The sequence below is a fragment of the Canis lupus genome, chromosome 21 (genome assembly GCF_048164855.1).
Source record: "Canis lupus baileyi chromosome 21, mCanLup2.hap1, whole genome shotgun sequence".
Taxonomy (NCBI): domain Eukaryota; kingdom Metazoa; phylum Chordata; class Mammalia; order Carnivora; family Canidae; genus Canis; species Canis lupus.
Genome location: NC_132858.1, coordinates 26,464,979 through 26,537,067, shown reverse-complemented (window position 1 = coordinate 26,537,067; position 72,089 = coordinate 26,464,979). Strand labels below are relative to the sequence as shown.

Here is a 72,089-nt window from a genome sequence, read left to right as displayed (position 1 = left end):
GGAAAAAATGAGGAGCATACTAGAAATATAGATGTGGCCAGGATGTGAAGGGGTTTTCCATTAAAAAAAAAAAAAATGGACCTGGAGCACCTGGGTGGTTCAGTCAGTTAAGCATTGGACTCTTGATCGGGGTACAGGTCTTGATCTCAGGGTCATGAGTTCAAGTCCCACACTGAGCACTGTGCTGAGCCTGGAGCCTGCTTGAGATTCTCTCTCTCCTGTCCCTCTGCCCCTCCACATCCTCCATTTGCTGTCTTGCACTCTCTCAAAAAAAAAAAAACAAAAACAAAACAAAACAAAACAAAACAAAAAAACAAAGAAAGAAAGAAAGAAAAAAGAAAAAAAGAACAATGGACTTTTTTTTTTAATATAGGAAATGAGAGAGTTGAGGTGTTTTTAATATTGGAGGAAAATAAACATATCTGCATTTATTAACACTTTATTTTTTAAAAAATATTTTTAAACATACAATAGGAATTTCCCCTATAATGCTTTACATTTATTTGTAAAGATCCTGGCACCGTTGATTTCCATGCAATAAAATAAAGGAGGTTGTGGGAGGGGAGAAGGTTTGAGATTAAATTCTTCAAACTAAAGATCTCACGAAAGGGCAGAAGCAAATCAGAGAGACAATCCTAGTTTCACGGGTATTAAACAGTTTAATTCGGAACTACTTCACAAATATAGCACTTTACTTGCAAAAAAAGACAGGTTTCTTTTGTGGAATTCAGTGTGGTCATGTCTTTATACCTCCTGAGTTTCGAGTAAGAGATTAGAAGTAGAACATTATTTTTAGGGCAAAAGGTAACATCACAGAAACAGGTGGTTAGAGATCATTGTGCTTTTTTTTCCTTTCTTTTTCAGTATTTTTAAAAAGGTGTATATAATTTTCTACTTTTTTTGTGTACAAAGGAGGAAACTGGGGGGAGAGGAAGGAGTCCTGCTATTTATAGTCTGTACATTTTCTCTTTTACAGTGAAGCCGCCTATCCTGGAGATAAGGCCTGATGGTCCAAAGCGCTGTCCTGAGTACTTCATTCGTCCTAACTTTTCTATCTTATTCAAAACACGGTGCTGGTGACACATTAAACTCTAACTTCTTTTTACAGCTTTGTATCTCATGGTACTCAAAGCGAACTTCTTTTGGTTTTTGTTCTTCTGATAATATATTTTCTCATTTATTTCAAAAACACTACTGTTTCAAACACTGTCTACTACAATCCATGTGCTCTAATTCCAGCGTATACTTGGACTTCCATAATCAGGTCCCTAACATTTGGAATGACATTTTAAATGGTTTCATAAAGAAAATAGGCAAATGCCAAAGACTCCCATCCCATATACTTGTAGGATATTACATACTGGTTAAGGGAGAAGAAAACACATGTAGGGACATCTCTCTGTCTGTATATGGTGTATTTTTTGTGTATTGCTCCATGAGGTATATACTGGAACCGGAGACTGTGTTTACTGTGTGGAAAAAAAAAAAAAATCAAATAAAAGCATGTGCCATTTTACATTTTTGCAGTTCCCTTCCACTTGTTTATTCAACATCTATGAAAAATTAAACATCCCAAACAAATAATATAACATACGGCAACATGGACTCATGGTAAAATTCCTTGAGATACGATATATAATGAGAAGGTCAGTTTATGGCCCCACATGCCTACTCTTATTCCTCAATAATCACTGACCTTGAATTTTTGAATATTTCCAGAAATAGTCTATGCATCCAGTTTATAAATATGATTAAGGATATCTTTTAAAAGGATGCCTTTTAAAATGTGTGCCTGGGAACACAGTACCTGAGTGGTTCTGCAACTCTCTCTATTCGCTTAATAATCTTAGTAATTGTCTCATGTCAGTATAAAATTCGACTCATTTTTAGTGGCTTTATAAATTATGTAAAACTTTATTCCTCTTGAAATCTATTTTGGTATAGGATAAAATAAATAGCCATTTATATCGCTTTCTCAGGAAGAGTACCGAGTCTGATGATGGATATATATAAATAGTTACAGACATAACTATCTATCCTTAATATATTAAGAACTTATAACAATATATACTTATTTCAGTATAATATTCTTGAATACAATTAAACTTAATAAATGTCCTGTAAACATTACTGTCAATGACCATAATTTTCTTTTTCTTTTTATTTTTTTTGCCTTTGACATATAATAAAGACAATAAACTACATTAAAGGGGGGGCCTGGGTGGATCAGTTGGTTAAGTATCTGCCTTCAGTTCAGGTCATGATCTCAAGGTCCTGGGATCGAGCCTCGCACCGGGGTCCCTGCTCAGTGAGGGGTCTGCTTCTTCCTTTCCCTGTGCCCCTTCCCATGCTTGTGCTGTTTCTCTCTTTCTCTCCTTCTCAAATAAATAAATAAAATCTGTTAAAATGGATTTATTTACATTGAATCATCTTTGTGTTTCTGTAATTAATGCCACAAGGACATCTGTTTCTCTTCACTATGATACTGAATTATATTTGTTTATATTTATTTTAAATTTTACATGATTATCCATAGATGTGTTTGTTTAATTCTATTTATGTTCTATGTATGATCTTCATGACAGGTTTTACATGAATTATAACCTAGAATATAACTATTTTGGGAACTTTGTGTTTTTAAATTTTTTTTTCACTATGCTCAGGGCATATTTAGAATTATTAATTTTTTAAAGGGTTGGTAGTATTTGTAAAATTATATGGACATATATTTGTGGGAATATTTATTATTATTAATATTTATTATTGACTTTTAATTTTATTGGAGTGTGATTACTAAATATTTCTGGGAATTAACTTTGTTTTAGACTTTTTTTTATTTGTTGCTTAATATATAGAAGTGATTTTTATGATAACTACATGCACACATGAAAAAGATAACAGTCTTTGCTTATAGGAAAACATTATGTTCCTAGATATCATATATCTTTATTTATTTTTGGTCAATTTGATCATTACCTGAAAGAAATTAATTAAGTCATATGATAAATATTGTGTTTCTATTTTCCCTGTATTGCTATAGTTTATTTGTTGATTTATAAACCCTGACCTATATAATACAGTGCATGCACATTAGTTATTGTGAGGCCTTCATGGGTAATTATACCATTTTTATATAAGATGATACAATTATTCTATCCAGTTGCACAAAATATTTTTCTTTATTTCAGATGTCTGATAATTTTATGCAATGGGCTTAATAAACTGTCCTTTGTTAGCTTTTTTGTGTAATAAAAGTACTGTTTCAAACTTCTATGTCAATCGTTCAACTTTCAATACATTTTCTTAAATTACCTATTTCAGTATATTTTGTCTTTATTTCTGTAGTATTTTTTTTTAGCTCCACAACTCATTATTTTGCCCTAGCCCACTGAGATCAGTATTATATGGTAGCTTTCACTGCAAACTATCTCTTCTATGCCTCCCCAACTGACCTATTTCATGCAAATATATCAAGTCTAATTTGATTTAACTTTAGCCCTAGTTTCTTTCCCCATTTCTCGAGTTCAAGATGTTACAGGTTATAAGATATAAGTCTTAAGCAGACAATAGTAATAGAAATGTATATATATATATATATATATATATGCTGTAGATTAAAATTTAGTGTCTTTCTGAGGCCCATCACAGTCTCTATTTCTATAGAAGATAAAGGACAAAAGAATAGTTTCACTGCAGAAAAACTCAAAATACTCAATAATAATCATGACATTAATTTAAAAAAAATAGAGACTTGCTTGGATCCCTTTATCCTTATAAACAAAAATAATTATAAAAATTATAACTTACTACATTATCATCAAGGTTCTATAGAGATGAAACTTTAAACATCCAAACTGGGAAAGATTTGAGTCTAAATGTTTTATGGGACACCAATTATAAAGCAGGACTTTCCTGGGTAACTTAGGATGTATTGTCACCTAATCCTAAGGGATTAGGAGTCAACATGAGTAAATCATTAGTGAAACAAGTATATCAGGTGGTACCAATTTGATTTTACTCACGATTAATATCAAGCATTGATTTTGGCTATATACCCAGCTTTCTTGCTTGTAATCCAAGTTTCTGTTACCTCTTGCTTCAAAGTAGACTTTCCTGCCACAAATAGAATGTGTGTTTATCTAAGTGACACTTCTTTCCAACCCACCACACAAGTTTATTTGTCAGTGTAAATAAGTGATTTGCTTTGTCTGACACACAATTCGTCTGTTTAGGGTTTTGGGTAGCTGGATCAATTTCTTAATTGCTTCTGGAGGATTGATGCAACTTAGATGCCAAACATGAATATATGAGGCCAGAGACCTTGGCATCTTCAGGGAACAATGAGTAGAGCTATAATGCTGGCTCAAAGCCAATGAAGTTCAATCTTGACATCAGTGATCCACATTTCCTAAGGAGTAATTCCCATCATTGAAGCTAGAGGGTACTAAGCAATGTCTCTTCATCTCCATGGAGCATTAACTGAGAAATTACACTCCAGGCTTCAAACGGGCCCTGGTGTTCCTCACTGTCTCTGCACAAAATGCCATTGGTAAAACACCATTTTCCTGTAGCTCCTCCCACCCAGACGATGGTCTCTGAAAATCGAATGGAATCTCTTTTTTTTTTCTCTTTATTTTCTCAGTGCTCTATTCACTGTACATATTATCTGAATTTGTTCTTGTCTCATTCATCTATGAAAGGTGAGTAGGTCAATAAACCCAGAGGTTTGGGCATTCTTCTTTTTTATTGCATTCTTGGTGGTTCTTATCCCCAGCAAGACACATTAAGTGACAGACAGTGATGGCAGAGGTAATAAGGAGATCTTGATTCTAAACCAAAGTAAACAGGCTGTCATAAAAATATGGAATTGAATAGATGACAAACTAAATTCTCTCTCTGAAAGCAATTATTTCTGAACCTCAGATCTAATAATCTGCAATTCAGAAGGCTGAGGGAAGTGCTCATTCGTGGCTCAATCAATTTAATGCAGAAATCCACATGATGATGCAGATAGCAGCCAGGAGGAAAAAAAAAATGTTTCTTTGCTCTGAACAAATAACAGATATCTATTCTGTTATTGGCTCTCAATTTATTACAACAATAGTATATTATGCAATCATCTATATCGTCAAGCAATAGCTTCACTGACTAATACGACCATATTTTTGTACAGGAATAGAAAGGTAAATGAATGAGGAAAATAATGCTCTCCTTCAGGGAATAGTGGATGAGTCCCATTAAGGAGATATTTGGTAAAAGAATTTTAACTCTATATAATATTATGTCTTTTAAATAATACATTTAATTGGAGCAGTAGCTGACAACTAATGAATAGCTTTATCGTTTTTAAAAAGACTATGAGAATGGCACAGGAGAAATGAAAGCCAATATATAATAATTGTACTACACTATATAATAATTCTAAATGGAGATAGGTAAATATATTTTGAAGAGCTATCATGAAGCCAGAACTAAATATTTTATCCCTTTTAATCCTCAATCAATGAGATGACTATTATTTCCATTTTAGCTTAAGGAAAAATTAAACTCCAAGTCACAAAATCACTTACCTAAGGTGACATGTGGGAAGTGGAAGAGTCAAGATTCAAAGACATATCAGCCACATTTCAAAGTGTAGACACGTTTGACTATATCTAACTGATGTGATAGGTTGAATACAAAAAATGCTTCAAATATCACCATAATTGACTATAGAATGTTGTCATCACAATACAGTTCTATCTACATGAATGTATTTAGTAATAAAAGGGCTTATGAAACATCTCCTTCTACCAAATACCACAAAATTAAAATAATTACATTTGTGTACTTCACTTAACAATTAAGCAATTAGTAGTAAATGTGTCAAGATTGTGCATATAGGTGAATATCTATTATTCCCATTTTTACTTTGACACCTTAAGAGTGAATTTAAATGATTAGAATGTAAAATCAGAAAAGTCCATAGCTAGAAAGCATTGAAGTTGTATAAAACTTTGATTTTCTAGGTATATTGATACTTGGAGAAATAAGGTGACTTACTCATGATTTGATAGAAGAAAGGAAAATTATTTTAAAAATTCATAATTATTGTTTGATATAAGGTAGATTTAAATTTTCTTAGATTCTAAAAAAATAATCCAGTGTTTAGCTAATGCAGAGAGTTAATTTTAGGTGACTCAAACATTGTTTAATTTATAATGATACATACCTTATAACAAAAAATTCCTCCTATAAATTATCTCTTGTACTACCTTCTGTTTAAATTTTAATTGCTCTAAGATATCTAGTACTTTTCCATTCATTATTTCTGTCATTTTATTCTTTTCTCTTTGGGATATAACTATAATTGGTGACTATAATATAGAATTACAGATTATATAACTACCATTTAGAATTAGAAAAAGAGTTCATTTTAAGTGTTTTGAAATGCAAAAGGCAAGATGTTTGGCCAATGGTTTATACTGCAAAGTACAGCTACCTATAAATACATAAGGTTTCAAGTTTGGTGAAGAATAAGTCCCGTTTTGTGATATACAAGACTACACACTGTTCACATAATTGAAAGGTGGCATTTATAGCTTAGGTAGATATATACATTCTACACTGGAGACATAGTGTTAAATTCTTCACATTTACCATTGAGGCAGAGAGCAGTCTGAATTATAGGGAAAATTGTATGGTTTTAGCTTTTCTCTAAAGACTAAACTTCATGTTTCGTTCTTCCTTAGAGAGTGAAGCTACCTACAGAGAAGGACAACACATAGTAATGTACTTACCACCCAACAAGTGTTCTAAGCTTTCATGTATTTTAACTCATTTAAGCCTCCAAGCAATACTAAAGATTTTTTTTTTCATCACCTCACTTTATGGATAAATAAATGTAGTACCCAGAGGTTAACAAGCCTGGTTTTCTCTATAAATAATTGCACTATTATTTCTCTCAAACATTTTGAAATCACTAAATTTTAAATACCTCCACTTCAATCTTCCCTGAACACTGTTTGCAAACTGAAAAGTTACATATAACCTTCACATCACCTAGCTGTTTAAATATGTTTTATAGATGAAGCTGAAACTGACAGCAGATGGTGGTTGGAGCAAATCCAATATTTTCCCTTTCTCCATCACATAATAGCAGTTTTTACTATCCTCTCCTCCCTCCACACATCTACCTCATCAGAGTAATTTTCTAAGAACTTAACTAATGAAGCTACTTTTTACAAATATATACTTGGCATGTCTTTATATATACATATAAAACAGATTTAAGCCACATATTAAATAGTTGTTCAGCCATTTCTGTTCCATAATCTCATAATGTCTCCACTGCTTTTTCTCTTACCTTGGCATCCCTACTATTTGAGCGATGATTTAAAATGTGGTCATTGATTATTAATGATTTGATTCTATAAGGACTCTAAAGGTTACAAGAAGCATTGCCTCTTTATATCAGAAGAAAGGAAAAGGTTCTCAGCTAATTAGAGATTCTGTAAAGTTCAAATGATAGAGTAAAAAAGAGGCATTATTTTTTATCTAGCAGTATAAACACTATTTCTCAGCAAGCATGGTGCAAGGTATGATCACAGCAAATTTTGGTATCTCAAAGGGAGTAAAATATCCCTTTCAAGAAGGAAATGCTAAAAACAAACAAACAAACAAACAATAAAATAAATTTGGAAATGATGCTCTGAAATGGTTTTTACCAATCTGTAATCTGAAAATATGTTAATATATAAGCAAAAATGTTGGATAACCATTAGATATAAAGAGAATTTTAAAACAAGACAAAAAAGAATGCAATTTTATTCTCTCATCAAATTTTAGATCTGTAATTTTCTAAAATTATGCATTTTAGTATATAGCAAAATGATGTTGCAGCTTGTAAAACAACCACCTAGTGATTGGATGCTAAGTGAAGTTTAAACTCGTGGTAAACAAAGGAAAAAAAAAAGATGTTTTGATTTGAAATCTAAATAGAGATGCATGCCATTTCTTTCAGAAATGCCATAATATACATTTGATTCCCCACAAAATGAAAGAAATGTTTTATAAAATTTGGCTTATTTGGTTGTAAATTTGTTTTTTAAATCTGCTTAACAGAAGGTGCAACTGGATATATGAAGCACTATTTATTTTTTAAAGAATAGTTTTTTCACATAATCAGATGCAGAGCCCTTCTAAAAACTACTGTAGATTTTATGTAGAGCATATGAATAGAAGATATCACTGCAAATCAACAATCTGTACATTTGACTGTGTCTTCCAAATCTAAAGTCCTGAGGAGGATATTAACATTTTAAGTTGGAAAATGGGTAATGTTGAATTACTTATATATGGATTTTTTTGCAGGGTGTATCAGTTAACCATTCCTTCCTAACAAAATCTCAACACCCCATAATTCATCCTTCGTCCCTCCTACAGAAAGAACCAAACAGAGAAGATCATGGGTAGAGAGAGGTTGGGGAAAAAAAAAATGTTTGTGATTTAATCTACCACAAAGGATACATAAAGAATAAAATCAGGATATTTTGGACAATGGATGGTATTGCCAAAAATCATCAAATTGTTGTGCATTTGTGATCACAAGAATAAATAGATTTGTATCAGGGAAATGCAAATCAAAACCACAATCAGATATCATCTCATACCCATCAGAATGGCTAAAGTCAAAAACAAGAGAAACAAGTGTTGGTGAGGATGTGGAGAAAAAGGAACCTGCATGCACTACTGGTAGGAATGCATATTGGTACAGCTACTGTAAAAATTAGTATGCAGGTTCCTCATAAAATTTAAAATAGAATTATCATATAATCCAGTAATTCCACTACTGGGTATTTACCAAGAGTATACAAAGACACTAATTCAAAAAGATATACACAGCCCTATGTTTACTGCAGCATTGTTTACAATAGCCAAATTATGGAAGCCACCCAAGTGTCATCCATAGATGGATGGATAATGAAGATGTGGTGTATATGTACAAACAATGGAATATTGGTCATAAAAAATAATGGAATCTTCCCATTTGAAACATCAATGGATCTAGAGGGTATAATGGGCTAAGTGAAATAAATCGGTCAGAGAAAGGTAAATACCATAGGACTTCAGTCATATACTGAATTTAAGAAACAAAATAAACAAAAAAAAAAGACACAAACCAAAAATCAGACTCTTACTCATAGAGAACTGACGGTGACCAGAGGAGAGGTGGGAGGGATGGGTGAAATAGGTGAATGAGGTTAAGAGCACACTTATTATGATGAGCACTGAGTAATATACAGAATTATTAGATCACAATATTGTACACTTGAAACTAATATAGCACTGTATGTTAAGTATAACAGATTTAAGAAACAAAAGAGAATAAAGTAGATGTGGCAAGATGGCCAGAATTAAAAAATGTAAAAAAAAAAAAAAAATTTTATACAAAAGTAAATTTTGCCACAAAACTCACTCTTAATAAGTAATCACAAAGATATGAATACATTGCATTTAGCTGTTACACCTCCTTAAGCTCCTTTTGGTTGTGACAGTTTCAGACTCTTCTCTTTTTGATGACCTTGACAATTTTAAGGAGTATTCATCAGGTGTTTTATATAACATCCTTCAATAAGCAATTTGTTTGATGCTTTTCTCCTGAACTCATGAAGGTCATAGATTTTTTAGTAGAAGGTCTACCGAGGTGAAACACCATTTTTATCATCCCATATGAGGGGTACGTGCTATCAACATGACTTAGCAGATTTGATGTTAACCTTAATCATCTGGAAAGGGTAATGTTTGTCAGGAATCTCCACCGTAAAGTCACACATTTTTCCCCTTAGTTTTCTTGCTTAATAATGTTTTGATGTACCATGGTTTATATATTCATTCATGCAATGAAGGACAGCTTAGTGGTTTCTAGTTTTGGGAGATTATTAATAAAGCTGAGTTTTAAATAGTCATGTGCAAGGTTTTATAAGGATATTCGTTTTCAAATCAGCTGGATATATGCCTAAGTGCAGTATTACTGGATCATATAGTAAGACTATGCTTAACATTGTGAGAAATTAATGGACTGCATTCCAAAGTGGCCATACTTTCCCTGTCTTGGCGAACAATAGTTTTCATCATGGGGTACCAGCGTGGCTCATTGTGTTGAGCATCTGACCCTTGGTTGCAACTTAAGTCATGATCTCAGGGTCGTGAGATCAAGCCCCACATTGGGGTCCATGTTCGTTGTGGACTCTGGTTCAGATTCTCTCCCCCTCTCCCTTCCTCTCACACACTCTTTTTCTCTCTCTGCCTCAAATAAATAAATAAATAAATAAATAAATAAATAAATAAATAAATAAATAAATAATCTTTAAAAAAGTAGGAACTCCTATTGTTCCATGTCTTCATTAGCAATTGCTGTTGTCAAGTTTGTCTTTTTAAAATATTCTAACTGACATATCGTAGTTCTGAATCTATATTTCACATAGTTCTTTGTAACACCTCTATAGTGTCATTTCCCACATTGTATAGTATGTGCTTATTGGCTCCACTACTAAATTAAGCAAGCCCCTATAGTTAGGTTTTATATTTTATTCACCATAATCTCTCAGTTTCTAACACATGGTAGGCAATTTTTTTTTTAATGAAAGTAACATTGAGTGAAAGAACAAAAGAATTTTATCTAATGAATAACTTCAAATGCATTTGAATATAATATATCTCATCTTCATTGGATCCAGTGCATCAGAACTGGACATCTGATCCCACATTAACGTCCTTTCTAAAAATATAGTCCTTTGAATTATGTTCCAATTTATTGGAGTCATCTATTGAAAAGTTAATTTCCAAGCAAAAGTTAATTTTGTCTCATATGTTAAATGAATATAGAAATAAATGTTATTTACCCTTAAAAAGGTGTTTACTTCTTCTTGCTAAGTACCAAAAACAACTTTTTAAGACCAATAAACGTATTTGAACAATGTTAACTTTCTTTTAGTATGTAACGGCTTAGCTAGACATTTTTTGTGGATCCGAAGAAAAATATTAACAATATGTTGAGGGCAGTATATAAAATAATACATACCATGTTAATTTAAAAATGTAAATAAATTGATATACATTCAGTGAATCACTTACTCTTCCCCACATTAGACTATTTTCCCTATATCAAGTTGATTGTAATATATAATTATTGTTTCATAGACCATGAAATCAAGACCAATGGAATTTAAGAAAGTTACATGATGTCACTTATCCCTTAAAGTGTCAGGCCAGGATTTAAAGTTGGGTTAAAAGCAGGGTTTATTTTGTACTTCACACTGACTCACTCATCCAAATGTATTTTTGATCTTAACTGGTCTTATCCAGCTAGTTTTTTTTTATTAAACTACCAAATCTAAAGTCCCTCAAAGATACAGCTATGTGATCTTATCTCTCATTATTGAATCACCTTGCTCTTTTGTAGGGCACCTTACAGCAAAAATGTGATATAGATATCAAAATAAGTGATGATGCAGAGGAAAGCTAAAAAGAGCAAATTTGTCAGAATACACTATAATCATACAAGGTGATTCATTTCCTAATTTTCTTTTTACTTCAGATATAGCTGTAATGTCGATTTTTCTATAGTACCCTGAGGGATTCATAAGTTATTCTCAATGTCAATGCTTTACTTCCCACATAGTCTCCATTCTTTCAGAAATAAAATTAGAGAAAGCCAAAGAAAGTGACTCAAAGATTCTCAAATTTGTGCCATGTGAAAATTTATTCTCCAACCCATCTCCTGTCTCCCTTGCCAAGATTCTGGACTCTCATGTACTTTTTGCTGACTCCTTAGAATTTATATTCTTTTCTCCTACTCTTTCTGAGATAGGATGTGGATGAATGTCTACTTCCAACAGTAAATCAGTTGCTCTATGCACAAAGAACATTTGTTCTAGTAAATATTTTTCCTTGATTCCTCAGCAAAGTGTGAGCCAAGAACTAGTTAGGCTTATGAAATGACACGAGGTTGATGCCATAGGAATGTTTTATGTTGATTGAAAAAATGTGGGAGACTAAGTTTTCTTAGTGGATCAGCTGGAGAAATATGATCGATGTAGGTCCTATTGTTGTAACACAACTACCAATTTTCAAGTTGGTAGTCTAAACTTTTTTTTTAATTAAAAGGAAAGTCTACATATTTTTTCACAATTTATATTAACTAGTGCATGAGTTTGCTCACATATAGAATGTTGGGAAATTAACCTGGAATCATTCATTAAGCCTAGTTTGAGGGTAATATTAATATTATATAATTTTCATATTTTATATTAAAATATAAAAAGATTGTGACTTTTGAACTGTGGCCTCATTAGGGTAACATTAGAATGGTGTCTAGCTTTGTTTGTTTGTTTGTTTGTTTGTTTGTTTGTTTGTTTTTTATGGAGGAGGTAAGATGTTAAAAAAAAATTAAGTGACTCTGAGAAGAAAGGCTTTCTTCAGCCAATGCATATCAGGAAGCATGTAAAGAGTAACTGCCTCCCAATGAAGTGGGGTCAAGATTTGGATGTGATATGGGAAACTGCATAACTGTCCTACAGTTTCAGCTTAGGCTGGTTTTTCTTTTTAACCAAAATGTGTGGTTGTGGACCATTCTTGTAGTCTTGATCCTTGATCAGAATCCTAATTACCATCACAAATATATTTTCTGAGAACTATCTCTGCAAAACCTGCACTTAATCAGCTAAGCGGGATGAGGAAGGAAGTTAGATAAGAAAAAGAAAGAAAAGCGGGCAGAGGTAGAAAACAAAAGAAAGCCTGGGATCTTCGACATTTGTTACATCCTATGAATGTACCTGACACATTATTTTTATAGTTTATAGTTTATATCCATATAGTCCATAGTTATATCAAGGTTCAATCCTGGAATTTTACATTCTGTGGGTTTAGACAAATGTCTCATGACATGTATCCACTATTATAGTATGATACATAGTATTTTCATTGACTTGACATTTTTCTGTGCCCTGCATATTCAAGCTTCCGTCTCCCCAAGCTTTGGCAACCACTGATCTTTTTAATGCTTTCAGTTTTTCCTTTTTCAGAAATATTGTTGAATATATGGTTGAAATCATAATAAATGTAGCCCAAATGTAGATGGGCTTCTTTCACTTAGTAATATAGATGTAAGTCTTCTCCCTGTCTTCCCACAGCTTTATAGCCCATTTCTTTTGAACACTGAATAGTATTCCACTGTCTGGATGTATCACAGTTTATTTATCTGTTCACCTTCCGAAGGACAACTTGGATGTTTCCAAGAGTTGGCAATTATGGACAACGCTGCTATGAACATATGTGTGAACGTAACTTTTCAACTCTGTTGTGTAGATACCAAGGAGTGTGATTGCTGGGTTGCCTGGTAAGAATATACATAGTTTCATAAGAAATTGCAAGCCTGTCTTCTACAGTGGTTGTGGTAGTTTACATTCCCACCAGCAATGGGAATGAGAGTTCCTGTCACTACAAATCTTCACAAACCTTCAATGCCTGCAGTGTTCCAATTTTGGTTATTCTCACAGGTTTGTAGTGGTGTCTTCTTGTCTTAATTTACATTTCTCTGATGAAATGTTATGTGAATTACCTTTTCACACCCCTACCAGTCATTTTTTATCTCCTTTGGTAAGGTGTTCTTGAGAAATTTGGTTCATATTTGAATTGATTTGTTTGCTTTCTTCTTGCATAATTTTAAGAATTCCTTGTATGTTTTGGATACAGGTCTTTATCAGACATGCCTTTTGCAAATATTTTCTCCAAGTCAGTGGCTTGTCTTCTACTCATTTGTCAGTATCTTTCACAGAGAAATTTTTAACGTTGAAGAAACTCAATGTATTGGGGTGCCTGGGTGGCTTAGTTGGTTAAGCATTTGCCTTCAGCTCAGGTCATGATCCCAAGGGTCTGGGATTGAGTCCCACATTGGGCTCTCTGCTCAGTGGGGAACCTGCTTCTGCCTCTCTGCCCCTCCCCCTGCTTGTGTTCTCTCACTCAAATAATTTTTTTTTTTAAAGAAATCCAACTTATTAATTCTTTCTTTCATGAATCATGCCTTTTGTGTTTTACCTAAAAAAGTCATTGCCAAATCTAAGGTCTTTTAGATTTTCTTTTACATTATCTTCTAGTAGTTTTAGAGTTTGAGTCTATAATCCATTTTGAGTTAATTTTCATAAAGAGTGTAAGGTGTGCCTAGATTCTTTTTCTTTTCCCTCCTTTATCAAAGATCAGTTGACTATATTTATGTGGGTCTATTTCTAGGCTCTCTTTTCTGTTCCATTTATCTATTTATTTATTCTTTGACCAATACCATACTGTCTTGATTATTGTAGTTTTACAATAAGACTTAAATTTGGGTAGTGTCAGTCTTCCAACTTCATTCTTTTCCTTTATAATTTTGTTGGCTAGTTTGGGTCTTTGCCTTTTCATATAAAATTTAGAATCAATTTCTTGATTCTAAGAAACAAGATAACTTGCTGGGATTCTGATTGGGGCTGCATGGAACCTATAGATCAAGATGACAAAACTCACTTCCTGACAATATTGAATCTTCCTACCTATAAAATATTTATTTATTTACTTGGTTCTTTGATTTTATTCATCAGTGTTTTGTATTTTTCCTCAAAACGTGTACTTATTTTGTTAGATATATAACTTGTTATTTCACTTTTGGGGGTGACAATATAAATGCTATTGAGTTTTTTTCATTTTAAATTCCACTTACTTATTGCTGGTATATAAGAAAGCCATAGACTTTTATATATTAGCCTTGTATCCTTCAACCTTGTTAAATTGCTTATTAGCTATAGCAATTTTTTGTCAGTTTTTCAGATTCTCTACATAGCCAACATATTATCAATGAACAAAGAGAGTTTTATGTATTCTCTCCCAGCCTGTATGCCTTTTGTTCTCTCTTGTTTTATTGCATGAAGTAGGATGTCTGTTTCTTTAAAAAAAAAAAAAAAAAATATATATATATATATATATATATATATATATATATATATATATATATATATATATATCCTAGAGGCACCTGGGTGGCTCAGTCAGTTGTGTCTGCCTTTGCCTCAGTTGATGATCTCAAGGTCTTGGGATAGAGCCATATTTTTGGGTTCCCTGCTCAGTGAGGAGCCTGCTTCTCCCTCTTCCATTGTCCCTCTCCTCTGGTCATGCTCTCTGTCTCTCAAATAAATAAATGAATAAGTAAATAAGTATTTAAAACATTAAAAATATATCCTATGACATTCTTGAGTGATCTTCTGATTACTGATATGGTAGAAAGGAGAAAAGACCTTTTACCAAGGTTTGTTCAGTTTCAGAATTAAATTTCTCTTGGCTAATCAATTTTGATTTTATAAAGGAGGAAGCAAAGTTTAAGTGTTTGATCAGGATCACACTAGCCTAGTACTCAAAGGAATGCTAACATTTCTCTAGCTCAGTGACTGTCAACTGTGAGTGATTTTCTATCCCAGGGGATATTTGGCAATATATGGAGACATTTTTTATTGTCACAACTTGGGGAAATGGTTGCATCTCTTGGCCAGAAATCAAGTATGATGCTAAATGTTTTATAATGTATAAAATACCCTCCCACAGTGAAGAATTGTTTAGTCCAAAATGTCAATAAGCCCAATAATCAGAAGTTATGGAACCCTGGATATTAGTTATATTAGATAAGCTAATGCAAAGTACTAAGACAAATTTTAGTTGCTTATGTAATGGAAATCTATTGTTATTCAACTGAGTCCAATGCAACTATTTCTGAGAGACTCTCCTTCAACCTATGATTCAGGTCGCCAGATATTATCTATTACTATATAGCAACTTCTAAATTTAAATTACCCATAAATTAAAGTGGCTTAATAACAACACATTTGTTGTATCTTATAATTTCTGTGGGGCAGAAATTTGGGAACAGCTTGGTTGGACAATTCAGTTCTGGCTAAGAGTTTCTCATAAAGAGTCAGATATTTGCCAAAGCTGCAGTCATCTGAAGGGTTGATTAAGGATGAAAGTTTGCAATAGCTTCCAAGGGACTCACTGACATAGCTGGCAAATTCACCCTGGCTGTTGGCAGGTACTTCAATTTCTCTCCACATGGGCTTTTCTGCAGGGCTGCCTCAGTGTCCCCATGGCAGAAGAAGAAAATCAAGAAATGGAAGTGGAAGCTGCAATCCTTTTTATGACCTAGTTTTAAAAGTCACCTATCATTTCAGCAGGATTCTGTTTGCTATGCAAATCAGCCCTGTTTCCATTTGGAAAAAGACTACACAAAGGTCTGATGATGGGAATGTGAAAATTATTGGGGGTCATCTTCCATGCTGGTTATTACACCTCATTACTTCCATTATATGTTGCCACCAGGCTTCAAAGATCACACTGAGGTTATCTTTAACCCAGCCAACACAGAGGGAAAGAGCAGGGAAAATCACATGCAAGGGATTTGGGGATAGGGTTGGCTCGGCACATCCTCTCTAGCTAAACAAAAACAATGGGGGTGATTCAAAAACATAATTTATCTCTGTGCTTAAGAACAAAAGTAAATAGCTATGGCAAAGCATCTACCAAACTGTCATACTTTCAGAAAGTTACTTGAACACAATATTTTAGGCAATGTCATGCCAAAAATGTATTTCCTTTAGAAATTAAAAACATACAAAACCTTAATTTGGAGAAAAAATATAATTAATAATTAGATTGAGAGTCACTATTCAGTGAGTATACAATGCAATTCAATATCATATAACTATGCTTTTTATTTTGGTATATTTTAAAAATTCTTCCCTTTTTCCAATCATTAACTCACAAGGATAACAAACTAACCTGGATTAAATATCATCTTTGTGCCATATAATGTATAACGCATTTAAAGACCTGAGAATTATCTGCTATAATCCCTATGCTATGTATCAGAAAACAGACTAAAAATATTCAGTGTGTTATTCAAAATGAGAGAGCCATTATTTATTATAAGTAAAATATACAGAATTCATTATTTATTGTAAGTGAAATATACAGAAATAAAACCTGAATTGGTATCACTTTGCTCTTTGTTCCTTAAAAAGATCGGAGAGGTGTTTAAAATTTTTATTTATTATTTATTTATTTATTAGTGTTCCCTTGACAGAGAAGAACTTACACATTCTAGATATGTCCAAAATTGCAAACTTTTCTTTAACCTTGGACAGAGGATAAATGCAAAATAAAAGGAAACTCTACCCTTGAAACAGCATTATATTAAGTCCTTGTATCATATTTGGAGCATTTTTGGAGAGTGGTATTATGTATGCAAATAAGGGAGTGCATAAACAAAGAGATTAGGCTATAGAATATTTAAATGGTATCAGCCAGAAGCTGCAAATACTTCTTTAAAGGACGATGGTAGGGAAATCTCCTGGAAGCCAAAACATTCTCTTCAAAGGGAGTCTTTTAGACACACAGCATACCTTTGCTTATTTCCCATACATTTTGTATGACAAACTACTCAATGTCACTCAGCGCTTGGAAAGGTATTTTATGATCAAGTGATGATTACTTTAGGGTGATGAGATTTGAAAGGTATGCAAATGTGCTCTTTGATGGAAGAGCCATTTACCTCTGAAAAGCAACATTACTAGAAACCTGATACATTTAGAAGTAAATGGCAAACCCAGTGAGCCTCACAGTATTTGGCTGGTTCTTAATCAGCAACATATCCAGAAACATTCAGTGCCAGGATCAGAAAATGGTAATATAGTTAAGCATTGGAAAAGTCCATAATTTTTCAGTCTCAGCTGAGAGCTAAATTGGGCCTAAAAATACACGTTAAGACACATAGAGACCATTGTCTCCGAGCATGTTCCTAGGTTTCTGATCTCTTTTCATTGCTCCTCTATTAATTTCCATTCAAGAAAATGGAAAGTGGGTTTTTGTTGGAGGGGGGAGGTTTGGTGTTTGGCTGTTGCTGCTATTTCTGAACTTGTTTGTTCATTTGTTGTCATTATTGCAGCTAGACCTCTTTAACTTTGCACGTGGTTTATAAAAGTGTTCTTATCCTAGGGAATCCTGTCTATCTATTGCTAAGTATAATCATTAGTTTCTGTATTGGGGGCCAATTCTCAGATATCTTTTACCATAGCTTGTGAGGAATAGAGGATTTTCTAGGGCCCTTATCTTTTCCCACTTGGCATTACAGTCTAACCCACTTGGCATTACAGTCTAACCGCCACCTCTCCCAAAGCCACCATGACCAATCAACAGTGCTCCTGTGATTGGAAGGCTAACAAGAAACTTTTCTCTCTCTCCACCACAACCTTCCTCCTAACCTTTTCTTTCCTTTTATCTTTTTCAAGTTTTTATTTAAATTCAATTTGCCAACATATAGTATAATGTCCAGTGCTCATCCCATCAAGTGCCCTTCTTAGTGCTTGTGCTGGTTGTCACCCAGTCACCTCATTTCCCCTCCTCCCCCTCCCTAACATTTTCAGGCTAAAAAAATAAAATTAACATATACTCGGAATAAAATGTGTGATAGAGTCATAATATTAACTCCTAACTATGTAAGATTTTACCTTTAGGATCCCTGTAGAATCTTCACTACAGTATGACCCATGCTTTGATATTCATAATTTAAAAACCGTAGCGGTAACGAAGAACATACACGGCATCATATTATGTGATACTTCAAAGCATTAAATTCCTTTTGTTCATTAATAAAAAAGACTAAAAAAGAAAGAAAAGAAAAATGACTCTAAACCAAGTGATATAGTACCTGGCAGTGTGTTGAACTTTCATTTATGTCAGTCAAAATACAAAAATCGAACAAAACAAAGCAAAAATCAGATACAAAAATCAAAACAAAACAAAACAAAAAACCCTACAACTTCACTTTTGTCAAACTAAAGGTTGAAAGTCCCTATTACTTTCTGTACTGTGGTAGAACCACAGAGGTAGCTCGCACAAAGCATTCTCACTCATAATAAGCAGATCAGATCTGATGGGATAAGGAAATATAGTTCGCTGGAAAGAATATTAACTTTAGAGTTAGACATTATGTGAAAACACAGGAATGATTATTTAACTTCCAGAAGCCTCTGTAACTTCATCTTTAAAATTAGAATCCCTAAAATTAGTACCCAGGGTTTCTGTGAGAATCGGATACAGAACATGCACAAAATCTGAGAGCATAAGGCTTGTTCAGTTAAAGTTATTGGTGCACAGTTTGAGCCCGTGAGGCTGTGTGAGCATCTCACCCATGCGGTCTGTACAGTCCCAAAGGGGCCAGGTCATCAGGCAAGGGTAGAAATTTTATGTTTTCTCCTTTGCTATCTCAGTATTTTTCCTCATGTGTTGGAATCTTAGTTTATCTAAATTCTTAATGGATCTCTAGCATAGTGAGACCAATCGAGTTTTCACCTCTGCTTTTAAACACTGGTGTGATGGGAAATGCATAGCAGGTAGTTGCTATCTCCTTCATTTTGCAAGTTGCATTTCCTTTTTTTTTTTTTTTTTTAAGATTTTATTTATTCATGGGAGACACACATAGAGAGAGAAAGAGAGAGGCAGAGACACAGGCAGAGGGAGAAGCAGGCTCCCTGAGGGGAGCCCCATGTGGGACTCAATCCCAGGACCTCCAGGTCATGCCCGGAGTTAAAGGCAGACGCTCAACTGCTGAGCCACCCAGGTGGTCCATTTAGCAAATTTTTAACCTCAACTGTAAAGATACTCCTTGTCAGCTCTACACTTTTTCCTGCCTAAAAGGAAGAGAAAGAAAGAAAAAAAATAATAATAAAAGGAAGAGAAAGAGAAAGAAAGAGAAAAAGAAAGAAAGAGAAGAGAAAGAGAAAGAGAAAGAGAAAGAGAAAGAGAAAGAAAGAGAAAGAGAAAGAGAAAGAAAGAGAAAGAGAAAGAGAAAGAAAACAGAAAAAGAAAAAAGAAACATTCAGAGACACTGGTATTTTGAAGCAAACACAAATCACTTCTCAGAATTATACGTATGTCATCACCTTAAGCAAAGCAAATTCTAGAGCCATTGCTTCTTACTTTTTCTCATTTGATTCTAAACCGGGCAACAATAAAGTAATATTGTGTTGTTGAGAAAGCATGGGTTTTGAAATCAAATTGGCCTAGGGTCCATCCTGTCCTCACCACTTAACAGCTCGATATTTTTTCCCACCTCCTGTGGCTCTAATTCTCTCATCATTTTGTGACTTTAATAATACCTGCTTGCTGCAATGATAATGGGCCTAATGCAACATATATTTGCCACAAAGTGCTTCTGTTTCGGAAACTCAAGCCTTCCAGACCTCTAGCTCCCAGCCTGGTGGGGCAGCGACGTTGAACGTGCTGGATACGACTGGAAACTGCGTGCATCTGAAGTGATGAACCTATGCCGCCCGCGCTCCAGCAGGTATAATCCCATGGACATGGACGGCACAAAATACTGCTCTGTGTCCTTTCTTTCTTTCTTCTTTCTTCTTTCTTTCTTTCTTTCTTTCTTTCTTTCTTTCTTTCTTTCTTTCTTTCTTTCTTTCTTTTTTTGTATTTTTCTTTAAAAGCTTTATTTTATGTTAAAGGCACACAAGTCCTTGGCAATTAAAGAATCACGTAAAATCACAAATGAGAAAGCAAAGTCATCCAAAACTTCATTATAAGGAAATAGGCATCATTTACACTTCAGTGTAAAAGCATAAAAAGCCTAAGAGCATGGCACTCTGTGTGGACAGGCATACACGTGTGGCATTGTGGACACATCTCACTCCACTCTGTGCCGTGGGGGGAAAAAGAATTCCATGATTCTACGTTGGGCAATACCATTCACATTATTGTTTTTGATGATTGCATCGTTTTATTTTATATGAATTCCCTTGAAAACATCTAATCCGTTCTCTGCTGAAAAAAATGCCTGTAAAGCAGAGCTCAGAGGAGGACCTGCAAGGGGCCCACAGGTCAAGAGGCCTGAGGAAGGAAAACAGACCCAGGTCTTCCTGTCTTCAATGGCCACCTGGCTCCCACACCAGGCTAGTGGTTGACTTTCCCGGCCCAGCATTTCCAGGGGTGGGAACGCATGTCATTGATGCACACAACCCGTTCTCAGTTCTGAAAACCAGGTTGACCTTGTGGAGCATGAGGCCTGCTCCTGTTTGCCTTGTCACTCCTCGAAGAGAAGGTTCTGGCCAATGCAGCGGCAACTCTGTGTGTGCTTGGAATGGGAGGACGTTCAATGAAAATCCGGGGCTTTGCATAATTCTGCAAGTTAACATGGAAAATTCCATCATAAAAAATGCCCTCAGCTGCATTAGAAGCCTTAGCCCCGGGCTTCGCTTGCACTGAACTCAAATGAGCAGTTAGAACAATAAGCCACTGCTCACCAGTCACCGGCATTGTGCAGACCCAGTCATGAAGTGCGTGTTATGATGGAACACCCACTGGGCCTAATTATTCCCTTTTATGTAGGGAACAGCACAAGCTGTGCAACCTTTGGGAGCTCGGACTACTCAGAAAACCTTCTATTCCTCTCTCCTCCCACTCTCTGCCCACAATGGGGATTCTCCAGCAGGCCGCCACTTGGCTGAGAGAGAGAACAGAGTCTGTGGTAATTGATAGTCTCTGTTCTGGCTCGAAGGCCAGCGAAGGCCTCGTGGGCCCTCGTGCTTAGTATCTCCCCACTGCCCATGGGAGAGAACCTTCCATGTGGCCCCAGGCCCTCAAAGGCCCAGCCTACTGGCCTTGGCTGCCCTGGGTCCATCTCAGCGCGCCCCCTACCCCCCAGGACTGCCCCGACCCCCTCCAGCCAGCCTGTGTAGTGTAGCCCCCAGCAGCCAGGCACAGGGCCTCACCTCCCTGGACATCACCACAGCTTCCAGCCAGGCCTTCCAGCCTCTTCCAGGTGAAGGCAGGCCTTTCCTGCAGCAGGTTAATATGCCACTTGGTCCCTGCGACCTCCAGACTACCTTGGGCTTTGCTAATGTCCCTGTTACTCTTTTTTAAATTTTAATATTTTACTTATTTATTCATGAGAGACACACAGAGAGAGAGAAGGCAGAGACACAGGCAGAGGGAGAAGCAGGCTCCCTGTGGGGCCCGATGCGGGACTCGATCCTGGGACCCCGGGGTCATGACCTGGGCCCAAGGCAGGTTCTCAACCGCTGAGTCCCCCTGGGCGCCCTGTCTTGTGTACTTATCAGCAACACTCATTTGCTCCTAGATGCTTCTCTCTAAGGTCAGTTCTCTTTGGGGACCTCACATTATTTTTCTCTGCTGATAACAGAACCATCCTTTGCTCCGTCTCTAGCTGCTTAAACTCTGACGTATCTTCCCTCTGGTGTTCAAAGAGAGTGGTTCGAGTTTTTTGGACCAAGGAGCTTAACCCTTTATGATAAAGCCTTTTGCATTACAGTGACAGGGTGTGTGTGGGGGAAGCTTCCTTGACCCCCTCCCAGAGTCACAGAGAACATGTTTAATTTCATCCTTGTTTAAAGACATCTTTAGGGACACCTGCGGGGCTCAGAGGTTGAGCACCTGCCTTCGGCTCAGAGTGTGATCCTGAAGTCCCAGGATCGAGTCCCACAGGGAGCCTGCTTCCCTCTGCCTGTGTCTCTGCCTCTCTCTGTCTCTCATGAATAAATATTTTTTTAAATTAAAAAATAAAGACCTCCTTTATGCTTGATCAGCATCAGCCCCTCCAACACTACTGAACCCCAGTCAGCCCCGTGAAGGCAGGTAGGCCCGTTAACCCTCCCGAAGGCAGACTCAGGTAAGAGGAGGAGGTAGTTTCTTTGTATTTGGGCCACAACACAAGACATGATCCCCTCAGAAGATCTCTCAAGGCCCCTTTTCCCAGAGAGCTGGGAAGGGGAGCTGGAGGGGAACCCAGACTGCTGAGCAGGGCAGTGAAATGCTGGACCTGTAAACACTCGTGCTGCTTTAATACTGGGAATATTTAAAGAGGCCTTTAGCTATTTTGCTGTTCGCATATTATAGGCAAATAGTCATAGTTTATCTTCTGCTGTGCTGCTGTAGGGTCTTCTAAGCCAATCTCAATAGGTAAATATCAATTGTTCAGCCATAAAAGTCCATAAAAACCAGAGTTCCAGAAAGAGCATTATGTTTTGCATACAGTAATGTGTTTGTAAGTGTTTTATAAGCCCCGTGCAACGAAAATGGAAGTGTGAATACCAACAATATGATATTTCAGTTACTCTCTGGGGCACTTAATAATATTAGCAATATGTTTCAATCAAGCTTGCACTACATTTATTAAGGAACTTTATGTGGTTTTCTTTTTCAATTTGAAGCTAATACATGGCTTAAAAAAAAAAAAAAACACCAAAACTCCAAGTAAATGTGTGGCATCAATCCTTATACACCAGCTGATGTTTACAACAGCACATCATGGGACATTGCTTCCAGAATGACTTGAAAGCCAAACCATGAATTTAGAGGACTATATGAATTCCCATTATCAATTTTCGACAACCCAGGCAATTCTATAGGATATAAACTAAAGCAACTGGATATAATAAACAAGGCCCCCAATCCATTTATCTTGTTAATCGCCCCTCAACTGCAATCCTCCAACTAAGCCCTGGCAGGTAAAGAAACAATTTTAAAACAATCCAATTTTAATGACACTCAGGACACGACTCCCCACCCAAAAGGATATGCCTCCTACACTGTCACTAAAAGAAGAAACATTTAGTTTGCTTTTCTTAACCAACAGATTACCTATCTAGATTTTCTTATCAGTCTAGAATTGATGATCTATGGGTCATTCCATAATTAGAAAATTGACACATGTGTAGTGTTTATTTTATATCAAGCTTTTTGGACAGTTCCAGATTTGGTCGTTCTATGCATACATCATTCCTTTTTACAAGACTGATGTAAGAGACAGTAGAGGCACTGTATCCGCATCTCCTTGGGTCCCTTCTATATTTCTGTGAACCCTTCCCTGAGTTCTGGTTAATGTTTACGCCGGTGACTCTTTTCCTGTGTGTGGCCCACAGACAACAAGAGCCACTTTTCCCTGCAAGCATAGCGTTTACATCCTTTTGGTGCAGACGTTAGCCAACGATACAAAGATTGGCATGTGCGGGTATGAGACATAGGTCCTTGGCCTCAGGACTTGGCAACTCCTGAAGTAAATCTTGTACTCCAGAATTTTCCAGGGAGATCAGTGGAAATGGCCTTCTGCTGTGCTTTGCCACAAATCAGAGGCTTGTTTGGCTTCCTCTCCTTCCTGGTTCTGCTTTTCCCTTCACAGGTTTATCTTGGGAGTTCTTCCTATTAAATCACTCAAATACAAATGCTCACTTTGAGTTTTGCCTCAGGGGAGCTTGAAGTCAAACAGCTGGCTTTACTCAAAGTCATTTGAGTATTAAGTACAATTCTTTGTCAACCAGTAAAGAATGATACAGACACAACTTGGTAGTGACTCCTCTGCAATAATGATTTTGGTTAGAGTTTCTTTTGGAGATAGCGTGGGCTTAGGAATCAAAACAGGGTTCAAAGGGAGTCTGGGCAGCTCACTAGCTATGTATCACTGGAAACATTGATGGTTGTTGTTTCTTCACTTCCATTGGAACATATCCCTAGAGGAATGTATTGAACTTAATAGGTCTAGCCCAGTGCTTTGTTCATAGAATTTCTCATTATCAAATAGTTCTCTTTGAGCCACCCCTCTACTGGTTTGAAAATGTTTAATCTACTGAAAGTATGATACATTCAACCCAACAGCAGTAGGAAAGTCAGTTAATTTATTCCATATAGGTTAGATCATGTCATCCTGACTATTGATCTTTCAGGACAAGATGGGATTTTAAGAGGGTAGGAGACAGAAAGGCACAGGGTTTAGAGGCATTAGGCTTCAGAATATGTCATGACAGATAATATATCCTCCCTCTAATCCAGAAAGCCAATACTATTTTCTACCTCTGTCCTCCCACCTGTGGCAGTATCACCAAGCACGAATAGAAATGTCATTATGGAAGCAAAAGTTTTTTAAACTCCAGTTGTTAGGGAGAAATGTAGCTTTAAAAGTTTACCAGGGACATCAAAACCACTTGATATTTATTATAGGGAAGCTGCTCAGTGAGTGTGTTTATGAGGTAGGAACATTCTATTACTTATGTTTTCTTGTAGTTAAAGTTACATGCTCAACATCTGTGAGCCCTTCCTCCTTTCTAACAGATTCATTTTGTTTAGGTATCTAACTCTCTTATGCAAGTACTTGTGGTGCAAGTACATCTGAACTCCGCTGCATGAATAGTCGAAAGATAACCTCAGGTTTATTGATTTTTTTTTTTTTTTTGTGCATGACCTCACTTAGGCAAATAAATTTTGAGTGAAGTATTTCTAAGTATTTGAATAAGTTATTTCTGGAATTGGAAAGCAATCTGAAGTTAGTTTTTTATCTCTCCCTCATTTTCATGGGAAATTATTGATCGCATATGTGTTTAGCAACTCCTGTGACCATTTCACAGTTGGATTAAAGATGAAACACTAAAGGAAGAAGCAAAGCCCAAAGAATTACAGAGAAATAGAAGTAGAGAACTCAATTCCAAAGAGAATCATTTCTCTATTTGTGTGAGCTAATAAATTTCCATATTTTAAAAGTCAATTTGATAGGCTCTATTAGTTTCCTAGGGCTTTGGTAACAAATTACAACCAACCTGGTGAATTAAACTGCATGAATTTATTCCCTCACAATTCTGGAGGCCAGAAGTCTGAAATCAAGGTGTCAACATGGCTGCTTTCTTCTGGAAGGAACTATCTTTCTCATGAATATTTGCCAACTTCTGGTGGCTTCTGGCAATTCTTGGCATTCATTGGTATATGGACATATCCCTCTAATCACTATCTTTCTTTTTTTTTTTTTTTTTCCACAGCTTTCCTTCTGTGTAGCTCCATTGTCAAATCTTTTTTACAAGGATGATAGTCATTGTATTTACGGCCTGCCCTAAACCCAGAATGATCTTGTCTCAAGATCCCTTTCTTAAATCTACAAAGACCTTATAAGGTCACATTCACAGGAACCAGGGGTTCAGACTTGGAGATGACATCTTTTTGGAGACACACAATTCAACACACTACAGTTGACTTTGGCTTCTCACAGACACAATCATTCTTTCTGATAATAGACTGTAATTTAACTCAATAATCCCTTTATTCCGTGGCATAACTGTAGGATTTTGGTCTTACCAAATGTTTGAATTCTATGATTTAAACTTTGAAAGGACATTAATGGTCATCTCATCTAATGTTTCCCTTACCATAAAATCTCTAAGGAGTTTCTAAACAACAGTTGTCTGCTACTGAGTTTACTGATTCTGAAATGTGTAGATTTTTCAATATATCTATACCTCTTCCAGAAAATGTTGACCCTTTTAAATTTTCTATGACTAGAAAGCATATCTTGCTTTTGAAAAGTCCAAATTGTATAGCTTATATATATATATGAAAGAACAATTTAAATACTTATTGGAGCCAAGAAAAAAGTACATCGTATTAAGAGTAATCTCCAAAAGAATGTATTGGATTAACAGACGGAAGAGAAAAATTTTTGCTTTAGGCAAGCAGTTTAATTTCTGCATGGTTTACTCTATGGGAGTTTACCATTAAGACTTGATCAATATAATCTTTGCTACTACTGTACATAGGGGTAGATTAAAATGAAGTTTGTGGACTTTAGTAAATGAAAACTAAATGCTCATGTCCTCCGGTACACAGTGAAATGAGGGAGACACACAAAACATCCAGAAGTAAGACAGATAAGCTAAATGCCATGGATTTTAAACTGTTTCTGATTTTAGAATGTTTTATATTTATTCACTAAATACTCAGAGGTATCCGTTCATACCTCCTGCCATTTCTCTTCAAAACTATTACAAAAACAATTTGTGAGGTTCTTAAAAGAAACAAATCAGACTTTTCAGAAACACAATATAAAACCAAATTTCTGAAAACATCTTTTAAAGTTGTATTAGGTCAATGAAATACATAGATTAGAGAGTTTTAAATATGAATTATTTGAACTGATTCTCAGGATAGAATAACATAATGCTATGGCATGAACAAAACTCTTGCCAAACAACACTCCTCTTATACCACCAGTCAGTTATCCTCAAGGTTGAAAACATTGAAAAATATATGACAGGAATTAAAAATAGAATATCAACATATATGTCAAGAAAAGGTGATACAATGGATCCTTCATAGAGGATTTGGGTTCAATTCCTATCTTTACCTCTTCAAAGTCAACGATCCAATTACTAAGATTTTTTTTTTAATCTGTATAAAATAAAAATCCAGATTCATTTTGAGAAACTCTGGACTCTCCACTACATACCTATCAGAATCGAAAACACTGAAGTGCCAAATGCTGACAAGGATGTGGAATAACATGAACTCATGGCTGGTGGGACTGCAAAACAGTATAGCCACCTAGGAACACAATTTGGCAGTTTCTTACAAAACTAAACATACTCTTACCATATGATTCAGCAATCACACTCTTTGGTATTTACCCAAATGAGTTGAAAATATATGTCCAAGAACAAACATGTAGATACAGATGTTTATAGCAGCTTTATTCCTAAGGGCCCAAACTTAGAAACAATCAAGTTGTCCTGCAAGAGGTGAATGGATAAATAAATTGTGATACATCCAGATGATGAACTGCTATTCGGCACTACAAAAGAAATGGGCTATCAAGCCACGAAAAGATGTGAGGAAACTTAAATGAATATTACTAAGTAAAAGAAGCCAATCTGAGAAGGCTACATGTTGTAAGATTGCAACTATATGACCTTCTGGGAAAGACAAAACTATGAAGACAGTAAAAAGATCAATGGTTGTCAGGGATTAAGGTAAAGAGAGGGTTAAATAGCTGGAACACAGAAGACTTTTAGGGCAGTGAAAACACTATGTTTACATTTATAATGGCTACTAGTCATTATACATTTGTCAAGACCCATAGAATGTATATCAAAGGCAGAAAGAACCTTTAATGTAAACTATGAAATGGGTGATAATGGTATGTCAATATAGGTTCCAATTAGTTGGAACCAATGTACCTCTGGCTCAGAATATTGATAGTGGGAGAGGCTGTGGGGAATAGGCGAGGAAATATATGGAAGTCTTGTACTTTCCACTCAGTTTTTTTTTGTAAACCTAAAACAGCTTTAAAAAATAAAGTCCCTTAAAAAGAGAACACTGAAATCTATAAATAAACTTTAAAAACAATTTTATAGGTAGTTCTCAAAAATCGTTTTAAAAAACATTTTCTGTATTTTTCCCAGCCTATTTTTTGTGCATAGTATTTTTCTTGCTTAATACTATGTAATATGATTATTACATAATAAATATTATTAAGTGATAATACTATTTAATTGTTAGTTCTATAAATATTTATGTACATATTATGGTCCAGACACTGTTATAGAAAGTCAGAATACAATTATAAACTAGAAAGAAAACTTACTGTTCTCATGAAAGCTGAATTCTAAAAGAAAGAAAATACCCCCAAAATACATGTCTATAAATAAATTTTAATTTGTGATCCATGTTGTACAAATATAATAAAAATGAGTATAGGGTTTATACAAATCAAAATTCTCTTAGTTGAAAAGAGATACTCCACTTCTTTTTTTTTACATTAGAAAACTGGTAACGTACCTTGGAAAACCCATAATTTTAAGTTTTATTCTGTCTTTTTGAAATATATGCAAATCTTTTTTAAGAGCTAAATAAGCCTCTGGACAGCTTTAAGTCCCTGAAGTGTCTTTCTCAAGAAACTGAGAACCATTTTTTGAATTGCAGTCATCAAAAAATATAGTGTCCCTATCTCCTGGTTCCTGTGGGATGGTAGATGCCTTTAGGGGGCACCATGTTTCAAGTTGCAAAAATATCTGTTGTCATAAAATAGGAGAGGTTTATATTTCCTTTGGATAAAGCCAATGACATAACACAGATAGTGAGTGATCATCCCAGTTACCAAGTGAATTTGAGATGAACCATGTATGACCAATAGCACTGTCAAGTGCTTTTAGTTGATAACTAGTTTTTGTTTGAGAACCCACATGCAGTGAGTAGTATCTGCTTAAATATATAGAAGGATAAACTTTCTTCCTGTCTTTGAAATCTGTCAGGAGATGGCCTGTGATATGCATCAGATTGTGGTTTAATGCTCATTTAACAATAAAATTGTGTTCTCTCTCTTCTACTGTCATGGAGAGGTTTTCTGGGTTAGGAAGATATTTTGTTTTTAATTACATTTCCCCAACATGAGAGAGACCATTAGGTAACTTGTCATTTGAGGGGATGTTAAATCTGAGAAAATGGTCCATAAAATTCTCTAGTGAGATGATATTTGAGTAGAGATCTGAACGTTAGGACAGAACCAGCCATATAAAATATCTGTAATGAAGAGTACAAGCAGTGAGAATAGCAAGTATTCTAGCTCTAAGACAGAAATGAGCTGGTCTTGTTTTAATAACACAAATAGGCTAGTGAATGTAACCTTTAGATAATGACAAAGTGATGATAGATAAGGTGAGAAGGATAAATTGTGGCCAGGTTAGGTAGGATCTGCAATTATTAAAAAGAGTTAAAAAAAAAACTGAGTGAAATTGTGTGTTGTAATATGGCTCATGTGCATAAAGATATTACTGTGTCTGCTTTATAGGGTCCATGAAGGGGAGATAACTTCAGTGAGAGGCTGATTCAAAGTCTAGTACAGTTGTCCAGGCAAGAAACAGGACTATAGTAACAGTGATGGATATTTAATGAGATAGTTGAATTCAGAATAAATTTTGGAGGTCGACCCTCCATCTGGAGATGAGGACTAAGAAATAGAGGGAAATAGAAATAACTCCTTAAGTCTTTGGTCTTTCTGATGGGATGGATGATACCATAAAGACTATTCCTGACTGCAGGAGATTAATGTAAAGGGGATGCAGGAGTCTATTCCAGCCATGTTTGGCTTGAGACACCCATTAGGTATTCAAATAGAGACATCAAGTGAGCAGCTAGAAATGAGTCTGGAAATTCAGAAATATATTTTGGGAAAACAACAAACAGTTTAACCAAGGGTCTGAATGTCATCTGCAGTACAGATAAAAAAAAAAAAAAAAAAAAAATGGTGGATGCAAACTGTGCCCTCGTGCAAATGAACATTTGGAGAACTCAAAAAGGGAGAGAAGCCAGAGGAGGAGAATAAAGAAAAGTCCTTAGTAGAGTAGGAAATAAAATGAAATTATGATGTTTCCCATGCCAAAGTAATCATTCTGGTTTAAGTGGAAGTTGTCTATAGTGTTAGAAACTGTTTAAGTTCAAGTGTGATAAGGACAGATATTTGGCATTTTGATTTGGAAAGTTGGTCATTAGGTGACTTTGATGAGATCAATTTCAGTGGATCGATGGAGAAGAAAATCTAAATTGAGTGGAATAAGGTGAGGAGAAAGACTGTGACTACAGGTAGCTCTTATGGTAGTTGGTTGGAAATAGGAGTATAAAAGAGAAGAGTTTCTTGTGACTTTATTTTTTAATAAGGATGAGTGTAGACTGATATAAATTATCCAGTAGAGAGGGTGAAAACAATTGCCAAGAAAAAAAAAAGGCAAAAAGCAGAAGAAGCTAATACAGCAAAATGTTTGAGTAGGAGGCTAATCTTGTGAACACGCAGAAGGCCTACCTGAGGATGGACCTGACAAATGGAGAAGGCCAAAGAATCACAGGGAAATGGAACCATATTCCTGATCATACCATGCCTGAAGTCTTCCCTGCCTATGGACTTCTCATTAATTAACTAGAGTCAGTTTCTGTTACTGGCATCCAAGAATCCTGACTGAGACATCATGCATTTCGTTGGAGAACATCCTCAAGTAACATCTTAAGAAAGTCGTGCTGCCTGGAGCTGTGACAGCAATCTTGTGACAGTGAGGGGATGAACATGAGGGTGAAGACACAACACATGAAGGCAGACAAAGTTAGAGCCTGGTTCCCTGATGGCATCATTGAGCAGCTGAACCCATGCTGCACTGATTTAATAATAAATGAACTTCCTGAAAAATAAATAAATGAACGAATAAATAAAGCTATATGTGTTTTAAAAAAATGAGTAGGCTAAAGCAGCGAGAAAATTCAGTACACAACAGGAAGCTTTGGTTCTAGCTACAGTGAAGGCTATATCCCCGTGACAACAGGACAGGGTATGTGGGTACCATTTTAAGTAAATGTGTTGACTCATGTGACTCCCATGATCTTCCTTTTCTCAGTGAAATAGAAAATACATAGGCCAGGTTTAAAGGAAAAAGAGGCAGGTATTAAAATAGTTGTCTCAGGGTTATTTTTCTTAAAACTATAGTTGAATTTCTGGACAATGCAAGTAAACTTAATTCTATGATAGATTTTTATATCTTGATTTTCAGTTAATGCTTTACCCCAGGCAGCTTTCTTGCTTTAAGACAAAATCTACAGTTTAATTCTTAATTAATGTTTGATAGCTGTTCTCATATTGTCCAATGATTTGTTGAATTTGGAAACATTTTCCCAATATTTTACCATTATAACTGCTATAGTTTATGAATATTAGGCATGATATTTTTTTCCCTTTGTGTCATGTTATTGGTATTCCCTTCTGTTGGTTTTCCCACAGTGGTACTAAATGGGTCAAATATGAGCATTTATGGCATATATATATATATGTCATAAATGATGAATACATTAATGAATATATATATATGAATAATTGAGTTCTAGATTTTTTTAAAGATTTATTTGTTTATTCATGAGAGACACAGACTGAGAGAGAGAGAGGCAGAGACACAGGCAGAGGGAGAAGCAGGCTGCTCACAGAAAGCCTGATGTGGGACTCGATCTTGGATCCCAGGATCATGATCTGAGCTGAAGGCCGGCACCCAACCGCTGAGCCACCCAGGTGTCCCGAGTTCTAGATGGTTTATATCAATTTTCACTGCCACCATAAATGTATGTGATGGCTCATTTTACTTCATCCTTGCCAGATTTGTTTAGCAGTGTTTTGTTTGACAATTTATTCAATGACCTGTGGTGTCTTAGTTTGTATTTTCCCCAGGAGCAGACCTGAGGCCAGGATCTTCATGCAAGTGGCTCAGTTGAGGAGGTGATCACAGACGTATCAGTAGTGGAATGCAGATACACAAGGGGAGAAGAGAAGTGATCAGTGCCTTATTAAGGTAGTTACCTCTGTGGGTAACTGCAGTTTAAGCCCATTGGGAAGACTCTGGGAGCCAGTGTAAATGGCATGCCTCAAAGTTATCCCACCTACATGGGGAAGCAATTGGGATGTTCATACACTAACTCCTGCTAACCATTAGTTGAAGCTCCTCCTGGTACCTTAAGTCACTTGGGACTTCTGATCTCCACCAGGAGCACCAGAGCGTGTTTTAACAGCATGGGACAGTCATCAAGCAAAGGAAGACAGAGGCAGCGAGAAGTTGGCTGGAGATTGAGTGTGGGCACTAACAGCACTAACCATACACAGTACCTTGTTTTTATTGCTTTTTGACATAATAGCAACAATGTGAAAATAAATAAGATCAGTAGGATTTTTTTTTTTAAGCCATTACCATGTACTCAGCATTCTGCTGACCCTGGCACCTCTGGTCCTTTCTCTTCATATCACCTCAGATTCCAAGACCCCAGCTATTTTGTTGTTTCTGTTGTTGACAATATAGATATTTTCAGTTTTTTTAAATTTTTTTATATATTTATTTAAATTTTTATTTATTTATGATAGTCACACAGAGAGAGAGAGAGGCAGAGACACAGGCAGAGGGAGAAGCAGGCTCCATGCACCGGGAGCCCGATGTGGGATTCGATCCCGGGTCTCCAGGATCGCGCCCTGGGCCAAAGGCAGGCGCCAAACCGCTGCGCCACCCAGGGATCCCAGTTTTTTTAATTTTTAATCCTATAACTATATTAAAAAAAAACTCACCACCATCCTGGATAACTTAATATTTTATTCATTTCATTGTTCTTACTTGAGTTCTATTTTTTTTTTACTTGAGTTCTATTTTTTAATTAATTCTAAATATCCTCAAGTTTTCTTTTTAACCTACCTGGATGAAATATTCATGAAGCCTATCTGTGTGGAATATTTTCTGAGATTTCATATAGGAAAAAATTGTTTTTATTCTTCTCTAACATGATTAGTAACTTTGTTAGATATAAAGATCTTGGTATGTAGTAGCCACACTCAAATTCTCTCTCTCCTTACTTTTATTATTGGATTCTGTTAAAAAAAAAAAAAAAAAAAAAGACTGAGAAAAAAGAAAGAGAAGAAGGAAAAAAAGAAAACAGAAATAAAGCCTAAATGATTTTGGTGTGTGTTTCTAGAAAGCTTTTTTTTTTCCCCCTCCTTTGTAAATGTTTGGTATTTTTTCATCACTGAAATACAAAAATATTTCTTATGTATTTTTACTAAAACATTTTAAATTTAATTTTTCCTTTCCTTTTTTATATGGTAATTTTTTTTTTTTTTCCTATAAAAGCTTCTACTCTGTTCCTTCTATTTTTCTCCTATAGCCAGACTTAATATACATAGGTTGGAATCCTAACATCAGTTTCCCCAAAATACTTTTTTAAATAATTTCCCAACACATACCTTTTCCCCATTATCCTGGAGTTTTTCTTTATTCCCTCTCATTGTCGAAGGAGTTTATCTCAGATTTTTCCTCTAAAACAGGTATTTGAGACTGTTGTTATTCCTACTCCATCTGTTCATATGTATGCTTCTAGAATTCCCATGGCTTATCTGTCTTCTGCTTTGCAAAACTAATGTGCATGTGTCTTATTAGCAGTCCTGAACTTAGAATTATATGGGTAAAGGAATTTGGTAAAAAATTAATTCTAAGCTGCTCTCCCCACAGATAACAGTTTTTTTTATTTGGCAATTGGTTGTTCCCTTGACGTTATTCAAAAAGATACAGGATGGGGCAGGGTGTGTGTATTTTTTATTTGTGTGTATATATTCTTCAGACTGTATTTCTTTAGAGTTTGATGTATAAATATTAATTCTGTATCATCAGCTTCTCTGACAGCCACAATTTTAAAATTTTAAGCCGAAAATAGGGGGAGAGAAACTCTTAAAATAATTGATCCCAATGTTCTATGATCACATAAATACTGTATCTTTGGCATATTTACAGGGCCCTAAGATAACCACATGCTACTCCTCACCCTTCCCCCTTCTCTTAAATGTGTAAACAGAAGAATGACATAGATAACAGTAACAGGCTTGGCATGAAAAATAGCAATATGCACTCAGTTAGGTATGAGTCACCTTGGAAACTGAGGATTCTAAATACAAACACAATTCAGAGGGACTGCTTTATGACATCTCCTATTTACTTAGAAAAAGGACAAAAGCCATTATATAGCACATTTTAATCATATTGAAATTACTATGTGAATTTTGTCTTTCTCTCAACTCCATGCTTAATTTTCACATTCTCTCAATGACCATAGTCTAATACCCAAACCTATGTCAAAATATATCAATGACTTAATTAAAAAACAACAACAACAAACAACTAGAAATCAAAGTACATCTTACCTCAAGAACTTTATAAAATATGCACTTTTAGAGTGGTGGTAATATTACTTTACTTCCTAAAGGAAATTCTTGTCTAGAAACTGGAAGTCTGGGGATGGGAGGGGGTGAGAAGGTGCAGTATATATGACATATCTACATGAAAAAGGTAGTGATGATTTGGGGCTTTGAGCTACCTAGTTAACTCAAGTGGGAGTAGAGGTATCTCTCAGGAAAGTACGTTTTCAGTTATAGTCACTGGGAATCAGAACTTCCTGATAGAAACAGGATAGAAAAATGCAAGCAAAGTAAACTCCTTGGAATTGAGATAATGCTCAATGATCAGGCCTGGGGCAAAGTCCAAGGCTGGCATATCATCAAGAGTCATTTGATGGGGCCGCTCTGGTGCTGCTGGTCTGTACCAATGGATGAGTAACTAAATCATTCTTTCATGTAAGTCAAGATTTGTGCTAAAGATAGAGTTGAGACAGATGTCTCCATGGATGGCGAATGGCTGGAAAACAAGCAAGTCATAGCATTCCCAAAGGTTAATAGAATGCACACTGTCCTGAAAAATGTCTTGAACAGCTGATAAAGTCATATTGAGAAAAGAACTGTCAACGGGCCCAGAAGAATCAGCCTCTATGAATAGGTAAAACAGATGAGTTCCCGCAATGGGCAGTTTCATGGGCCACCAAGACCTCAAAAACTTTCATATTATCCATCAAGCTTTCATTCATGTATTTATTCAAAGAAAATCAATGATAGATTGTTTTTCATGTTAAGCTGAATATTCTCAGAGTGAAGATGGGAAGAGAGTGTTTTGTAAATGTAAAAAAAAAGAGAGATTTGAAACCTTTGTCAGTCATGCCGTCGTGGAAAGTGTTGAAGTGTTAATTTGTTTTAGTTTGTGTTTTTTTTTTGGGGGGGGGCTTGTTTTATGTCTCTATTTAGCATAGTGTTTGGAATTACAGTGGATTCTTAAGGAATATTTGTAGAAATTTTACTTAGAGTAAATATACAATCAGAAATCAGAAGGAGGAAGAAAGTACCAACTGACTTTATTCCTTAAGGGGTGGAGTAAACTTCAGGGAGTCAGAGTACACATGAAGACAAGGATGTTAAATGTTAAATGCAAGACCTGTCTTCTTTGCAATATGTTTGGAACCAGAAAATGTTAAGTACTAGGTCCCTTGAAAACATTGTCTGTGGCCCTCTCATTAACCTCCTGCCTCTAGAAATACTCTCCTTATGCACAAGAGAGCAACTCTAATGCTTTTGTCCTTCCAGCTGGAATATTTCCTCAGGTTGTCTACGCATGGGAAAAACAAGAATCAAGCTAAACACAAACATGTTTTTCTATCAATAAATTAAAGTATTCAGGCTCAACTGAAAAGAGATTTCATTTCATTCATTCCCCAGCATTTTCCAGCTTGAAAAATGCTATTGGTATCATCAGTAAATGAGTCATGTTAGAAGAGGCCAGACATTCAGTACCGGAAGCCTTCCTGTGCCCTGCTCAGATAATGAAATCCTCTAAAAAAGCTATGATGTAGTCTATGTTTTTCCCTATTTCATAAAATTCAGGATATGATTCAAGGCAACCAGGAGAGTTCAGTCTGGGATAATCTTAATGTTATAAAGCCCGTGATGACTGATTAAGAATTCTGAGCTTTCCTGATGCTATCTTTCAAATGTCCTTCAAAATTCTTCCTATAGATTAAGTGTGGTGTGCTATACTCTGCGTGAAAGAATGAAGATAAAAGATACATCTGACTTTCTTAATCTGTTATAAAAAAAAAATAGCCAACAGGTGAAAAACTGGTATTGCAATGGGGGGAAAATCATAACAACAAATACTGATATCAGAAAATCTGATGTGACCATAAATAAGCCATCTGGTCAAGACAGCACCATCCTTCCCTGGAGTAAGATGAGCCTCTGCCTCTGCCCCATGCTTTAGAGCAGTGTCTCCCAAACTTTAATATACATACTTATAGATATGGTTAAAATTCAGATTCTGATCAGTAGGTCTTAGGTAGGGCCTGAGATTTTACATTTCCAACAAAATCCTACGGAAAAATTTTCCAATGTCAATACTATTAATATTTTGGACCAAGTGATTTCTTTTGGGGACAGATCCTGTGCAGTATAAGTTATTTAGCAGCATCCCTGGCTTCTACCCACTGGTTCCACTACTTTCTCTGACCACTGGTGATTAATCAAAGTGCTTTCAGATATTGCCAAGTATTCCTTAGAGGACAAAATCACCCCCAATTGGAAACCACTGTCCTAGGGGATGATGCTGCTGCTGCTGGTCTTGACAGTAAGGTTATGAGAGGAATCTACTTGGGCTGTCTGTTAATGATGCAACTCTCCACAGAATCGGTAGTATGTGGGCCAAGAGAAGAACATATTCTGAGCCTATGTTTGTGTTCTTGCCCAAATTCTAGGTAACTAAGACCTGCAAGTTTTCTGCTAAAATGATCTAGGCCTTCTTCTAAGATTTATGAGCCCTCTTTGCTGGATCTTCTTTCCCAAGGACTGACCATGTCATAGGTATATATGGCCCCAGGCCTTCAGAGGAGAGAAGCAAAACGGAGACATCTTGAGGAGCTGTAGACTGAGCTAGGACACGGATGCAGAATGTTCCACATGCCTGCCACCCTATGCAATGGAGGAAGAAATGAAAAGTGAAGAAAATGTTATGGAGGAGTTGTAGGATGGAGGTTGAGAATGAATCCCCTTCATACTGCCATGTTTTTGTATGGAAACTCTCAAAAGTCTGAATATTCTAAGTTTGGCTTTCTAGTTAATCATAAACATATGCTTATCAAAATAGAAGGATAAAACATACTCATTTAATGATTCTTCTTACTTGATGTATAACTTTAAATTGTGTCAAAGATGAGCCCCCATTTATTCTCTTACCCTAGACTCCACAAATACTAGGAGCTCGCCTAGTTTCAGGGCTGGTGGAGAATTCTGGATGTTCAGCACCAAGATAAGGTCCTGATCAATGGGAAAAAAAAAAACAGAGTACCTCTCTATAAAAGAGAAAGTTAGGTTGCTTATTTTGGGAATCCTAAAACAGCAGAAAACATGAAGCTTAACTGGGAACACGCAGTTCCTTGTGAGTCTGTGTGACTCAAAGAGCATTCACTTTGTGTTACGCCAGGCATTAACAAGTTGTTTTGTAAAGTGTCAGTAAATAGCTCATCCTCTGCAAACGGAACAGCTCTTTTGCAACTTCTCTGTTGTAGCTCGAAGGTAGCCATAGAGAATATAGAAACAAATGGGTACGACTGGCTATCTTCAAACTTTATGAAAACACACTACAGTTTGCTAGCTTTTCTGTTGTATTCCTCCTCAAGACAAAGAAAGGGACTTTTAAGTAACATGTTCATCGGGCATAATATTGAGTCTTGGCAGACAACTGCTCAACCCACGTTAAAATCAAACCATGTATTGTATGGGCAACACAGATAAAAATACAAAGTAAGTTTTTTTGTGACATATTTTTACCTTCATTTTGCCAGAATCTTGACCGCAAATAGTGTTCGTCTTTCATTTAGATATGCTTACCTATCTGTAACAATACACAGAGGTGTGCTGTACCATGAGACAAATAAAGAGATACATATAAAATAACCAAATATATAACCGAAAATGATTGAGTGCATATTCTCTAACTAAACTCATATATAATGGATGCTCACCTAAAATATGGTAGGAATGAATGAAACATCAATAAATAAAAGAACTGAACATAGGTGTTGAAGTCTTCTTTATTTGGAAATAGTGCAAATCTTTAAATTAATGTCACCAAGAGACTAACATTTCCTTTGGTCTTGCGGGAATCATTTACCCATTTGTTTCATCAGTGTAGGTCTGTGTATTATATTCTTCAGAGCTCGTATCAGTCTTTGCCAGGATGCCACTTTCTAATATTAGTTATTTATTATGTCTTGAAGAGAGTTTTTAATCTGTGTTCACATGATTTTTTTAAGGTTCATTCAAGTATCGACCTTTCATCAACAATTTTTTTAAAAAATGTTAGGTCTCTTCATTATGTTCTATTAAATTCCTATCATCAGCAACTTAATTACTTAGGAAATAGTATCTCCCTGCTGTTTATTTAGTATATTTGTTTTCACTTTCATTGAACTCTCCATGCTCGGTGGGGTTAATTTCTGCTTTTTTTTTTGTATGTGTGTGCCCAAATTATGAATGTTCTGTAGCTGAACAGAAGGGAAGTGGGTACTATCATCTCCTGTTGGAAAGGAGTAACTTCTTAATTGCAATATGAGCTGAAAATGGATTCCCCTACTGGGAAGAAGTATGGAAGGAATCCCACCTCTGATATAAAATCATTATATATCTTTTCTGGCACCTGCAGTTCACCATAAGGTGGGCCACCAAGGCCATTAAATAGCAATATAATTAGTAATATGATTAGAATTGTCCCTTTCTTCACTCTGTAACCACTTCTAGTTTCTTAAAAATTCTTGTACAGAGCTCAAAAATATTGATTTGCTCATATTAAGACATCAAAGAGTATCTTTTTTAAAATAGACTTTTGTTTTTTAGACTAGATTTAGGTTCCCAGCAAAAAGGAAAGTACAGAGATTCCCATATACCCTGTATCCTCATACATGCATTGCCTCTCCCATTATCAATATCCCCCACCAGAGTGATGCATTTATTACAATTGATGAAGAGTATCTTTTGGCCTTAAGACATTCATATGAACCACACAACCATGACCTACACATACACACAAACCAAAAAAAAAAAAAAAAAAAAAAATCCAAAAAAACAACCAAACTGAAAAGAATTAGGGATTGAAAATGAGGGCTACATTCTCATTCTCTATCCTTCACTTGCAATATGCATCAGGTCCTAGTGTGGAGAGGCCGGCAGACTGATAAAACATTTGCAAGGCAGTGCAGTGTTTTCAGGTTGAAATATTCAAAAATACATCTGCAAGGCCAAAATGAAATATATTATAGAATACATTGAGAAAAGTGCTCCCAAGATAGAAAACCAAGGTTCCTTGCTCATTTCTACCTAAAACAGCTTTAAGGTCTTCATTCTTCTTTTTCTGTCGCTAATACATTTCCAAAAGTCTGCAATTATCACACATGAGTAAAGCAGGGAAAATGTGGTATGCTTTCTACAGCACTTCTCAGCCTATCCTTGATAATAATAATGGTGATGGACAGGAGTTTTATTTCTGGAAGCACAGTCACCATGTAAAACCAAATTATCAGATTTCAGGGCCAAAAAGAACATTTTGTTGGATGTAATAGTTATAAATCATTCCTCTCTAGAATACTGGAAGTTGTGGCTTTTAGCAAAGAAATATATCAAATGTAGTTTAATATTGATTTTTTTCCTTTGGAAATGCATTTTAACCAAGAGGACCCCAAAGCTTAGTAAATCTACATGTAATTCTTATTCAGGCTACAGTTACACTTTCCCCCTTATTTTATTGAGAAACGTTTGTGACAGCTCATTCAATTTATTCTTCCAGTCTGACTTGCTATTTATAGGAGTGCATCATGGGGGACTGAGGCCTCAGATTCATTGGGAACATCAGAGTGTATACTAAAAAGGAGCGGATAATCCCCGAGTGAATGTTCCATAGCTCTGTGAAGCTCCTTTCTGGAAAAAGTGTCTTATACATGGGTTACCATGTGTGGTCATATATGTCCCATTGCGCCAGTGGTCACGTGTGCTCTCATTACTCAAGACATAACCGATTGAACTTGATTTAAGTGGCTGGACAGGAAAGAAAAATCTATCCATGAGCTGTACAGATGTCTTATTAGATTTTGTCTTAAAATACAGAATAATATTTAATTTAATGATATTTAGATGTCATAAAGAGATGGAAAGTGTGCATAAGACTTGAAGTAGAATAGACTCTATTCATATACCTTTCACAGAACTTTCCAAATAATGTTTATAAGCAAGACAAATTATTTTCATCCTAATACAAATATAGGAAATGCTGAGTTAAATTAAGTTGAATGGATTAGTTTAAGTACAAAGTTTCTCAGAATGTTTAAAATATAAATATAGGAGTACCTGGGAGGCGTAGTCAGTTAAGCATCTGACTCTTGGTTTCAGCTCGGGTCATGATCTCAGAGTGGTGTGACTGAGCTGCAAAAGGGGCTCCAAGCTCAGCAAGGAGACTGCTTGAGACTCTCTTTCTCTCCCTCTGGTCCCCATTCTCTCTCAAGTAAATAAATATTTTAAAAAAATGCAAATATAAATTGTCAATCTCTATGGAAAGTGATTGCAACATTTTGGCTGTAGATCTTAGGTTGCTTTTTAAAGGAGCTTAACATATCATAGAACACTAGATTTACATGAATACAGAAAATATAGAAATAGAAGAATATGAGAAATTGATTTTAAAAACAGCATCAGAGTCACTAAATCCCCACATCGATGCAAGAGGAGAGTGGGCTAAGACAGGGAGCAAGACAAACAGGTTGTAGGCTCATAAAAATATACCGTATCACTACACTACTGCCCTGCTTCAAAGATCTTTAATGCTGCTGTATTGTGCTTCACTTTTAGGAAGCGTTTCTGAAATTTGGGAACTCTCTCTTATTGCTCCGTTGTTCTTATTGAAAAAAAAAAACATTTATCAATTAAATATGTTAGATCAATACAGGACAATGTATCTAGTTCGAAGTTTCAGCTGAGAAGAACCCCCTTTTGTTCCAATTGAGTGACATTTCAATGGAGATCTTTAATGAATGCACAGGGTATAGATAAAACAATTACAGACTTGATTATTGCCTCCTGCTTTTCCTTGAGCCATTGATGAAGAAAGGAGAGACTCCAAGACAATCGTGCCATCGAAGGCTGGAGCTTTCCTAATCCAAGCAGTGCATGAAGGTCGCATAGGCAAGCTGTGTTCCGTTAGTATTTTTGGCTAACAAATCAGGGCCTTTCATTAGGTTTGGCTGAATGGCACAGAAGACTAATTGTCTAACCATCATGATTTTCTCCTTCCTTCTAAGAGAACCCTCTTCACCACCACCCCCATCACACACAGTTATCATAGGTGGCAATGTGCCCAGTTAAATAGTCCTATTTCTCAGTTTTCTTGTGGACATGTGTGGACAATGAAATAGTAACAGAAGTGGAAGGATGGAGATGATCAGAAAGCCCTTTTGGCCTTAATTGTTTTCTTCTTCCTGTTACCTAGAATGTTGGTGTCTTGGCTTAACGGTTAGCAGCCATATTATGAGCAGGAGAGAAAGGCCAAGACTACTATGCAAGCCACAGATGTAACATATTAAAGTAACTGCTGAACCAAAGCCAGAATCCACCTACTTTTGGATTTCTGATCAAAGAGAGTGAACTCTTATTAAAAGATTACTCTCTTCATATAGTCACTTTACTCTTAATCGAGTGTTTATAACTGTTTATAACTGCCTAATCCGGTTACTGACTTGTACACGAGAGGATAACTGATCATACAGGTACAACAGAAAGGTAAACACTGGGGACCTAATGTGTTACCTAGGCTGTCCTAAAGTTATGACCATAAGGCGTTTGTATTCCTGACAATAACTAAATCGAATACCCAGGTATTTAGGGATTATTGGGATATCTAGGCACAGGCAATATATTTCAAATTATATAGCCAAAAGCCCATTATGCCCTCAATTCAAACACAGTCTTTTCACTTAGCATCTAGCTGTTCTGCATATTTATAGTCAATTTCTATCAGCTTGTTTTACATTTAAGGCTTATAGGGCCCCAATACTTGGAGATATAACTTTATAATGCAGGAGAAAGTTTCTTGTGTAAAGTGGCATTTGTTTTCAGGACCCTGGTACAAAAAGAAGAAGTTGTCCCAAAGACCCACATCAATGCTGGGAAGATCCTGAATGTACCAAGGTCCATGCAACTTGAAGAGCCTGGTTAACACACTGCAGGTACTAATTTCTTCCTTACATCACCTTTGGAGGATTGTTGAAATTGAAATGAATGATGTTCAAGTTTTATTTTCATTTTCCCTCATGAGATGACATGACTTAGATTTTTACTAATATTTGGAGAAGAGATGGCTGTAAGGAGGCATGCTATTTACACCTGTAAATTATATCTGTACACGCACACATTTACACATTATATCTGTATACATACACATTTACACATGCACCTTGAGGAAAGCCTATGAAGATGTATGTAAAGTCCAAGAGCAGGGTGGGGAACAATGAGAAACTGGACATGTGACATTCCTGCATACTGTGTAGATGCCATTGATCAGCATTGGCAGGCCATGAATGTGACCTACTTCCTGAGAGTTGATGGTATTGTTCTGACCCACTCAAGCTATGGAATAGTGAAAAGCCATCTGGCTCTTTTGGTGCCGTAAACTCTTATCTCTGGCTTTTCAGGCAACATGTTCTAACCAATTGAGGTTAATCTCAAGGACAACATGCCCCGTCAATCAGGACATTTAATTTATAAGTAAACAGGAAACAATGGAAGAAAATTATAGAAGGATGAACTCATCAACAATCCCATCTATTGTCCCTGGAAAAGTGTTTTGTTTGCTTTGGGGGAAGGAGTTTGACTTCTCTGTCAAGGAAGGTCCCTTTAATTTGTGTATTTATTTGCAGAGCCTATGTTTTAGGTGAACTGTGATAAAATTCTGAGACCCCCAAAAATACGCCTATATGATATTACTTCCTACCAATTTTTATACATATAGGGGATTGTGGAAATAAATGAGGCTTCTGTTTTTTAGATTCAAGTTGCAGAGAGGGTATTTAGTGGATAGTAATAGCTCCATACGTCAAAAGCGACTCATAGTGATAAAGTGCTAAAATCTTCTTAAGATCAAAATTATTCTATATGTTCCTATTAAGGACCTAAGATGCACTGGTGCTTGTTCCTCTCTTTAAATAGATATTAAAATAATTTTTTCTTGTATCAGACTACTGAGAAATTATTTTTGTACTTTCAAATGGTTTCAAATCAGTTTTCTAATTGTCATCACTGAATTCTGTGAGCTGAGTAGGGTTGGTATAACCCTCACTTAACTCACATGGAGAATAAGGTCCAGATATTTTAAGGTAACTTTTTAGGGTGACATTTTTTTTTCCTAGTAGCAGAGTTGTAACTGTAAGCCAGATAGCCCACTCCAAGTCCTTCAGTATTTTCATTTTTTTCAAAAGCATCAATGATAAGCAGTGCAGTTTAACCATCCCCTTACTTTTATTTCTTAGATAATTAAATTTATTAAAAGCCAAGTCTTTGTTGGAAACAATTCGGAGAATGCATCTTTTATAATGACAAAATGACCTTAGAATAAGGCCATTTCTTCTCCAAGGAAACACTGTACACAGTGTTGAGATTTAAAATGCAGTATAGCTAATTCCATAAAACTATGTCCTTTTCAAAGAGTTTATTTGAAATCCACACTCAACCAAGAAATCTAGATTCAAGGAACCCAGTGAAAACAGCAAATGAAGAAACTTTAAAGATCACTGTAAAACTTTAATTCACAGAAGCTTAGAACATTTTTTGTAAATTTCCCCCTTGTACCCGTTTAATTATAGGATCTCATGAAAATTTCTTTCCTGAGTGTGAAATTTAATTAATTAAATTAAATTATTTAATTAAGTTTACTAATGCTGCTCTCATAAATAAAAGTAATTCAGAGATCTGATTCCCACACTTTTACTTTGTTCCTGGTTCTGCAGCAAGTTCTCTAGAAAATCTAGCTAAAATAATTAATGAAGGGTGGTTACATTAAACCACAGATTTTTAATGCAGATGGAATAGTCTTCTGTCAGAAGATGCTGTCTAGGACTTCCATAGCTAGAGAGAAAAAGTCAATGCGTGGTTTCCAAGCTTCAAAGGACAGACTGAATCTCTTATTAGGGACAAATGCAGCTGGTGGTTTTTAGTAGAAGCCAATGATCACTACCATTCTGAAAATCTTGGGACTCCCTTCAGAATTATGCTAAATCTCCTCTGCCCACACTCGAAAAATGGAACTAGGCCTGGAGGCCAGCACATCTGTTTACAACATTGAGACCTACTGTTCAAAAAAAAGATCCTTTCAAAATATGACTGCTCACTGACAATGCACCTTGTCACCAAAGGGCTCAATGGGAATGTACAATGAGATGGATATTATCTTCATGCTCTTAATAAAACACCCATTCTGTGGCCCATGGATCAAAGGAGTGGTTTGACTTTAAACTGAAAACCTTCTGAAAAGGATGTGCCTTTCTAGATGTCATGAAGGACATCTGTGATTCAGGAGAAGGGGTGAAAACATCCACATTCACAGGAGTTTGGAAGAAGTTGGTTCTAACCCTCAAGGATGACCTTGAGGGGTTCACGACTTCAGGGGAGGCAGTAACTGCAGATGTGGTGGACATAGCAAGAAAATTGGAATTAGAAATAAAGCCTAAAGATGTAGCTGAATTACTGCAATCTCATGACAAAAGTTAAATGGCTGAAGAGTAGTTTCTTACAGAAGAGCCAAAAAAGTGGTTTCTTGAGAGAGATTCTACTCCTGGTGAAAATGCTGTGAAGACTGTTGACATGACAACAAAGGATTTAGAGTATTCCATAAACTTAGCTGATAGAGCAGTGGCAGGGTTTAAGAGGACTGACTGACTCCAATTTGGAAGAAGTTCTACTGTGGGTAAAATACTATCAAACAGAATCACATGCTACGAAGAAGTTGTTCGCGAAAGGAAGAGTCAACGGATGTGGTGAACTTCACTGTTGTCTTATTTTAAGAAATTGCCGGAGCCACCCCAGCCTTCAGCGCCCACCACTCTGGTCAGTCAGCAGCCATCACCACTGAAGCAGCACCCTCCCCGCTAGCTAAAAGATTATGACTTGCTGAGAGCTTAGGCGATAGCAAACACTTTCTAGCAAGAAAGTATTTTTAATAAAGGTATGTACATGGTTTTTTAGACATACTGCCTTTGCATACATAACAGAATACAGTTTAGTGTAAACATAACTTTTATATGCACTGGGAAACTAGAAAATTCATTTGACTCACTTTATTGCACTATTCACTTTATTGTGATGGTCTGAAACCAAACCTGCAATACCTCTGAGTTATGCTTGCATATATTTTATATATATAAATAGTATATAATATATATGAATATATAATAATATATATTTATATTTTTATATAAATACAAATATTTATATGTATATTTATTGCATATATATATATATATATATATATATGCCGGTTGTGTATATAGCTAATAAAATATAGTTGAAACTTGGACAGCCCCGATGGCTCAGCGGTTTAGCACCTGCCTTCGGCCCAGGGCATGATCCTGGAGACCCGGGATTGAGTCCCACATAGGGCTCCCTGCATGGAGCCTGCTTCTCCCTCTGCCTGTGTTTCTGCCTCTCTCTCTCTCTGTGTGTGTCTCTCATGAATAAATAGATAAAATCTTAAAAAAAAAATATATATATATATATATAGTTGAAACAAAGGGTGGGGCGACCTCAATCTATGTGATCTTAGAACACTGGTGTTTTAGCATTTGAATTGAACTGAAAAATCATTTTAAAAGTAATAGCTACTTTTTCACGGAACCCTGCAGTGAATTCTTTTGTGATATGAATAATCCCTTCCATACTGCAAAAGCGCATCCTCTAATTCAGATGTGTGATCAGGTTTCATTAATTGAAGCACAGCTATACAGGCATGACCTTATCTTTGTAACAGCTGTCGAATAAATAAATAAATTCTTATTTGCAGTAAGTTTAATTCCATCCCTCCTGGTTCAAGTGCAGATGTGCACTCTTGCCACAGAACAGCTCTACACAAGGTGTCAGACAGGTAAACTTCTGGGAAATAACAGTGTCAGACAGATCAGCCTGGCATAAAGCTATCAGCAAGGAGCCCTCTTTTTGAAATTCTAGAATTACCACGCTGCAAATGCAACTGGATTTCAATTATTGGCTACAGCCTTTCGAGAAGTGATGTTTGGTGGTGGGCTCTTCCTTTTTTTCTATTTATACACAGGGAGCAATCACTGTCAGTGTCATCAACATGAAGTGTGACTGGCAGTGATGTAGGAATTCTGAGACGGACACATGGGAGACAGCCACAGTAGAAGCTGCGAAGAAGGGGCAGAGTGTTACAGGTGAGGTGAAGCTAAAAGTGACAGGTTTTTGGCAAAAGAGAGTTGGATGGAATTAAAAAAAAGAGAGAGAAAGAAGAGGCCCTAGGATTTACAATTTAAGAAGAGGCGGCAATGCACAGAGAATAGCTTTAGAGGAAGAATGAATAGCTCTGCCTTAATACAAAGCAATACATGCATAAATGTCATTTTCCTCAGGCCTTTATGAATAGAAGCTTAAAAAAGGATAACAAGAGCCAAACAATAATATCTGATAGTATGGAAAAAAAAAGTTTGTTTTAAAAGTCAACAGATATTTTCTCCTCTATTGTGTTTTGAATATTCTACAAAAATAGGAGTCTTGATCTTTTAAGAAATTTGGTCTTTGTAGACCGATATGGAACAAATAGGAAGTTGATAGTTCCTAGTAAAACAAATGATTCTTTTATGAAATAGAGATACTGACTTCAAAGCGCATGGAGTTGGACAGGTACAGACATGTAGAAAATCATGAAATGACTTCATTCTGGCTGAGAAAAGCTTAGTGCAGAGAAATTGGAAATCTCTGTCTCTCTCTTTGTACTTGAACCTGAGCTGCATAAAGCAGAATGTCAGTCTTTTTTTTTTTTGTCAAAAAAACAGGCTAGGGTTAGTTTAACAGAGTTAAACATACACTAGCGCAATAAAAAGATCACATTTTATAGCTAGAAGATACATCCAAGATTATTTAGTTCACTCCTTTAGTTTCAAGATGAGAAAACTATGATCCAGGAAATAAAAGTGAGATACAGTGTCTTAGAGGTAAGTGAGCAAACCCTATATGACTTAGGCATTTGTTATTTTAGAAAGCTAAGCATATTTTAAAAATTGGTAATATTTAGATAAATATTTCTTTCCTTGTGGGCTGGTGTACTTCCCTGGTCTTTCTAGCTAACCTGTCAGCCTAAACTGTTGAAATGGGCTGAAATGCATAATCTGAGCCAGCAAGCCAAAGTCTGGATCCATTGAAAGAGTAAAATGTCTCCAAGCATTATGGAAAAAGTTGATGCTCAGCAATTCAGAGAGCAAGGGTGATGGATAAAGAATGAGAATCAGCTTCTGTACAGTCAGACATAAAAGAAAAAGAAGGGACTAGAGTCTAACTAGGAAGACCAATCACAAAGCCTGAAGAGGTCATAGAGGTAGGTCCAAACCGTGGTCCCACTGGGGTTTAACAGCTTCCAGGACGGATGAGTGACATGATGGCAACTCTGTCTTTGCATGAAGGATTCTCCTCAGTATACACTGATAAATGCTAGCAAGGAAACATCGCTCTCCAGGGCGTGATAGCTCTTTATAATTGTAGGATGATCGGTATGCGACAGATCAAAGAATGCGTGCAAGGGCAAACACCCACATATTGTTAGAATTCATTTTACCTCTAAAAAAAGTGATAGCTTCTGAAGATCCCAATTTCTCTAAGTGAGGGTGTAAGAATGCAAATTGGAGAGATTTTTGGCAGGATTAAATTGTTTTACATAAGAAGGAGGATTAGGGGGGAAAAAGATACTGGAAGCTGAGGGAGGCTGAACAAGTTGCATAGAGATACAGGATAGAGGGAGTTTGGGGACAGGAGTGGGAGATCCTTTGAAATAGAGAAAGAAGAATAGAAGGTGGGAGAAAGAGAAAGCAGAGGTACGTTTGGCAGAACTTTGATTTATTTCTGTGCTGTGGGTTGTAACTTGCTTCTGTGTTCTCAAGGAAGCACTTACTCACCACTGCTTTGGGGATTGGATTTATGCCACTTATTCGCGTATGTGGAGGTGCTGAGGCAGATTTCCAGGTGCGCAGGGACAGAGGGCACAGCCCACACTGCAAAGGGTAGAGAGGTATACATGGGTTGTCATCAGAGGAGAAGGGCTGCAAAGAGGCATGGTGACCATTTCAACAACTTGTTTATACTTTCAAATTTTACCCCATATTTTAAGTATTTTCATTGTCGTGATTTTCAATAAAGCCCTTATTTTATTGGAAAACAAGTATATGGAAACCTGTGCTCCAGCTTTACATCTTATCTGTTGGAAATCCAGCCCTACAGAACATGAAACCTTAGGACTGGGGGGGGAGGGGGGGGATTCATTTAATAAAGGCATAGCGTTTGGGGGAAATTTAAAAAAAAAAAAAAGGATAAAAAGGATAATCAATAGATCTCAGCTCTCTTGCCAGCTGAGACTCAGGAATAGCTGTTAGATCAGCTTTGTTAAAAGGCTCAGTACAAAGGGGTTCAGCGGTCAGGGATATCTCATAAGGGGCAGGGTGTGTGAGGTTACAGCACCCTGGCCTCATGCTTCCTAACCCTGGGGAAGAAAACAGTATCTAAGCAAACCTTTGGAATACCCCAGTTTTCAAAAGCCATACAAGTACCAGGAGGATAAGGACCAGAGAGTCATAACTCCTAAATAATAATAACTCTAAATAAGGAATCATAGTTTTGAATACATTATCAATTACTCTCTTGACAAATGTGCACAGTAGTTCTATAACCAGAAGTCATATGTAAGTTAATTAAAAAAAAAAAACAAAAAAACAACTGTATACCAAAGCAGGGCTTTTTAAAAGTTTAGGAGAACCTTAAAAAAACTCTTAACACCAAAATAAAAAGCATATTGCTTGAAGACGAGAGGAACGGACAAAATTTCTATTGTAACAATTTTGTGGAGTAAACATTTAGACAATTACAGCACATATAAAATTAACATATGTAATATATATATATAATATATAGTCTAAAATAATCCTACAGAGCTACGTTTATGTAGGTTAAACAATGCAGCTCTACGAGACCATTTTACAAATGCCGCCGGGTGTGTGGTTTGAAGAGTATACTCAACAACATAATACACATTTCTACTGAGAAAATAAAACAGCAAAAAACAATGGCACTCTCTAAACACATGGACAAAATACACACACCCATACAAAGTAAATCTCTGCAAAACTCTTTCTGGTTGAAGAATTATAGAAAATAAAGAAGTAATTAGTGCTGACACTTTTTGTGGAGTGTTCATTTATTCAAATATTAAAGTGTAACTTTTCTGTGTATGCAATACTATTGTGCATGCAGTGTGCAAGATCAACTTTTTCTCATACCGTATGTGTTATCAGGGTTTCTTCATGATTTTAGGTGATGGTTTATTTTATTTATTTTATTATTTTATTTTATTTTATTTTATTTTATTTTATTTATTTTATTATTTTATTTTTTATTTTTTTATTTTATTTTATTTATTTTATTTTATTAAAGATTTTATTTATTCATTCATGAGAGACACAGAGAGAGGCAGAGACACAGGCAGAGTGAGAAGCAGGCTCCATGCAGGGAGCCTGAATGGAACTCCATCCCAGGACCCCAGGGTCATGCCCCAAGCCCAAGGCAGATGCTCAACCCCTGAGCCCCCCAGGTGCCCCAGTATATTTTACTTTAAAAGACAACTTGGCATTCTAACTATTGTTGGTATTACAACCCCAAACTGCTTTTGCTGTCCAAACTTACTTGTTTTATTTTGACCATTGCATAGATAGGTATCTATCTTGATTTCAAAAGCTAGAAATGGACAATTTATTAAAGTAAGATTATTTCTTTCTGACCTCAGAGCCAAAACTGGGATGGGGGAGAAGGGTGTGGAGCCAAACACTAGCAGTGCTTCACAGCGCTGCATTGGTGACTCACATTTTTGTTCAAATCACATTTTTTTTTAAATGACCTGTTTTCAGGATGAGATGTATCACCATCAAGCTTTGGTTTTCAAAATTGCATGTCTCATGAGAACTAAGAGAAAATCTGTACTTTAGAATCAACATAATTGTATCAGAGAAAAAAAAAAGAGACTAAATGCTGAACTATTTGCCTTGTTTTTTTTTTTTTCAATTTTGCAAAGCAAATAAAAGCATTTTATTCAATACTGAGGTGCACTGATTTTTTAAAAGAACTATGCCAAAATATGCAATTGCCCTATTTTTAGAATGTCAAAGTAGGGTAGGAGGAGAAACTGCTCTTTCAGTTACATAGGGGCAGAGTAACGTTAATTGGCCAACTAACACAATCTCTAAAACACAACCATTCACAAAAGAACCAGGCAAACTTGTTAGCTATGTTTGAAGATTTGATAATATTGAAGAACTTGGGGCTTCAAATGTCAAAGAGAAGGATTACAGATTATTTATATTTCAAATATTTGTTGAAACATGCCAAAAAGTACCACAAAATTGTCTTTATTTTATTGATGTGACAAAGTGCCTGGGGGACAAGCTTCTTTAATTTGACTTTTTTGAGGGAAAAAAAAAAAAAGTTCAACAGCCTTCCTGTAGGATGAGCTTAATTTTTTTCTTATGTTTTGACTGAACATACCATTTGAAAGTTTATAATTAAAAAAAAGAGTAGATAATCATTGTGAGATTGCTAAAATTATCTTTACTCAGTGACCTTTTCTTTGATCTCAAATCCATGCAAGGCAATAAAAGATTAGCCATGATGAATATATCTACTGTCAGTCGTACTATAGGTAACAAGATAATTTTATTCACGTTACTAATTCTACTTTCTTTCATTGCTACCTCTCTATGTAAGGTTTTTTTTTTTTTTAAGATTTTATTTATTTATTTTGAAGGCAACAGAGAGAGAGAGAGGGAGAAGTAGAGGAGTGGAGGGAGAGGGAGAAGCAGACCCTCCCCCAGCAGGGAACCCCATATGGGGTTTGACCCCAGGACCTGAGACCATGAGCTGAGCCCAAGGCAGACAGTTGACTGAGCCCCGCAACTGCCCCTCTGTCCATGTAGTTTTAAGGCACAGTAATAAAAGCTGGTTTCATAACTCGTATAGTTCAGCAACTTGCATGAAATAATAAAGAAACATACAATAAGCCAGATCAGTGGGTGTGTATTTATAATTAATGGAAGGAAACTGCTGCTTGTGAGAGCCCTCACTCAGCCCCCAAGTGTTTCCCTAAAAATGAACTCTCATGGCCAGGCCTCTTTGCAAAAGGTACAAAAGCAAGATATTTTGGTCACAATTTTAAAAAGTTATCTCTCTTTCTAATCCAGCTTTCCATCTGCCACGTGACTGATATTTACAGAATTGGAGAGGTATGAGGAAGTGATAAAAGAAAATATACCTAAAAATATATATGAAGAAAAATGGCATATACTTCACATTTATTAAGTGTTTGCCACTCTGCTGGGCTCTTTGGAGAAGATTTCTTTTATCTTTCAGTAAAATACTGTGAATCGTGTAGTCATATTGTTTAAAGGAAATTATTTTCAGCATAGAAGTACTTATGTTTATTAATTAATATAAGAAAAATACTATCTTATTTTAATCTCTACAATGTTTGAACTTGTGACTTTAATGGAATAGCAATTCCTCAGTGACAGATGAGACAGAAAGAAAATATATAATTCATTCTAAAAGGTACATTTTGTTTGTTTTGTCCTAACCACTGGTTCAAGTAAACATTTATTTATTTATTTATTTTTTTCATTTATTTTTTTTTAAGATTTTATTGATTTATTCATGAGAGACACAGAAAGGCAGAGACACGGGCAGAGGGAGAAGCAGGCTCCCCGCAGGGGGAGCCGGATGTGGGACTCGATCCCAGGACCCTGGGGTCACATCCTGAGCCAAAGGAGATGCCCAACCACCGAGCCACCCAGGAATCCCTCAAGTACCAATTTAAATTAGGGAAACAAAATGGAAAAACATCAGAAATGCTGGTAAACTATTTACTTAGAGGACTTTTGGATGATAGAAAGCAAATGGTATTTATATACAACGTACAAAGTTGTTGCATCTATATAGTCTGTATCTATATATCTTATAAAATAAGATAAGGTGCCTTATAAGGTACCAAAAACAATTTAATCTTTCCAGGGAAAATGTGGAGACACCACACATTGGAAGACAACAAATACACAGGACAGTGTCTGTTTAACACTTAGTAGTAGTGAAACTCCAGATAGATTTGTGTGCCTTTCCCTCTGTCTGCAGAGCACATACCAGAGAGTGGGTTACATGCAGGAAGAAGATTCTTAATGGCCACATTAATGCTAAAGACAGAAACAGAAAAGAGCTTCACAAGACTCTACAACAAATTTAGAGCAGAAAAAAACAAAAACAGACCAAACAAACAAACAAACATGAGAGACTCCTAACTCTGGGAAATGAACTAGGAGTGGGGGAAGGGGAGGTGGGAGGGGAGTGGGGGTGACTGGGTGACAGGCACTGAGGTGGGCACTTGACGGGATGAGCATTGGGTGTTATTCTGTATGTTGACAAATTGAACACCAATAAAAATAAATTTATAAAAAACAAATAAAACAAAATAGCAGCTCCACCATGAAATGAAGTCTGCAATAGTAAGTACTTCATACATAAAGGCAGGTTTTGGTTTGTTTTAATCCAAAGATTTCACACCATGAACTGAACACTGCCAGAATCTGAGGAAACAAAAGGTGAAGTATTAGTATGTGATACATGTGACTACGTGTCCCGAAACTCTCTCTCTCTCCCCGTAACACACACACACACACACACACACGCACATGCACACACACACACATCTGTGCACTTAGCTAATGGGATTGATTTGGGGAATGGAAGAAATGGGGCAGCTGACAGGCTTTTCTCCTTTTTTTTTTAACCTATGTTCATCTTTAAAAATGCATATTGCTTCTGTTATGACCATTTTCTCTTAAAATCCTATTTTTGCATCTGTGTGCATTTAGGACTGTCACTTGCAAAGCTGCTTTCGCCTCTGACCACAAGGGGGTACCCTCATTGCACATTTTGGCTGTACAACCGGTTGGGCTGTGATCCTGACAATTGTGCAGGCAGATAAATTTTATTTTTGGCTAATTTCAAGTCTAAATCTGTTTTGCTATTGTTTTTTTTTTTTTTCTTAACCTCCGACCCAAGGATTTGACATCATTGCATTCCTCATTGTGAAACGTTAAGCCACTTTTTCTAGTGCTGTTAATATTCGAACAACTTGGAGAGTCTCCTGAAGGGAACAGAAACCTGAGCCTAAATAGCTACCTCTAATTTTGCATCAGATTCTTGTTCTCTTCAGGAAACACATAAGCCCTCATAGGTATATGGAATTAAATTATGTCAGTTTAATACAGTTGCTTTTACTTATTGTCTATTTAATGAAATATCTGACATTTGATATGCCGAATAACATACTATACTATTTGAAATATTCAAAATGTCCATGTGAAAATAAAATCTGTTAGCCCATTTAATTTAAAATTATTATTTTCACTAGTGTAAAGGACTAATCCTGTATTTGTTACTCTATTATGCCATCTTAAAACATTCTTAATGCACTTCCATCTGAGTTTTGTATGATGATTACACTTACACGTGACAAAAAGCTTGTCATGAAGTCCTAGTATGGCTTCCCTTACCAAAATTATGACATCATCATCAATTGAAATTTACACAAAAAATTGATTATAATATTTTCATGAGGGCAATGAGAGTACATGAACTCCATTTATTTTTTGTATTTAAGCAATTATCAAGGCACAAATTCAGGATATTTAATAAATGATCAATATAAAACTACAGATACAGTATTCAGTTTTAGAAAATGTCAGGACTAATTTTGGAAGACCTCAAAATGTGAAGAAAAAGTTAGTGGGTCTGTTGTGGACCTTGTCGTTTCAGGTTATCTACATATTTCATTGGTTTTGAGATATTTTAAATTTTTATAAGTTATAGAAAAATGATTAATGCAGGTAATTTTTGCCCATAAAATGGAAATTAATTGTTCCCAGTGGAATGCAAGTGATTTTTGCCCTGATGGGCCTTTTTTAAAAAAAAATGTATTTGCAAATTCATTTCAGAATTTATTTCCTATGTATGTGTGCTTCTCTGGATTCTCCTTTGAATTGGTTTTAATGGTTCCCACATTCATCATCAAGTTAACATCTTTGACACATGTTCACCTTATATTTGTGAAAGACATGACTTTGCCATTAAATTGATGGTTTAAATTAATGAGTGAGGATTCAGATCAACAAACACGATCAAGTTGCATTTAAACAGGAACTATGACAAAATTTGAAAATCATTTTTATAAAAATTCTCTAATAAGACTTGCCTTTTAAATGTATCAAAATACATCTTTAGTTTCACCTAAATAAGCCCCTAAATGAGGCATTTTCCTTACTCAGCCATGGCTTCAAGAGCTCAAGTGCAAATGCTAATAAATCCCCACAATCAATATCAGTGTCATATATATTTTTCAATAATTTAAAATAAAATGCATATGCATTTTAGATATCTGCAATATATTTAGATAATAATATATGTAGAAATATATATTCATCCTGTTACAATATGATTCAATCACATTTTTCCTCTGCTCCCCGTCCCAACTCACTCTCTTCTGAATCCTATTGCAACCGTCTAAAATGCACATTTGTACTATAGCACAGGTATGGAAGATTTATTTCCTGATGTTCTCAGATTTGTTTTTCTGATGCCATAGTTATGTTTTGATATATGACTGGTACGACGTTAAGCGTACTTACAAGAATAGATCCTTGGTTTTAAGGTGCTATATGTGAGTGCAAAAGGGCTTATTCTCCCTGGAAATGGCCCTCATTGCAGAGTCATTTAAAAATTTCACCTTCAAAGAAATATTATTCTTTCTAAACTGAACAATTCTTGGGCCTCAGTACATGACAGCTCAACTTCTGAAGTCAGATCTATGTGGCCAGTGGTTAATGGCTGAGCAGCATGAAGGTACAAGCCAACAGGGCAGCCGCCCACGGCAACAATCTTGAGTGAGCACTACGATGATGTCCCTGGGCTGCTAAAGCACCACTGGGAATATGAGATGATGAAGAAACTTTAGTTACGAGGCATCAGAGGATGTTAAGATGGGACTCTTAGAGACAAAACATTCAGTGGTACATAGCCCACATTCTAAATCCAGTACAAAACCTCCCATATAGGACTTATAAGGCAGGTGATTTTCAATAGTCCCTTAGGCCAGTGGTTTGGAACTAAGGTCAATTTTGCTTCTTAAGGGACATTGGCAATGTCTATAGACATTTTAGGTGGTCAGTGTTTGGGTTGATACTGGCATCTAGTGGGGGGAGGTGGGGGAGGGAGGATATGTGTTAAACATAATGTATTAAAATATTATTCAGCCCAGGGCACATGGGTGGCTCAGTCAGTTAAGAGTCTTTCTTCAGCTCAGGTCATGATCCCAGGACTCTGGGATCGAGCACAGCATCAGGCACCCTGCTCAGGAGGGAGTCGTCTTCTCCCTCTGCCTCTGTTCCTCCCTCAGCTTGTGCTCTCTCTCTCTTACTCTTTATCAAATAAATAAATATATTTAAAAAATTTATTATTCAGCCCAAAATGTCAGTAGAGCTGTTGTTGAGAAATCCTGGCTTATCATAACAGTAGTCTCTTGGTTATAGAAGGACAGAGTTAGAGAAGTCAGGAACAACAATTCATTTGGATTAAGATTTACTTGGAATTTTAATCTCCACCATGGGGAGAGGTTCTCTTTCTCCAAATTTCGTTTACAGTGTTTTCAAAGAGTCGGAAAAAAAATAGTATTTGTCTCCTGAATTTGAAGAGTCAGAGAGACTGGCAATTGACCCATGTCTGAGAAGAAGACATAAATGAAGTCGCACGTACAGCCAGGTACTCTTTTAGTCAAGTGAAAAAAGGTCACCACAAGCAGGAAATCAGCAATTTTAAGACCAAAGAAAATGAGGTACTGAGGAGTTGTGATAGAATCCTTCAGAGAAGTGTTCTGATTAGATCTTTTAGAAATGGGATCCTGCTCAAAAGTGTATTATGGATTGGAGAGGGGACAGGTCTTAAGGAGTCAGCCAGATTAGGCACAGCTTGTATTGAAAACTTTACAACTGAGTGATTTCCAGTGATTGAGGAATTCTTTTTCCCAAAAGTTCAAAAGAATGCCCTTAGTGAAAGAACACTTTCAAATTTAAAAGCAATAATGTTAAATCACTATGGTAATTATCATGTAGCCCTCTTTCCTCTCCTCCCTTCTGCTGCTGTAGATCTGATGAAGCCAGAGGCAGCCTAGTGAGGAGTGACCTGACTTCCCCACTTCATTGTAGTCCTCTCTGCTTAAAGCAGAACAAAGTCAGTAGAGAAGAATCACATTTTAGACATTTTTTAAAAGAATTGTATTTACTTTATATATATAAATATATATTTATAATAATATATAATACATATAATATATAAATATAAATATATAAATATATAAATAAATATATATATATATATATAGAGAGAGAGAGAGAGAGAGAAAAGAGAAGAGAGCATGGGAGGAGGAGGTAGAAAGAATCTGAAGCTGACTCCGTGCTGAGCTCAGAATCCAACATTGGGCTCGATCTCATGATTGTGAGATCATGACCCAAGCCCAGAGCAAGAGTTGGGCACTCGACTGACTGAGCTACCTTGGTGCCCCTGGACATTTATTTTTAATTGCAGGACTGAAACTGATTTGAAAACCAAATTTATTTTGGAAGAATTCTCAGGATCCAAATATATGCCAGAAGTTAGGGAGTTTATTCAAGACACAAGGAAGAAAGAGTCTATGATGTGAATTTGAAAAGACAGTGGAGGAAAGGAATCAGTTGCCTTCTGTTTATATCATATACGCTGGAAACAGATGATAGAGAACTCATCTAAGGAAGGTGGGTCTAACTGTAGGATTTTGTTCTGCTAAATGAAGTATAAAAGTTTGGGTCAAGAAACACAATTTTCTTTTTTGTGTGTGACACTTTTTTGTTTTTCTTTCATAAAATTAAATAATTTTAAGAATATCCATTAAGAAGGGGAGCTCTTTTATCACCCTTCCTGGGTCTTGGTTTGGTCCCTTCCTTTCTGGGGCAATTCACTTGTATTCCTTGCTGCATGATTCTATGTCAGCTTATTTCTTAGATTTCTCATTTCTCATTTCCTTCTTGCTCAGTACTCAATTTTTTTCTTACACTTAATTTTTGCTTTGGACTAATTGTTTCATCTACTGTCTGTATAGGACAGTTCTTAATGCATTAATGATAAAATTTATTCTTTTTTAAAATTTATTAATTTTGGGGGGACACCTGGTGGCTCAGTGGTTGAGCATCTGCCTTGGGCTCAGGGTGTGACCCTGGGGTCCTGGGATCGAGTCTGACATCAGGCTCCCCACAGGGAGCCTGCTTCTCCCTCTGCCTGGGTCTCTGTCTCTCTCTGTATCTCTCATGAATAAATAAATAAAATCTTTAAAAAAATTATTAGTTTTTTCAACTGTTATTTATGGACCTCTATGAGAAGAATGTTCAAAGGTGGATTAAATAGCTCTAGGCTTTTCCCTTATGGAGATACAGTCTATTAATGTAAACATAAAGAGCCCTAACAATGCACTTGCTATTGTCCTAGGCATTAGGTATACAGAGGAGAATAAAACTAACATTGACTCAATCATCACAAATTTAAAATCTAAAAGCATAGTAATAGGGAATCCCTGGGTGGCTCAGTGGTTTAGCGCAGCCTTCAGCCCAGGGTCTGATCCTGGAGTCCTGGGATTGAGTCTCACGTCAGGCTCCCTGCATGGAGCCTGCTTCTCCCTCTGCCTATGTCTCTGCCTCTCTCTCTCCAAGTGTCTTTCATGAATAAATAAATAAAATCTTTTAAAAAAATAAAATAAATAAAAATAAATAAAAACACAGTAATAGTGGTAGGAAAACAGTGAATCAAGGTAGAAAAATAATGATCCTGACATCAGTTGGAATGTTTTTAGTGTCACAAATAAGCATGATAATTTCGGAGGGTTCTAGTGGACACTCTGTATTATCAGAAAATTTATCTGAAACTTTCAAATAAGGCACAAAGGTGAGCAGCAAATCTTTCCAATGCCATAAGGGACCAAGGGTCAACGATTATGTAGGGAGAGGTCCTTAGTTTAGCTCCTAGTGTACTATTTATTAGAAGTCCCAGATGTTTTGTTAACAGTAGAGATGCAAATGATTTCCCTTTGGTAGAAGAGATAACCCCAAGGGTTTATGGTCCTATTTGACATAAACAAGTTTTATATCCAATCCAGAAATCTTTTCCAGCCTTGTTTATATACACCAAATCTGTAAAGCTCTCCAAACTGGCCATGATATCTACTTGTCCTTTCATTATATAATAGTTTAAAATAATTAAAAAAAAAGAAATAAATTTAAAAAAGCTTTGATGACCATTCATTTCATATGTATGTGAGTCATGATTTCTAGCTCTTTGAAAATTATACCTAACAATATCAACTTTAAGGCAAATACTTTTTTTTTTTTAAGATTTTATTTATTTATTTGAGAGAGGGAGAGAGCATGAGCGGGGGAAAGAGATAGAGGGAGAGGAAGAAGCAGACTCCCTGTTGGGTAGAGCCTCTGATGTGGGGCTCATGCCCATGACCCTGAAATCATGACCTAAGACAAAGGCAGACACCTAACTGACTGAGCCACTCAGACACCCCACAAATAATTTTTTTTAATTTAAAAATCAATTAACATATAATATATAATTAGTTTCAGAGGTAGAGTTTAGTGATTTTACAGTTGCATATAACACCCAGTGCTCATTATATCACGAAGGCAAATACTTTTTATAGATTTTTGACTCATAGGTATTTATTTCAATCGAAAATGGTTATTGAATTTTATCAGTTTATTATCTATAACATCTATCAATGTAATAATAAAATTGTCTTTTTACTTTCTTAGTGAAATACTACTGATAGCTCTTTCAGTGTTAGGCCACCCTTATAATTATGAGATAAATGTTTTAAAACTATTATTTTAATAAATTCTTTGATTCGATTTGGTAATTATTTATAATTTTTGTACCTAAATTAGCACTTCAGATTCTTTTATTTTAATTTTATGTATCATACATTTATGATACAAAATATTAAGGTTTGATAGAATTTTCTTTTTGGAAAATTTTAAACCCGTGATTGCATTTTCACGTTTTTTAATGGATATTGAACCGCTCAATTTTTCTACTGGATAAGAGGTCACTTTAAAAAATACAGATTGTCTTTGTACACTGTCCCTTTAATCTGGATGATCATATTTATTGGTATAAAAATATACATAGTATTCTTTTATTAATTTAAATGTATCTACATGTAATTCCATCCAGATGGGTGTTCCGTATATGTTTGTGTTTTATTTCATATGAGGAATAATTGTAGGCATATTTTTCTGTAACTTGCTAGTTTACACGTCTCAATTTACAGTATGCCCCCTAATGTTTCCATGTCATATATGTAAAGTGCCTTCATTTTCCTTTGTTAGTGCGTGTTTCACACAGAACTTTCATAGTTGATCTGTTATTATTTTTATCGTCATTCTCATTGTGTGTATTATGTCAAATTCTTTTGACTTCTTCAGAAGAGGAATGCCTGCATGTTTTTTGTTTTTGTTTTTTTTTCTGCATGGTTAACTTTTAACTTCTCTGTCTTATTTTAATACATTTATTAGTTATTTTACCTTGCCTTCCCTACCACACATTTTTAATTACAACCTTTTTTGACAAATTCTTATCCTATATGGTTGTAAATGTAAAAGGCTTGTAATATTCAGTGGGTAGGGAAAATAATGTGCTGTTTTGCCATTCCTTTTCATTGCACATGGGTTTCTAGTGTTTCTGCCCCAGCTCTGATTTTCTCTAGCCTTTTTTTTTTTTTTAATTATTCTTTAAGAATTATCTTTGCTTTGAGTAGGAGCAGTAAAATGGAAAAGTAAAATGACATATTTCCACAGAAGGATTACGGACTCTGTAATCACATTATGCTTCACATCACATTTTAAAAGTAACAATTAGAAGTGATGACAGAAAGTTCTACGGAATATATATTACCTCAAAGTGAAGCAGGCATATTAGAGAAAACACTGGACAAAATCCATATTCCCACAACTTGATTTTGCATGCTAGCCAAAAAGTGTTAACACATTGTCAATAGTCTGAATCGGCATGTTTCTGTATTGAATAAACGACTTTTTGTCTCCAAGACTATTTTAGGTTACAAGTAACTCATTTGAAAATAATTAAACAAAAAACCAGGAATATAGGATATCCTAGATTTCAACTGTAGCAAGTTCTTCCCAGGGTCTGCAGCCAGGTCCTAGGAAGCCACCAGCAACTGAGACAACTGCTCTTTTTTTTCTTTTCTTTTCTTTTCTTTTCTTTTCCTTTTCTTTTCTTTTCTTTTCTTTTCTTTCTTTTCTTTTCTTTTTCTTTTTTTTCTTTCTTCTTTCTTTTCTTTTCTTCTTTTCTTCTTTTTTCTTTTCTTTCTTTTCTTTTCTTTTCTTTTCTTCTTTTCTTTCTTTTTCTTTCTTTCTTTCTTTCTTTCTTTCTTTCTTTCTTCTTTCTTTCTTTTCTTCTTTCTTTTCTTTCTTTCTTTCTTTCTTTCTTTTCTTTTTCTCTTTCCCCTTTCCTTTCTTTTTCTCTCTTTTACTCATGGCAACTTATCCCTTATCTTACTTACTGTTTTTATATATACCTCATTTATCATTCTGAAGAATGGTTTTCTCTACTTCCACATGTCAAATAACTGCTTTACAGGTCTTGTTTTCATAAGTGATCAGTATGCATTCATAAGCATGTCAAAGAAAAATTGCCCTGGAGAGGTTAAACAAGCAATGAAGAATTAATTTATCTAAGACTATTGTAATAGGGGAGAGAGACTGACTTTCACTCCACTGAAACAAAAGATAGTTTTTGGGTTCTAGTTGAGCTAGTGGAAAAGCATGTGTCAATGCTTATGGAAAGGCTGATCAATAAGGTGTGTTGAACATGATGAGTTATTCCTGGATATCTACAAATGTTTTCCTCTGTGATTTGGCTATGTTTGCTAATTTGTGCCCATTGAAGTTAGGCTCTTCACCCTCCAAAGAAACTGAGAGGTACATGTATGATCTTCCTTGATGATAGATGGATGGCTCTTTGGTTCTTGAGAAAAATGTTCCTGGGTCATAAAACTGTCAAGAAGCTTGGAGAAGACTTACATACATATTTTAAAGGGACAGAAAAAGAATTTTTAGTTGTAAGTTTTCTAAAGTAAATGCTCTACAGAAAGGGAGTTCAGTGGCCTACAGTCTGGACATTATCTATCAAATGTTTAGTCAAACTGAGGGGAACATTAAGGCCCTCTTCATCAAATCCAAAGTTGCAAGCATCTTTCAATCGGGATTCTAGATTCTAGTTGAGTATGTTGATTTCAGTTGAGTAAGTAGATCAGCTCAGATGAAGTCTAATGTTGAACCCAGGCCTAGTCAGAATTAGCTGTTCAAGTAATGTGACATGGCTTTCAGAAGAAGGTAGTTCTCAGAGGCATAGGGTATATAGCCTTGCAGGTCTGCAAAGGCACCTACCGCAAACATTTGTTGCATTGCTGCTGTGAAATGATTGTTATTTTGCAAGCCTAAAGCATTAAAGTTATATTTCCCAACAAGCCTGTAGAATAAGAAATTTTAAGAAGCAAAGATACTGAAGAGCCTTAATGCTATGCAGGCTGAAAACAGTTGACTCCCCTAATGTAATGCTCTGGAGGGGTGGGAGCACCTATAGAGCAGTCTATTTCAAAATGCAGCCCATAGACAGCAAACTGTAGACTACAATCCACTGCAATTATAGGCATGCTTTTAGAAACACAGCCAGTTAACAGAATGTCCATAATAACAATATGCAGTTAAACCTAGAAAAAAATACATAGTATATGTATAATCTAATCTGTACCTAGGAGTCTTCTTAACTTCTCTAAGACTGAATCTCTGAGATTTATCACCCAGAGAATGCTATATGATGAATCGATGAAAATACTGATTGGTAGTCTTTCAATAAACATAGAAGTACATTGAATCAAGAACTCTGTATACACAGAAGAAACAGACCCCAAAATGGCAACTGTAAAATCATATGGAAGAAGAAAATTAGAGAGATGACAAGAATGCTGTGGAAAGAAAATGGAGGGTTATGTAACCTAACAGGGCTGTTGGGAAGAAAAGGACAAGTTCTCTGAAGGAACTGATCCTGAATGGAACAAGCAGGGGAAGACAATTGCAGACAGAAGGTCAAAGGCAGTAAAGAGCCAATATGGTGCACATCGAAAATTGCAAAACTTACTGAGCAACAAGAAATCAAACTGCATATCAGGAACTGTGACTGAAGAAGTAAGCAAGATCAAAGAGGGTTCATCTATGTCTTATTAAAAATTCTAGAATTTTATATGCAAATTATACCACATAATGTTAACTTGTGGAAACCTACATTAGCTCTTGCACTTGTTCCTCATGCTGTTTTCATCATGGCATTCTTTGAAAATAATAAAATTCACGCAGCACCCTTGATAGAGAAAAGGGGTTGTTTGCTTGCCTCACCCCCTCTCTTGCCCCCAGGCCCTATCCTGTTTCTCCAAGGCTGAGGATATCAATTGGCAGAGTTGTGCTGTAGCTGTTCAGTTGAAGGCTCTGAGATGCCACCAGGTAGAGGGAGGATTGAGGATTATAAGCCTGAAGGCGAGGAAAGAAGTGTGGGCAAGGTAAGGTCTATAAGAGCTCTCCTCAGATACTGGGAAGCATGAATAAGAGAACTAGTAAATATGCAAAAAGGGTAGGGATACATCAAGAAATATTTAGGAGATAAACTTGACAGAGCTTAGTGATTGATGGCTCTACAGAATGAAGGATAGGAAGTAATCCAGGAGGGCTCTGCTTTGTCATTTAATAACAATGCTAGCATATTTTACATACCAAGGGCTATAGTTTACCCACATTTTATATTGACAGTTTGACCCAAAGTGGGAGAGGGGAGTGTCAGCATCAGCAGAAACCAAGTTAAAAAAAAAAAAAAAAAAAAAGGGGTGAGAAAGAAATAAATAGATCATGGAAGAAAAATAACATAGAGACTTAAAATACAAAGGATATTTAGATAACAACTAATTCTAAAAGGTCAAAGTGGATGGAAATGGGTCTCAAAAGGTAGGTTTAACCCCGTTAGGTAAAACCTATAACATTCTGTTAAAGAAATGGTGAAGAGAGGCTGCTGAGACTGTCTCCTCAGACACCTCTGGAGGGAGAAGCATGATTAACTTCGCTGCTTTGCTGGACTCAATATGCTCTTAGGCTTCTCAGACAGTTAAAATCAAGTTCAAAGGTTTGGAGTATATGTCTCCACCTCTCCTCCTCTGCTTTCCTGTGGGGGTTGACTTCATGTCAGATAAACTGTTGCCACATAGTGGCAATATAACCCTTGACCTCTGATTCCTTAATAAATGCCATCTTAGAAAGAGATCTTTCCTACCTTTTAAAAACTACTCTGAACATAGGAATATGAATAATGTAATAATAGACTTATGCTAAATTTGTATACTTTTCTAGACTCACAGACCCCAAACAAGTATTTCATAGATCAGGGAATAGCACTAGGTCTAGTTATCTTCCACCATCTATAGAGCCATCAAACTCAAAGCTGAACTTCTCTGAATGTACTGAGAATGGTGTCTGAATACCCTGAAAGTTTCATCCTATCCAGGGGAGTAGCCTGGTTTTAGAGCCTCCCTCAGTATGAAGGCGGCAGATCCCCAGGAGTTACCAAAAGAAAGGGTTGAACACTTTACCAAAGTATAGTGATGCCAAACGGATTACAATGACCACTTTTAAAAGAGGTAATTTCATCATTTAGTCAACACACATTAGTGCATGTCCAATATGACTAGAGGTTCCCAATGTTAAGTTCTGGATGCATAAAGATGAAGGAAATATACATACATTGGTCCTACCCTTATAGAGTAGATTTTTTAGGGTATGACAGAGAAACAGATACCAAGGTGTAGAGGAGTCCTCTAAGGTCTAGGATCTTATGCCTCCTTTACCATGAAAGTACCCCCTGTGGTTTCTTCTGCTTACTAACCACATACATAGCTCAGAGAAGGATGACTGCAGTTGAAGATCGATGATGAATGAGAGCTAATAATATATTTTTTAAAGATTTTATTTAGTTGAGAGACAGACAGAGCATGAGTGGTGGAGAGATAGGGAGAAGTAGACTTCCCGCTGAACAGGGAGCCCGACTCTGACTCCTGGCTCGATCCTAGGACCCTGAGATCATGACCTGGGCTCAAGGCAGTTAACCAACTGACCACCCAGGTGCCCCTATTTGGAGCTAATAATATTTCTAAGAATTTCTTGGACTCTTCAATTTTAGGTATCCAATATGAATAAAAGTTGGCACAGCTGCAAGATTAAATATTTATACTGGCCACAGTAACTCTATAACGGGTTGTGCTTATTTTGCTACTACCTGCAGACAAGAATCAATAGAGATTACCTCTAAACCAAAGAATATTTATCTCATCTCACTTACTACTTGCATTATCGAGGTTACCCTTTTTATTGGACAGGAAGCAAGTGAGGCAGGTGAGGGAAGGACTCTTCCTTTTTCACCACTGTCCTCAGCAGCGAGCTCAGTGCCTAGCACATAATAGCTGCTTACTGCAATGTAGATGGCATGAATAAGCAAGAGCAGCATTCTCAGCGCTCAGTGAAGAAGCACTGCCTTCTTCCTCTTTCCTTATTGATTCACACAGGAAATGCAGTTTTATTTTGAAAAAACAAAATAGAAAAAAAAATATCCCAAAGAACAATATAAATCTGTCTCCCGAATCATCTTTGTTTCCAAATATTTGTACACTTAATTTTCAACCAGGTACATAATAGCTGGAACTTTTTTTTTTTTTTTTCCTTTGCTCTAATAAATAATGAACTTTGTGAAATCTAAGGGGGCAAGACAGCCGCCAATCATAGGATAACTGCTTAAAGCTTCTTTTATTGTTTTTCAGCTGGTGCCCTTTGCTGAAGGATATCTCCTATGTTCCTCTGTGGCAGAAGCAGAATCAAAACATTTCATTTTATGGAAGCAATTAGACACACATCTGTTCCAGAACTTACATATTAAATGTTTGTCCGTATAGACCACGTGAATTTCAAAACATCTGTAGGCAACAAGGGAGGTTTTAAGTCATACTGATGTACAAGAACATGTTGTGGGATTTGGTCCTCTTTCACTTTGGTTCAATGGAAACACAACTTTGATTCCCTGGGTAGTTAAAAACCTATGGTTACCTCTGCTAAAACCAACCTAGGAAGGATTATAATAACTTTAGCTTTTTATATTTATTTAACATGTGGTTTCAAAATGTCTTTTCACTTCTATATCCCTAGCATTGAATGTGGTGTCTATTCAATAAATAATTGTGGAATGATTAAAAGAATATATATGTGACAATAGGAAAAACAAAATTGTTGAGATTCTAATATGTGTGAATATATAGACTTCATTTGAGGATGAAACCTGATTTTATCCCATATATTAATAATTAGAATGATAAAATTAGTAAAATAAAATCAAATATTTTTAAACAAACATACACATGCAAATAAATAAGTCACATACATGCAAAATGCCTATTAGCTATTCATTATCCCACCTATATATATATTTAAGACTTTATTTATTTGAGATAGAGAAAGAGAGAACATGAGTGGAGAGGAGGGGTTGAGGGAGAAAGATAAACAGACTCTGTTGAGCAGGGAACTCTATGGGGCTTGATCCTAGGACCCTGAGGCCATGAACTGAGCTAGAGGCAGATGATTAACTGATTCAGCCACTTAGGCACCCCAAAAGATATAAAAATATTTAATGTAAAATCAAAGAAGGTAAGAAAATAATTTTATACATATATATATTACCTAAGTGAGATGATTATATATATTTATAAATATATATATATGCATATATATATAACATAAGTGAGATCATTATATACTCTTTAGTGTGTGTGTGTGTGTGTGTGTGTGTGTGTTTAATGTGTTGCTAAATTCTTGTCCCCCTTTGTTTTCCATTCTTATATAACCCTAGTGTTAGGATTCATGTTAAAAATTGCTTTCTATTTCCCAATTCAGAGTAGGTTTTCTTCCTACCTACAGATATTTAAGGCAACTTCTTACTCTTCTTTGCTTCTCTACAAAAAATAGCTTCCCATATAGGTCTTATAATTCCCCTCCAATGATTGATTCTTCACTGATACACATTTCTCTCTCCTCCCACTACCCTGACCTCCTTCTAGTTCTCCTCTTCCCTTTCTCCTCGTCTTCCACTCTCATTCTTATGTTTCAGATTTTAGTCACATCAGCCATCATCATTGTTCCAAAGAAGGGGAAGGTTTTCCAATTACCCTCAAGAAACTCTATTTCTACCACTTGTTTGAAAATACGCATATTATTATTTAAGTAGAAGAAGAGTTTCATGTTTTCTTTTCATCCTTGAGTTAAAATCCTCATTTTCTACCCTTTGCATTGAGATTTTTCATGCAATCTCCATTCCAACATTTCTGACTTTTGGACTTCCAATTGTCCTTGTTATATACTTTTCACTTCTGAGCTTTGGGCAGTGCTGTTTCTTATTCACCTTTTATCTCCAGTCCTTGATTTAGTGATTCATACACTAAAAATCTCCATAAATGGTTATTCAATAAAATAATTGACACACCGATGAAAAGGCCAAATTTATTGTTCAACATGAAATTCATATAGAAAGAGCTATATTTAGATTCTGACAGAATAAACCTCTACTTTTTTTTTTCCTTTTTCCAAATCTGTGATTGTACATGAATGGATTTAATTAAGTACTAAGAAACTATAAATAATGACCACGAGTGAGATCAATAATTCAATAACCATAGTTTTTAGGAAAAACAATTTTATCCATGCTTCAAGACAAGATTTTAAGATGATTTGTGTTGTTTAAAAAAATTAAAAAATAAAGTGAAACAAAATAAAATGATTTGGTTATTTAATGATAATATATTTGATGATAATTAGAAACTTTATTTGAAATACTGTAATAAATTATTGAATTCAAAACTATGTAAAGCATTAATTTAAAAATTAAAATATCCATAGAACACTGAAATCTCCATAACATAAAAATTAAATATTTAACTTTTTAAAAAATATTTATGCATCTTGCCTATAACTATCTTCCTTTACTACATATGTCTTTCTTTCTGATCTATGCACTTTAGGTTTCCCCCTGTGAACTTTATTGCACACATAATAAAGTAATCAAAGGGGAATTAAATTTTTCTCTTAAGGATATTAGAATCATTCATCCATTTATAAATTATTTAGCACATACTAAATATATTTTCCATCTAACCAAACAGGCATTTAAAATTTTTGTATGAAGTGGATTAGCATTTTTTAATTCCAAAATGAACTTTAACAATTTCATTTTTAGTATCTAATTTATTAGATAATGACCATTGATCTCTTGACTTTTGCTACTTATGGTCTTTTTGAAAAGCTCTCATTGTAAGCTCTTATTCTCTCTGGTTATGGAACTTAGCACACTCTTTGTTTTCTAATATGTCCTTTAGTTAATCTTGTTGTTAATTAATGGCAACTAAATTGGAGACCATTTGGGAATGTGTATGTTAATAAAGTTTGTAATAAGTGAATATGGGCATTAGCAAAGATTTTAAGCCATAAAATTGTAAGCATGACATCAAAGTCTCTTGACAGAAATGAGAACTAGGAATCTATTAGATGATGAGCTGTGAGGTCTTCTAGTAATTAAAAGTGGCCCATGGGTTCTTCAGATGTCACATGGCATCATACTTATGACTACATTAAAAGCCCCCTTTTTTCAGTCTCTTTGTGAAAATCTTGCTTGATTTGTTAACCTCTGAACACTACTGCCTGGAGTGGAGAACAATTAGATTCATTAATTTGTTTCCCTTCTCACTTGATTTAATACATCCTCAGTAATAGAGCTCACTAACAATTGTAGTCTTTAGTACTTATTAGCAAATTATACTTTAAGCTGAATATTAAATTATCTTTGAGGAATGTGAATAAAAAGAGTAATTCAAAGCTGAAAAAAGAATAAAAACCTATTTGGGGCACATACTTTCAGAGGCATAGGATTTATATACTCAGAATTGTTTGGGAGATATAAAACCCTGTGGCATAACTTTTTCATGTGGTATTTTTGCTTAGTTAAACATAACTTGCATAATGAAAAGAGATGTTGTCATGAGTATAAATTATTAAATGATTTTGTCATGCCCTAAGGGAGGGATACTTCATATAGTTGATGGGTACTGATGAGCATTGAGGATTCTAACAAATTAAAATCTGTCCCTAAAGAGCCTTGGTTGAAAGAGTTCCAGTTTACTTTGGTGGACAGTTATTTTTTTAAACCTATTGTAAATAATTAAAATGTTGGATTAATAAGCACATATTAAAGATACAAAAGGAGAACAAGAAACATGTAGGCTGAGTTTGGACTCAAAGTCTGACCAAAGAGGTAGGTGGAATAACAAACAGAAAAGTAACTTTCATTCTGAATACATCCATCTCTACAACACACATTTGTGAGCTAGGGAGCAAAGATCAAAATCTAGTACCCACGCAAGTTAGGTGTTGCTCTGGAAGACCTTTACCATTTTCATGGGAAAACACAGAAAGTTGCACCTGTTGGGGTAAAGGCAAACCAACTCTACACTTGTTTTCCATAACCTAACTTCAACTGAAATTGCAGTAAATGGTGCTGTGACTACCCACAGAGTAGGGTGAACAAGGGAAGAATAAATGGAGCAGGAGGGTGGAGTGGAATAGGCCTAAACAACCTTCACATGGATTTGTTACACAGTCACACATGAAGTAGGTGGGCCAGTGATTCTCAAATCTTGAACTTCATTTGAGTTTATTCCAACTGCTGGAATATTAGTTTCTTTTTTTTTTTTTAAGATTTTACTTATTTATTCATGAGAGACAGAAAGAGAGACAGAGACACAGGCTAAGAGAGAAGCAGACTCCATGCAGGGAGCCATATGCGGGAATGGATCCCAGGTCTCTAGGATCACACCCTGGGCTGAAGGCAGCGCTAAACTGCTGAGCCACCTGGGCTGCCCTGGAATATCATTTTCAAACAAAGACTAGCAAGCAGTGGAATATCTATAGGCACAGCAGGAAAAATACCTTGAATATGAACTGGAACTATTCATAATGAGAAGAAAAGTAGCATAGAGATTGGATATTCTAGCAAATTGACTTTGTCCCCTAATGAAAGTAGATGACAAACTTGAACATTATCTAGAGCGACCAAGAAAGTATAAAGACTACATAATAAGATTTAAAAATCAAAAAAAAATAAATAAATAAGATTTAAAAATCACCCAAAACAGAACTTCCAGACAGAAATACAAATACCAGAATTAAAACCTCAGGAGAGCATTCCAGGACCAGCTAAGATGGAATAACTACATATAAATCCATTTCTTGCACTGATCTCAATTAAAATTGTGGGACATTTTTCAAAAGCAACTACATGAGGTTAAAGAATAAAGAACAGTGGATAGATTTGGGAGAGAAATTAGCTTTTGAAGAATGAACCATTCTGTGGGGGAGTTTCCTCTTTATTTACTGTCTTCTCCTTTATTGTTTGGCTTTGTCCTAACATTGGCCCAAGTAATGAACTCTAAATGAGACATAGAAAACAAAAAGTCTAAGTTTTGTTTTGTTTTGTTTTGTTTTCCTGGCTAGAGGACTAGAAAAAGTCAAACAGTCTGAGAGGGGTCCCTGTTCTGCTTTTCATCTTTCCTCTTTTCTTCTCTCCTATATGTTGAAAAATCCAAAAACAAAACAAAGTAAACCAAAATTATCACTCATAACTGTGAAAATGAGTCCCTGATACCTGCAGGATATGGAGAAATCCTTGAGTGGAGACAGCTGGATATGAGACGCCTCTAACACCATGCAAGGTCTAACACAAGTCAAAGGTTTACATATGAACTGTGCATACATGTAAGAAAACATAAGAAACACCATAAAGGCTATCAGAAGAAAATCATGACATAAATTACCACCCATGTCTCAGACTAACCCTGGAGTGTCATATGTGTATGGTGAACCCAGATAGCCTAGCGCACTGCTCGAAAACTGAACTGACATTAGAATTGCTGCCCATGTTAATTGTGAGCTGAGTTGACTGCCTGCAAGAATGAACAAATCAGTATGATCAAAAAATATTTTTTCAGCCTCCAGAATCTCATAATATATTTAAAATTCCCAGGATATAATTCAAAATACTTGACACATGAAGAAGAAAGGGTATCTAGTAAGTTAAATAAATCTATCTAATCAATTAATTAAATCCCATTTCTTTAAAAAAAAAAAATGAACCCTCGGCAGTGCCTGGGTGGCTCAGTCAGTTAAAAATCTGCCTTTAGCTCGGTTCGTGATCCCAGGGTCCTGAGATCAAGCCCCTTGTCAGGCCCTGCTCAGCAAGGAGTCTTTTCCCTCTCTCTCTGCCTCTCACTCTCTCTTTCTTCCTCAAATAAAATCTTAAAAAAGAAAAAAAAAAGTCAATCTCCAATGATTCAATTGTTGATTTTCAGATAAAAACTTTAAAGTAGCCATCATACCTGTGCTGCATGAAGTAAAGCTGAATACTCCTGAAATAAATGGAAAGATAAATGTTGAAAGGATATTTTGCACTGAATAGATATTATGCAAGGGAACAAAATGGAAATTTTAGAACCCAAAACTAAAATACATGAAATATAACTAGGGGGCTTAATAGCAGAATGAAGACAACAGAGAAAGGAAAATAAATCAATAGTAATCATCCCATCTGAAGAACAGAAAGAAAAGGAAAACTAAAAAACATTAAATGAAACCATAGAGATTTGTACAATTTCAAAAGATCTAACATTTGTGTCACTTGAGTCCCAGAAGGAGAGGTGAAAGAAATTGGGTACAGAAAAAGTATTTGAAAAAATAATGGTTGAGAACATCCCCAAATTGGTGAAAGACATACATTACAGATTCCAGAAGCTCAGCAAACTCCTAAGAGGATAAACTCAAAAGCACACCAAGATATATCACGCTAAAACATCAGAAATCCAAAAGTGAATAAAAAGATGTTTTAAGCCTCTAGGGTAGAAATATAAATGCTATAAACAGGAATGTCCCTGAATAAATACAGATTTTACATCAACGACCTAGAAGATAGGAGACAATAAGGCAATATTTTTAAAGTGCTGATAGAAAGCAAACGTGAACACATTCTATACCAAGTGAATACACAGTTCAGGAAAGAAGACACAAATAGACATTTTAGATTAAAGAAAACTAAAAGAATTTGTCAGCAGTGTGTCTGCTTTATAATAAATAAAGGAAGTTTTTCAGGATGAAAGGAAATGATACCAGAGGGTAACATGGAGTTTCATGAATGAAGAGCGACAGAA

The 72,089-nt window shown here is 35.8% G+C and overlaps 1 long non-coding RNA gene across 1 annotated transcript; it reads left to right on the top strand.

The window, feature by feature from the left end:
• The first annotated feature begins 41,689 nt into the window (after nucleotides 1-41,689).
• LOC140613490 (uncharacterized) lies at nucleotides 41,690-66,427 on the top strand. The gene is made up of 3 exons (XR_012014496.1): nucleotides 41,690-42,079; nucleotides 42,416-42,525; nucleotides 65,616-66,427. It is a non-coding gene; the product is annotated as an uncharacterized lncRNA (long non-coding RNA).
• The last annotated feature ends 5,662 nt before the right edge of the window (nucleotides 66,428-72,089 follow it).